This window comes from Asterias amurensis, chromosome 18 (assembly GCF_032118995.1).
Source record: "Asterias amurensis chromosome 18, ASM3211899v1".
NCBI lineage: Eukaryota > Metazoa > Echinodermata > Asteroidea > Forcipulatida > Asteriidae > Asterias > Asterias amurensis.
Genome location: NC_092665.1, coordinates 446,097 through 518,185, shown reverse-complemented (window position 1 = coordinate 518,185; position 72,089 = coordinate 446,097). Strand labels below are relative to the sequence as shown.

Here is a 72,089-nt window from a genome sequence, read left to right as displayed (position 1 = left end):
TTGTGAGGGAGTAATATTTCCATGGCGAAACTTTCAAATCACGAAAACGGAAATTATGAAAGTAAAGATTGATGCCATTCCTCCCGCCCATTCCCATTGTTTAAAGACTATATTTCTGTGACGTCACTCTATTAATGAAAGTGTGGATTGTTTATTACGAATCTATACTCCACAACTGTATATATTTCCAGTAATGTACCATGGAGGAAGTTCTACCTCCATGAATGTACTGAGCAGCCGCAGTTAATTGTTCTTCCCAGCGATATTAACAATCTTGAGTCGATGGTTGCTAAATGAAACTCCACCGGAATAACCTCTGGTTCTTGGTTCTGAATTTTCCATTATTAATATTAATTGAGAAATTCATTTCCTTGAAACTGTTCCATAATCAAGAATCTACACGTTCTCGCCCATTCCCCTTACCATGGAGGTTTATGCCTTAACCTACTTTGAAACGAATATGCGTCACGAAGCATATTGTTACGTAACAGGAATTGCTCGTCAAGTCAACAGAGGGCAGTCTAACTTGACGTCAAAGGCTGCTTAAAATCTCTCCTAAAACAGTCCCCGTGTCGAATTCACAAAGATAGTCCTATTTAGGACTAGTCATTTAGAAGTTATTATAAACTTAAGGCAAGCTTCAGCGATACCTTATTTTTGCATAAAGAGCCATAATGGCGGACAGCTCGTTTTAGGGTGAAAAAGGGTCCCTTCAACTCGATTAAGAGTGAAGTTCTTTTTCAATTTGAAACAAAGTGACGCAGATTGACTTTCACTCTCAAACGAGCAAAACTTACACCACTCGAACGAGAGTGAAATTCCCACTCTGTTATATTGAGAGAGTTCAATCAGGAAATAATGGTCTGCACTCCAGTGGATTTATTACCATTGAACTAGTATTGTGTGGTAGTTTCCTCTCGAAGGTCAGGTCAACTCGACCGTACAAGGTCACATGAGTATAATTTGTATACAATCTCCCTACGTCATGACGTGCGTGACTAAAGTTCGTTTCCCGTTGTCATGATTACACGATCATTTCGAAATGGTTAAACACACATTTTTAGAAGTCTGCGATTTCGTTCACAATGGTAAGGACGCTTGTGAATTTTATGATGTATAGTCTGTGAAATTACCGAAACAAATACAATTTAATGTGAAACAATTTGCATCGGGGATAAAGAATTTTAATTTTTGGGTTTTACCCATGCACCGATGTGCGTCAGCACTGTATACTAAAGAACTACTGAAAAAATTGGGGTGTTAAAACTCACACAATTTTTTTTTTTTTTTTAGTAATGACTAAAAGGCGCACCCTCCGGATCCTTTTCGGACGAAACCTTACCACCTCAAACAAATTTTCATATCGTGCTTATGTAAACATTTATGAGATATTCATTATTCATATTTCTTCTTCAGAGAAAATGCTTTTCACACCAAATCAAAATTTCACAAATATGGACTTGTTTTCCTGCCTTCGTCTTCATTACAGCGGGGGAGTATGCAAAGCGACGCACGGCAGCAAAGAAGAAGACGACAAACATCTTCCCGCCAACCGCAATGGGCTCTTAAAATAACCATTTCCCTGAAGATCTATTCTAGGAAGAAAATAACCGCGCACAAGAAAAAGGAGAAGAAAGAAAAATAATTTTTAAAAAGATGGAATCTCAAAGGGAAAGACAGTTCCATTGATTTGTCGAAAGGAATCGATCGGTCTTGGAATTATCTCTATGATCACAGTCCAATGAAAAAAAGATGAAGAAGAAAAAATGATGGAGAAGGGATGCAAGCAAAAGAAAAGAAAAAGGAAAACGTTTTTATCAATGTGTAGTTCCGGCCAGCGAGTGAAGTGAAATATGATTTACGAAGCACAACGGCACCGGGTAATTCGAGCCGCGGGCACGGCAGGACGGGATCGCGTCTAGACCCCATCGGTTCGTCTAGACCGAAACATCGGATATATTGCGCAGAGGGTGGTTCTCGGAAGAGCTGACCGAGGAATCTGACGTCCATTGGCCACCGACCTCCCGTCTGTAGTGGTGTGCCACTCTGTAAACCTATTATGAATATCATTATATATTGATTGTATTATTGGAGGCTATGGTCTGCTGGCTAGTGGCTAGGAGGTAGGGCGGCGAGATGTTGTTGACACACAACGACTGTTTTATGGATGAGGTTGCTTAAATCATAGAGTGGTGTATATTTCTTATATTAACCATTTAATTGCATCACACAAAGCAACGCCAGAAAGAACTTTTATTTATCTAGTATAAAATTGCCGTTCAAAAAAAAAATCAAGAAAGATACTTCCTCATTGGAAAAGCACTACGACCATGGAGGAATAATTATTCCTCCATGCTACGACAATGGCAATTTTGATGTACAGAAATAAAGTTGCTGCTTGAAACGTTAGAATTAGTTGTTTTCAACATAGTTATAGCAATAAACTCTCAAATATACTAGTATTTTAATGAGTTATTTACGAGTTTTTTGTTGAGGCATTTTTTTAGTTGAAAACTAAGTTGAAGATGATGTGAATACGCGAATCGGCTTAATTATGAACAAATATTATTTTAACAAACAAAACCCCACCAATATCGAAACACTGCAAACAGAACGCATGTCCATAACCATGAATCAATAAAATTAATGATATAGCAGACAACAACAGTCTTACAAAATGTATAAACAATTTTTTTTTATTGAAGTTTGAAATCGAATATAATCTTGAGGGTCAGACAACGGCGACCACAGGCCTTTACACAACCGCTTTAATTAAAGTAAGTGACTACCCCCACTGTCATCAGTCCATTAAATAATTACCATGCACACGAAAATCTCGAGGCGGGGATTTGAGTGTCTGGTAATCTGGTTGCGGCCCCGTCTCGCTATCCTCGTGACCATCGGCATTGACCGAGTTCTCGCGTGTTTTCAGCCTTCATCGGCTGGTGACGTCACGAGCCATCAGCCCCTGCGGTGTACTGTTGGTAAATGGGGGCAGGTCAATGCCCTGGCTGCAGCGACCGGACACTGTACGATTAGTGTTTTCCTTTTTTTGTGCAGATTGGATAGCCTAAGAATATAGGTTCTGTAATGGGATTTCGGATTCTTATGGCGTTACTTTTGTGATGCAAAATGATACAATCAATAATACTCAATGTGACTGGTTAGTGTTTTCTATATCCATGGTTTAAAGGCACTGGACACTAGCGGTAATGACTCAGAATAATTGTTAGCATAAAAGCTTACCTAGTACAAGCAATGGAGAGCTGATGGTAGTATAAAACATTGTGAGAAACGCCTCCCTCTGAAGTAACATAGTTTTTGCGAAAGAGCAAGAGGTCTTTCCCAGTTAAGTATTAAAATACTTCATGCCTGAAAGTACAGAAATTTGTGCAACATGGGTGTTTTTCTTTCCTTATTCTCTCGTAACTTCGGTGACCAATTGAGCCAAACACTTTCACATCAGGTTTGTTATGTTGAGATACGCCAAGTGAAAATGCTGGTCTTTGACAATACTAAGGTGTACAGTGTCTTCAAGGAGACAGAGTATAACATAAAGTGGTTCAACATCAAGCTGTTTTCCAGCACCATACGCGTCTCTATACATGTCATTCTTCACCGAGCATTTTTATTTTTCAATGGGTGCATGGAAGCTTTTCTACAATTTTATGCACATGGTGTGATACATTCCAAGTGAGAATACTGGTCTTTGACAATTATTACCAAAGGTGTCCACAGCGCCTTTAACTATATGCCACCGGTGATGATGGTGGTCGACATGCCCCCCCCCCACCCCCTCCTTCGCGTTAAGGTGAAACTTGAACCAGTGTCGACAATACAACATTGAACCCATGTGTATGAACAGTTGCTCATACCCAGATTGGCATCTGTGTGGAAGATTACCGAATGGAATTACCGGTTTGGACGAGGTTGTCTGCCGATGTGAATTAAGGTATATGAGCGACACCGAAGGATCGCTGGTTGCACTGTTGGCAAATTGACTCGAGATTGGGGAAGATTGTCAAAATAAATGTGAAGAGGGGAGAGGGATTGTGAGGAACGACGATTGTTTTATCTGATTTGTAGGGGAAACGGTAATAGAAATAATCTGGTTATCGACTCTGGTTATCGACTGGAAGAAGGGATGGGAATTTCCCCTGGGGAACGACACTGATTTGAATTGAAAGAAAGAGATTAGACGGGTGAGAAATAATGGCGTGGAAGGGCGTCACAGTGTTAAAGCTCAAGGTGGGATGCAAAATGAAATATGTGTAGGTAGACCATGCATGTAACCTCTATTTCACACAAAATAGTGTCCATGTACTATCCATGGCATTTTCTGGCAGGCAGGATACTACACACTGCGTTCACATGGGACGCAATTCCACATGAACTCAAGAGTTGTGAAAAGTACCCCAGTTGAACAAGATTTGAGATTTGTCCCCTCAGACAGGGTAAACTCAACGAAATGAAAGATTGATTATTTTCTTACTTTGAGCTGTGTACACAATACATGCCCGAATGAAGTCAAGTCTATCTGTGGTTCTGTTATGTTGTTTTACAGAAAGCTTTGTCTTTAGGCTGGCTATTCCGTCCTCCCGTGATTATACGGGACAGACGGGCACAAGGACAAAGTAATTATGGTATAAAAGATATACAGGTATCTTGCTGAAGTACACAAGTGCCTCGACCAGGACTCATTGCTGATCACAGAAAGACCGCGACATTATACCAGCACTCCAAGAAAGAAACGTCATATCAGCCTATAGATTATGGCATTCCATTCAAACACGCCTTATTTCAAAGTCGAGGACGGTATTCGAAGACTATACCAACTACTATCTTGTTTGGAGACGTAAAGTGGAAACAAGAAATGAAAAACAACAACAATTGACAATCAAGTCTAAATCTTGAACCCCCAATTGCATGCAGGGTTCGAGCTCATCCTCTCAAAAGGTGGATAAACAATGCAGGGTCTTGAACTGGTTCTGATCCTGCTTCTTTGCGTTTATACCGTTAAAGGAGCAGATACGGGTCTGATCCACCTTTCTGGATCTGATCCACCTTTCTGGATCTAAAGGGGGTCAAGGCACTATTGTTGGGATACACCAAGTGGGAACAATTACATGCTTTTTGACACTAAATTACCAAAGGTGTCCAGTGCATTTAACCGCTCGGCCACCACACGGCACCAACACTAGTAGTCTTAGTGAGAAACATTATGACATCCTCTTTAAGATCATAAAAACATGCCTTCTTTCTAAGTCGACTCGGTCAGTGTATTCGAAGATACTAACTTGTATTTGCATCTTGTTTGAAGAACTAAAGTGGAAACAAGAAATGAAAAACAGGAGCAAAGAAGAAATGAATGAATAAGAAAGAGGAGGGGTGTGTGGATATGAGCGAAGGATATTGAAGGGGTCGAGGGAGCTCTTCGTCGATGAGTAAGAGGAAAACATCCTAGAAGATTTCAAAGATAAGCCCCCCTCGAGAGAATGTAGTCTATAAATCAAGGATAAACATACCGATTCTCAATGGTCGTCATCTGTCATTACCATTATGTAATTGCCCTGAAAATTACATGTAACTGCTTGAGTGGAGACTAATGTGTTTCCCTTTTAATGGTCCATTAACTGATACCATTTCCCGCCTACTCTCCTTGGGTAGAGTAAAGACCCTATTCTTACGTAGGAGTATAGCGCGATACAAATGCCACATTGAACAAATTGTTCCATGTTAAAGGAACAGCCGTCAATTAAAAAAAACACTCTTCCTAACTTAGGTTTAAATATATATATCTTATAAAGAAATAAATATATATATTTCTTATATTGGACGAGTTAAGTTCCGTTTCAATAGGCGTTAGGACGCATTGAATTGAACTCATAAGTTAGGACGAGTTACTCGTCCTAACTCGAGATAGGATTATTCCGATTAATCCAAGCGTTTCGTTGATATACAAGTAGACCAGTATTCTCACTTGGTGTAGCCAAACATAATACGAATGAACTAAAAAACTTGTAAACAGTTTGGCTAATGAAATTTTGTCATCGAATTTTCAAGAGATAATGAAGAAAAAATACCCTTGTTGCATTAATACTTTGTGTGGTTTCAAATGGCTAAATAAAAGGCTTCAAGAAGTATTTTATTAGTCGAGTGAGAAATTACCTCTTTCTACAAAAAAGTTACTTCAGAGGGAGCCGTTTCTCACAAAGTTGAATAACAATATCAGCAGCTCTCCATTGCTCGTTCGTAAGTTTTTATGGTAACAATAATTATTTGCCTCAAATCCTATGATTGTAATAGTTATTTGAGTAACTGTCTGTACTGTGGCGACATCAAACTAGTATTGATCGGCGCCAATCGTTTTGTTAACGTAGTCACCGATATCGATTTATTAGAGAAGATATATCAGTGTCAAATAAACATCTGAATCAACAAGTTTTGATCCAGATTCATAAACTTGCCCAGTCTCTCCGAGTCACTTGATGTCGCGCCCTCAAAGGGAACTAATGCAAAAAGTATTGTGCGGACACGTGTGTCCAACATGTGCTTATCGTTTTTGGAATCTTCCAGCACATCGCGCCATCATGACTTGATGCTAAGGAAGGTTTCCGTCCAATCAAAAATGAGATCCCAATCCAGAATCGTCACGAACTATCTTGATTTTATTATCACGTTTTACACCGAAGACGTGTCACGATTACTAGTTGATCGCACCTGGCACGGAGGAAACGAACGGGACTGAAAAGCCCGCCCTCTCTTGATCATAGGAAGTGGATTTATATTAAGCGAGTTTTTCGTTGCGGGTGTGGTTAGGGTGGTAATGATAATGGAGTTAATAATGGAGTATACTATAAAAAGATGTTGACATCCGGGAGAGTTTAAAGTAGAAAGGGGGGGGGGCGGCGGTGGTCATTTGAAATAAAATCTGACATGATGGGAAGTGACTGTTAAAGATAGTGGACACTATTGGTGATTGTAAAAGACCAGTCTTCTCAGTATCCCAACATAGGCATTAAAAATAACAAACCTGTGACAATTTGAGCTCAATCGGTCATTGAAGTTGACATAAAATTATAATAATTAAGAAAAAAAAACACCCTTGTCACACGAAGTCGTGTGCATTTAGATGGTTGATTTCGAGACCTCAAAATCTAAATCTGAGGTCTCGAAATCAAATTCGTGGAATTACTTCTTTCTCGATAACTACGTTACTTCAGAGGGAACCGTTTCTCACAATGTTTTATACTATCAACCTCTCCCCATTAATTACTCAGTACCAAGTAAGACTTTATGCTAATAATTATTTTGAGTAATTACCAATAGTGTCCACTGCCTTTAATAATAAAATTCAATGAGGCCCAACGTGCATTTCTTTGGGGGAGTGTTGGCTCTGAAAGTGTGTTGGTAACGAAGTTTGAAAAGGTATAATATTCCTCTCACATTCAAGTGACAATTGTACAAAACCAAAGCACGGTCATATTTACACGATCGTGCTTTCAATCAAATTGAAAAGTGAACAATGATTGTTTTTATGGGAAGTATTCTACCACAATATGCTTTGAAAAGGAGTGTGTTCATTCCAACCAACCCAGGTATCTTACAATAATCCAAGACGCACAAGCTTCCTTACAAGTAGACCAAGACAAAATAAGTTTCTAGGTATATAGAAAAAAAAGGAGAAAAAAAAATCAGATGTAGGCCTACATATTTTTATCGTTGGCAGGGGTCTGGTTTTACACATTTTTTGATGACAGTTCTTATACTTTTGTTTTAACCTTGACAGCCCCTGTACAACTTGTAACTATTGTGTATGTCGAAGATTTAAAATAAAAAAAAAATAAAAAAATACCTGACTTCAACATAGTTGGTGGTGCGGGAAGTGTTTTTTTTTTTTTTTTTTTTTTTTTTGGGGGGGGGGGGGGGCGGTCAGGAACGGAAGGATTACTTACTCAACTTTTAAGTCGATGTAAAGTCTTCCAATGGGGTCAACCAACCTGAGGTTGAGTTGGCCTCGAGAACCTATTTAGTGTTATCTTTGCAAAAAGGTATCCCAATATGTCACACTAATACCGTTATTCGAGGTAAACGAGGCGCTCTTGGTTTATCACGTCCGCAACTACAACTCACAGTGTGTGTTTCCGTCCCTCATTACTCAAAACACCCTGCGAGCACATCATGAGAAACTCAGTCACCAAACCACACATGCTGTTTTTGTCAAAAGTGTACCCCTTTTGGTAATTGACTTAAAAGTATAAACTGGCTTAGTCGCACGCACTCTCAATTAACGACACTTCCCATCCCGTTTCATTCGATGCGTTGTTGACAATTTGCACTTGATCATAATTATTGCAATGAAATTAATGAGGGCGGATTTATCTTTGCTTGTTTTACATGCGACAAATGATTTCTCTTAATTAATTAAAAAGTCACATTCTATGGTTGTTCTATGAGCTATGTGCGAGGTGAAAGTGCTTTGTGAAGATGTTTTACAACAACAGCTATAATTCATACGTGCATAGAGAAAGGACGGATACGTGGCGGCATGAAACAAGAACATGGTTGATAAAAGGTTTCATGCACCCATTGAAAAAGATGCTCAGTGAACTGATGACACGTATATAGACGCGTATCAATACTGAAAAACAACTTGATATTAAATGACTTTATGCTATAGGTCTAATCAGTATGATTTGAAATTGTGCATCGTGAAAATATGATATGAAAAGGTTTGCGGTAACACAGCCACGTAATAACCGTCTCTAAATGAGTTGGGGTGGTTCTGAAAAAAACGTTGGTTAGGTTTGCGGTAGTACTTTATGATGATACAATATCTCCGTTGATAAATATATGGAATGGTTTATTAAAAAATGTCATAAGCAGCCATATGCTGAATGGCAACAGTTTACAATAAAAAGGGTAAACAATAGAAAATTTGATAAAAAAGATAAAGCTCAATGTTACAGTATACAACGATCAAGGTGGTGTACTCGGGTGTACATAATTTTTCATGTTACCCGGCCCGTCGAGCCATGTAACATGCGTTTTTGTTGCGCGTCACATGATTGGTTCTCGACCAATCAAACTTCACAGTTTGTTACCGCGGTGTAACAATACGGCTTGTGGACCCATAATGGACCCCGTCACAGCGTGCAACAATTGTATAATTATTGTCACCGTGCCGATGCAACAGTGAACAGTCGGTAGGCAAGTCGTATAGGAAACCTGGAAATTTATTTAATAACTCGGCAAGGAGCAGGTGAACTAAAATATCAGATAATGGGTATATAAAATAATAATGTGAAAACAAAATTTATTCAATAATCAAATAAAAAATACAAGAGGGGTTTTGAAATAAAACAAGTAATCAGAGGCCGGGAAGGTTAAAAGAAAATACAATCAAAGGTTTCCGGAAAGATTAAAGAAAATAAGCAATCAATGGTTTCCAGAAAGATTAAAAGAAGACAATTAAGGGCTTGAACGAATCTTCTTTGCACCAATTCAATAATAAACGGTGTTCAGTTTTAGTAATTATCGTCAATACAAAATTAACATCTTGTTACCGGGGGACAACCACTCAACTCGGTGAAACGCAACGAAGCCATGTGTGATGGGGATGGGGAATTTAACACACAGGAAAATCAAGGTAATTTAAGAAACAAAATCAGTGGGTCAAAAATAGGACTTAGAATAAAACAACTTTGCTAGTGGCACCATAAAACCTTTTCTTATCCAACAAATATTATCGGATTTATTTTTGGATCCTATAGAAATACAGATCAGCCTTTTGACCAGAAAACAACTCCAAAAGCCATAACTCGTCAAAGTAACAAAGGAAATGATTTTACGTAACCAATGCATTTATAGAACAGAAAGTAAATGATGTTACAACTTTTACATTGAGGAAATATTCTACTTACGAAATCGGCAATGGAAACTAGCATGAGTTGAATACGGAGAACTGAACCAAACGGAGAAACATAAATGACTTAAACATTCCTGCATACAGGTACCTAACGTGATGATGCGTATGGGGATATGGGTCTGCCACACCTTAAACGAAATTCCTTAGATGCCAGCAGCGGATTGGTTGAGGTCACTGAACTCTGACATTATGCAAATAAATTACCAATAAACGTAAGAGAAACGTTCAAAAATTAGCAACACATTATATACATCTACTGTGGGAGATGACACGGCTTGATAATGGTTTAAACCGATTCTTACGAAGGCTTGAAGTCTGAAAGGATTGAACATCTTAGGAAGATCTTAGAATTTTCTCTTGGTGTATCCCAGCACAGGGCATTACATAACAAATCTGTGAACTTTGCACTCAATTATTGGGTGGAGTTTTGCATGAGTAAGAAAAAACGCTCTTGTCACACAGCTGTGTGTTCAGATGCCTAAAAAGGGTTTCTAGTCTGAGATCTGGAAATTGTCAAAGACCAGTCTTCTCAAATTCGTGGAAAATTACTTCTTTCTCGAAAACTACTCCACTTCAGAGGGAGCCGTTTCTCACAATGTAGTACACTATCAACCTCTCCTCATTACTTGATACCAATTAAGGTTTTGTGCTAATAATTATTTTGAGTAATTTCCAATAGTGTCCACTGCCTTTAATAATTAGAAGTTAGAAACTAGAAATTACTTTTTTTTCTCGGAAATTATTTTGTTTCAGAGGGGGCCGTTTCCCACAAGGTGTTATACTACCAACGGCTCCATTAATCGTTACCAAGTAAGTCGTTATTCTACAATTAGATTCCACATTGATTTTACGGGACAAAGCTCGTTAGTTGGCAATATCCGGATTGGAACTAAACTATTGATTTGATAAAGGTTCAAACTTTGTCTTAAGTTTTAAGCTGTACTTAAAACAATGGGATACACCCTTCTCATATTGAAAACTTTAAGGTCTATCGGGAAATACAAGTTTATAATAATATTTTCTATCGTTTATAAAATGTGATTTCGTCTGTCTACTTTATGATGATTTGGTTGTTCATACCTGTAACATGCAAGGCCCAAATGGAAACCATTTATTTTTACTGATTTGGCTTACCCCAGGGAAATAAAGGAAACAAATAAATACACTAAGGCCCTTTTCAAAACCTCGGCATTGGGTTCGGCTTCAGGCTCCGTCCTCTCGTCTGAAGCCCTGCGCACGTACGCAAAGCACGCGCATTATTGTCAAAACAACCGCGGGGCCAAGCTAGCCTGAGAAGAATCCGGAGCCAAAGCCATGGATTCGAAAAGGTCCCTATAAGTATCCCGATTGGCACCTTCTTTGTTGGATGGGGGATACGAATTAGACGCAATCAGTAACTGTCTACTTTAGTTGACTTGGTTGATAACAAACAAAACTTGCAGTGACAACTGTGGATTTCCTTTCAATTAGTTTGGCCGGTCTTTTGAGCTGAATAACACGTTGTCATCAAGGTTCTTCTTAATTAATGTCAGTGCAATGGCAAGGTGAGTGGTTAGTGGTTTTTTACATGGATCGTCTTCTTTAAACATGAGTGCATTCTGTTAAGCCCACTGGGTAACAACGAAGGTGTGGCGAATTGGGTTATCTTGTGAGGATGAGGCGTACCCAACTTGGAGAGGGGTCGGCGAGGGGGAGGGGGGGGGGGGTTCCCAGTTTACTGGAGAAGTGTGGGGTGTAGAGCAAATATGCAAATAGTTACTGATAAACGTAACGAAAACGTTCAAAAATTAGCAACGTATGTATTAAATACATCTAAGGTGGGAGATGACACGGCTTGATAATGGTTTGAACCAAACCCTTTCAATACCCAAAGTCCGAAAGGAAAAACACTTCAGGCAAATCTTAGGATTTTCTCTGGGTGTATCCCAGCACAGGGCATTACATAACGAATGTGTGAACTTTGCACTCGATTTATTGGTCGAAGTTTTGCATGAGTGTGAAAAACACTCTTGTCGCACAGATGTGTGTTCAGATGAGCTGTGTGTTCAGATGCCTGAACATGAGGCGCACCCTGCTTGGGGACGGGGGTTGTCGAGGGGAGGGTGCCTAATTTACTGGAGATGCAACTGTGGGGCTGTAAAGAAAGGATGGGAGTGCTCTATTGCTATGACGGATAAACGGCTCCCTTGAGTTTCGTAGTTTTTAAAAAATAGGTAATTTCTTAATCGAATATTAAAAGACTTCATGCCGAAGCCTTTTTAGGCATCTGAAAGCACACAAACTTGTGCAACAGGGGTGATTTCTGTCACTACTCTCTTGCAACTTTGATGGCCAATTGAGTCGAAATTTTCACATTTGTCATTTTATACATGTTGGGGTACAGCAAGTGAGAATACTGGTCTTTGACAATTACTGAGGTGCCCAGATCCTTTAACAATCACATCTTCCACTAGATGACGATCAATGTTTTTTTATGGATACCATCGCACTGAGCTGACTGCTGAAACCTTTTACACTTTGGGCGTTATCTCTTGAGAATTACAGACTGAAATTATGTCCCAAGGTTAAGCAGAAAGTTTGTGTTTGTCTGAGAGCCATGATTGGTCGCAGTTCTAAATGAAATTTGTTCCGAGTTAGGTACACGACATATTTCCTGTTTTGCAGCATTTGACATCGTTTTACAGTTGGGTGGGGATCAATTCCACTTTGGAGCAACTTAGCTTGCAAATACATTAACTCCTCGAAGATATTAACATAATTGCTTCTCTCCGCCCATAAATAAACAGAGTTAAAAGATCTATTAAGTGAACGAGAAAATTATACACAATCTTTCAAAGAAATCTTCATTACTAGCACTCTTCTACTTGTGATAAATTCCCATGAAGACGATCAGAACATACTAGTTGAAACGTCGAGTGCATACACTATCTGTACTTCTCAGAAACACCATAACTCATAGGAAGATATTCTAAGAGATTCCAACCTTAATTCACGGTGTTCCACAATTATTGCCAAATTGTGACCACCACACATAGTTTCAGATCCCCCGTGCACATGTTGTTTACTGCAAACCTTTAAATCATACTCAGGTATAACATGTGGTGTTTACCGCAAACATTAATGTTGTATCTCCACTTTGCACAGTTTCAAATCCTACTCATGGTCATCGTGATACATCAAACCACTTAATGTGAGTAAGAATTTGTTTGCTTTATCTAAAACTTTTTATCATGTTTCTTATAGTTTGCACTAATATCATTCTCCGCATGGAATTGCACATCACCGTAAAAAGGAAAGAAACAAGTTATAAAACAACATACAACAAACCTGAAGAAGACCTATCTATCCAACGGAACCAAACGAGTCTCACATACACAGAGAAGGAAGGCATCACCGTGACTTTGACACGTCACTAAGGTCAGACCTCCAGGGATAAATGACAACATCCTGGATTAACACGTCTCCTCCCTTTCAAGATGATGCTCAATCACTTCACCCCACGGTGTTGTTATCTCTGGGGATGAGGGGCTCAGACAGAGAAGGATGGGACCGCGTGGCACCACTCATGTCCCTCTATAATTGAAGAAGGGGGGTATGGTTTGGGGAGATGTTTACACGATAAGGGTTTGACTTCTTGGGATGTAGTAGTCTTGAAATCAAGTCGGTAATTGTTAAGCATGGTGTAATTACGGGGACGGTACACTCATCCTCGATTCCAATACGTGTGTGAGTCAGTACATGCGCTATACCTACGAACGTTGCATTAACGATAATTTATTTGCACTGTGACTGTTGCATGAACAGCAGAATGTGCGTTTGTAACATGCAGCACTAACGACTTGTCATCAAGTCTAGGGCTGTTTTTTTATTATTTTTTTTTAATTTATTTAAATGTACATTCTAGTGCAATTCAACCATATCGGTTGTCAATACTGTTCATTTCTTTGTAATGTTTTTATGAAATAAACCAATAAATATAATTTAAAAAAAATATATATATATATATATATATATATAATGCCGAGGGTGAGTGAGAGTTGTGATTAGACTTGACTCTGTCTGTCGTGTTCATGTGCCTAAAGAGGCGGTATTGCCGTTTCGGGGGTGTTTTCTCACTCAACCTGGTAAGATGTGTACACAATGGATCCAGGGACTTGAAGGAGTCTATTCTTGAAAATTTTACAAATAGGAAGTGATTACGAAATTGTATGCATTATTATGGGCGGTTATGATTTAGACCGCCAGATTCCAACATAGACAGTCGGTGCAAAGACGCATGGCTGTGAGTCTGAACTCTAAAGAACAACTCGAAGACTTGAACGAGTATTAATGATGCAACCAACTGTTAGAGGGGGAAAAGAAGGGTCGTTTCTTGGTCTCAAATGAGGGGGGGGGCTTTAAATTATGGTTTTAAACACTGTAAAGTCATATAATTCAATGTACTACTCTATTTTGTTACACAATTTGTTACAAATATTTTATTAATCAAAATTTTGGGGACTATGATGCAGTGCGTTTGATATGCGGAGGTGGACGTGGTTGTTTCTCTGCATCACCCACGCAGAATAGTTTAATCTGCAAGAGGGCGCTGTTTCAAGCAGTAATCGGCGGGTAGATTAAAAGCCACGATGACAGACTTGGAACCAAGTCTAATGCGAATGACATGCGTACTCGGTGATTTTTGGTGGTCGCCAAAAGAAAAAGTCTGGTTCCCAGACCCAAAAATCTCCGACTAGGCTCTGTCGAGTTTTTAACAAGAGACGTCAAGGAATCTTTGGTCAGGGGACCAGACTACAAAAGAAAATGGCGCTTGTTGTGCAGCACACGTGAGAACGTTTTCAAATCTTTCAGGCGACGGGAAAATGTCCCCAAATTAAATGTTTTTGATGCACTTGGACAAGTTGGCAAGTTCCACAAGAACTGTAGAACATTTCGGTAAGTAACTGTTGCTTTTTGAACTTGAAAATGCAAAAAAAATTGTGTTTTTCGACGTCGAGTGTACATTGGTTTTCCTATAATGCATTGAGCCACGGCCGGCCGGTAGCCAGTGGGTGGGCCAGAAGGCCAGGGGCGACAGCATGACGGGCGCGTCGGAAGGGCCGGGTGCAAACATATAATATACTCTTACGAAATTAACTAAATTAAAGGAATAACAGGAAAACATACTTGGAGGTTGCCAGCACCTCACGCACTATAAACGTCAAAATACTCAGCATCTGACATACATAAAAATACTAAAAAAATGAAAACTATCCTAAATTTATTTATTTATTTATTTCTTCTTTACCCTGGGGAAACCTCTCAGTGAAACACTGTTTTCCAGATGTGTCCAGCAACTACATAAACTAAATAGAAAATGAGTAAAGCTAATCAATGGATAGTCAATGTTTGCATGGTATGGCGACACTGCTCTAGAATTGCAAAGGTCGTGGGTTCGAATCCCACCCGAGTAATAGTGCCTGTGATTTGTTATCACAGAACTCGGGTAAGTACTAAACACAGTGCACACCAACACATTGGTGTATATAAAATTGGGAAAACAACAAAACGAGCATTCCGTGTGTTTTGTCAACTTGTACAGATAATGAAGAATGCAGAGCTGTCTGATCTTCATGGATGGCTGTCCATCACACTGAGCAAAGATGTCTCAATCTATCAATGATGAAGCCTCAGAGAGTCTCAAGCAATCTGCTCTGACAACTCAAGCAACTTCACATTTTAAAGGTAAGAAAACAAAATCAAAATAAACATTGATGAATGATGCTTTTAATGTTCACATAAAAAACATGCATTTTTAATTCTGAAAAAATGTACTAATTAAACGCCCCCTCATATATGATGGAGACTTGCTCAGGTTGGCTGTGTGGTGTGATCATTAAAAATAAAATGTTGAATTTGCATGGGGGATAAAGACTATAACTTTTCAGAATGTTACACTTACTCCAGGGTATGTTAGACCTGTATACTCAGTAAAGTCCCAGTTTCCGTGGGAAAAAAAAACACCCGGTGGGATTCAAACCCTCGACCTTTGCAATTCTAGAGCAGTTCTGTTCATCACACTGAATAGACCTATGTTTACATTTGAAAGTATAGTGCATGGTAATTTGGCAAACAAAGTTTTACAACATTTTTTGTTCTCTTTACATGTTTGTAAATAACATTAGTTTTGCTGGTTTAATTTTCTCTTAACCGGTTTGTAAATAACTGATTATTTTTTTGCAGGTTTTATCTTTCTCTTTACAGATTTGTAAATAACTGATCATTTTTTTTTGCAGGTTTTATCTTTCTCTTTACAGATTTGTAAATAACTGATTTTTTTTGTGCAGTATTTATCTTTTTCTTTACAGATTTGTAAATAACTTATTATTTTTTTTGCAGGTTTTATCTTTCTCTTTACAGATTTGTAAATAACTTATTAATTTTTTTTGCAGGTTTTATCTTTTTCTTTACAGATTTGTAAATAACTTATTTTTTTCTTTTGCAGGTTTTATCTTTCTCTTTACAGATTTGTAAATAACTTATTAATTTTTTTGCAGGATTTATCTTTTTCTTTACAGATTTGTAAATAACTGATTATTTTTTTTGCAGGTTTTTATCTTTTTCTTTACAGATTTGTAAATAATTGATTATTTTTTTTTGCAGGTTTTATCTTTCTCTTTACAGATTTGTAAATAACTGATTATTTTTTTTGCAGATTTTATTTTTTTCTTTACAGATTTGTAAATAACTGATTATTTTGTTTGCAGGTTTTATCTTTTTCTTCACAGATTTGTAAATAACTGATTTTTTTTTGCAGGTTTTATCTTTTTCTTTACAGATTTGTAAATAACTGATTATTTTTTTTGCAGGTTTTATCTTTTTCTTTACAGATTTGTAAATAACTGATTATTTTTTTTTGCAGGTTTTATCTTTCTCTTTACAGATTTGTAAATAACTGAGTACTTTTTTGCAGGTTTTTATCTTTTTCTTTACAGATTTGTAAATAACTGATTATTTTTTTGCAGGTTTTATCTTTTTCTTTACAGATTTGTAAATAACTGATTATTTTTTTTGCAGGATTTATCTTTTTCTTTACAGATTTGTAAATAACTGATTATTTTTTTTGCAGGTTTTTATCTTTTTCTTTACAGATTTGTAAATAACTGATTATTTTTTTTTTGCAGGTTTTATCTTTCTCTTTACAGATTTGTAAATAACTGATTATTTTTTTTGCAGATTTTATTTTTTTTCTTTACAGATTTGTAAATAACTGATTATTTTGTTTGCAGGTTTTATCTTTTTCTTTACAGATTTGTAAATAACTGATTTTTTTTGCAGGTTTTATCTTTTTCTTTACAGATTTGTAAATAACTGATTATTTTTTTGCAGGTTTTATCTTTTTCTTTACAGATTTGTAAATAACTGATTATTTTTTTTGCAGGTTTTATCTTTCTCTTTACAGATTTGTAAATAACTGATTATTTTTTTTTGCAGATTTTATCTTTTTCTTTACAGATTTGTAAATAACTGATTATTTTTTTTGCAGGTTTTTTCTTTTTCTTTACAGATTTGTAAATAACTGATTATTTTTTTTGCAGATTTTATCTTTTTCTTTACAGATTTGTAAATAACTGATTATTTCATTTGCAGGTTTTATCTTTTTCTTACAGAATTGTAAATAACTGATTACTTTTTTTGCAGATTTTATCTTTTTCTTTACAGATTTGTAAATAACTGATCATTTTTTTTTGCAGGTTTTATCTTTTTCTTTACAGATTTGTAAATAACTGATTATTTTTTTTGCAGGTTTTATCTTTTTCTGTACAGATTTGTAAATAACTGATTATTTTTTTGCAGGTTTTATCTTTTTCTTTACAGATTTGTAAATAACTGATTATTTTTTTTGCAGGTTTTATCTTTTTCTTTACAGATTTGTAAATAACTGAGTACTTTTTTTGCAGGTTTTTATCTTTTTCTTTACAGATTTGTAAATAACTGATTATTTTTTTTGCAGGTTTTATCTTTCTCTTTACAGATTTGTAAATAACTGATTATTTTTTTTGCAGATTTTATCTTTTTCTTTACAGATTTGTAAATAACTGATTATTTTTTTTGCAGATTTTATCTTTTTCTTTACAGATTTGTAAATAACTGATTATTTTTTTTGCAGGTTTTATCTTTCTCTTTACAGATTTGTAAATAACTGATTATATTTTTGCAGGTTTTGTCTTTCTCTTTACAGATTTGTAAATAACTGATTACTTTTTTTGCAGGTTTTATCTTTTTCTTTACAGATTTGTAAATAACTGATTATTTTTTTTGCAGGTTTTATCTTTTTCTTTACAGATTTGTAAATAACTGAGTACTTTATTTGCAGGTTTTTATCTTTTTCTTTACAGATTTGTAAATAACTGATTATTTTTTTTGCAGGTTTTATCTTTCTCTTTACAGATTTGTAAATAACTGATTATTTTTTTTGCAGATTTTATCTTTTTCTTTACAGATTTGTAAATAACTGATTATTTTTTTTGCAGATTTTATCTTTTTCTTTACAGATTTGTAAATAACTGATTATTTTTTTTGCAGGATTTATCTTTTTCTTTACAGATTTGTAAATAACTGATTATTTTTTTTGCAGGTTTTTTCTTTTTCTTTACAGATTTGTAAATAACTGATTATTTTTTTTGCAGATTTTATCTTTTTCTTTACAGATTTGTAAATAACTGATTATTTCATTTGCAGGTTTTATCTTTTTCTTACAGAATTGTAAATAACTGATTACTTTTTTTGCAGATTTTATCTTTTTCTTTACAGATTTGTAAATAACTGATCATTTTTTTTTGCAGGTTTTATCTTTTTCTTTACAGATTTGTAAATAACTGATTATTTTTTTTGCAGGTTTTATCTTTTTCTGTACAGATTTGTAAATAACTGATTATTTTTTTGCAGGTTTTATCTTTTTCTTTACAGATTTGTAAATAACTGATTATTTTTTTTGCAGGTTTTATCTATTCTTTACAGATTTGTAAATAACTGAGTACTTTTTTTGCAGGTTTTTATCTTTTTCTTTACAGATTTGTAAATAACTGATTATTTTTTTGCAGGTTTTATCTTTTTCTTTACAGATTTGTAAATAACTGATTATTTTTTTTGCAGGTTTTATCTTTTTCTTTACAGATTTGTAAATAACTGATTATTTTTTTTTGCAGGTTTTATCTTTCTCTTTACAGATTTGTAAATAACTGAGTACTTTTTTGCAGGTTTTTATCTTTTTCTTTACAGATTTGTAAATAACTGATTATTTTTTTGCAGGTTTTATCTTTTTCTTTACAGATTTGTAAATAACTGATTATTTTTTTTGCAGGATTTATCTTTTTCTTTACAGATTTGTAAATAACTGATTATTTTTTTTGCAGGTTTTTATCTTTTTCTTTACAGATTTGTAAATAACTGATTATTTTTTTTTTGCAGGTTTTATCTTTCTCTTTACAGATTTGTAAATAACTGATTATTTTTTTTGCAGATTTTATTTTTTTTCTTTACAGATTTGTAAATAACTGATTATTTTGTTTGCAGGTTTTATCTTTTTCTTTACAGATTTGTAAATAACTGATTTTTTTTGCAGGTTTTATCTTTTTCTTTACAGATTTGTAAATAACTGATTATTTTTTTGCAGGTTTTATCTTTTTCTTTACAGATTTGTAAATAACTGATTATTTTTTTTGCAGGTTTTATCTTTCTCTTTACAGATTTGTAAATAACTGATTATTTTTTTTTGCAGATTTTATCTTTTTCTTTACAGATTTGTAAATAACTGATTATTTTTTTTGCAGGTTTTTTCTTTTTCTTTACAGATTTGTAAATAACTGATTATTTTTTTTGCAGATTTTATCTTTTTCTTTACAGATTTGTAAATAACTGATTATTTCATTTGCAGGTTTTATCTTTTTCTTACAGAATTGTAAATAACTGATTACTTTTTTTGCAGATTTTATCTTTTTCTTTACAGATTTGTAAATAACTGATCATTTTTTTTTGCAGGTTTTATCTTTTTCTTTACAGATTTGTAAATAACTGATTATTTTTTTTGCAGGTTTTATCTTTTTCTGTACAGATTTGTAAATAACTGATTATTTTTTTGCAGGTTTTATCTTTTTCTTTACAGATTTGTAAATAACTGATTATTTTTTTTGCAGGTTTTATCTTTTTCTTTACAGATTTGTAAATAACTGAGTACTTTTTTTGCAGGTTTTTATCTTTTTCTTTACAGATTTGTAAATAACTGATTATTTTTTTTGCAGGTTTTATCTTTCTCTTTACAGATTTGTAAATAACTGATTATTTTTTTTGCAGATTTTATCTTTTTCTTTACAGATTTGTAAATAACTGATTATTTTTTTTGCAGATTTTATCTTTTTCTTTACAGATTTGTAAATAACTGATTATTTTTTTTGCAGGTTTTATCTTTCTCTTTACAGATTTGTAAATAACTGATTATATTTTTGCAGGTTTTGTCTTTCTCTTTACAGATTTGTAAATAACTGATTACTTTTTTTGCAGGTTTTATCTTTTTCTTTACAGATTTGTAAATAACTGATTATTTTTTTTGCAGGTTTTATCTTTTTCTTTACAGATTTGTAAATAACTGAGTACTTTATTTGCAGGTTTTTATCTTTTTCTTTACAGATTTGTAAATAACTGATTATTTTTTTTGCAGGTTTTATCTTTCTCTTTACAGATTTGTAAATAACTGATTATTTTTTTTGCAGATTTTATCTTTTTCTTTACAGATTTGTAAATAACTGATTATTTTTTTTGCAGATTTTATCTTTTTCTTTACAGATTTGTAAATAACTGATTATTTTTTTTGCAGGATTTATCTTTTTCTTTACAGATTTGTAAATAACTGATTATTTTTTTTGCAGGTTTTTTCTTTTTCTTTACAGATTTGTAAATAACTGATTATTTTTTTTGCAGATTTTATCTTTTTCTTTACAGATTTGTAAATAACTGATTATTTCATTTGCAGGTTTTATCTTTTTCTTACAGAATTGTAAATAACTGATTACTTTTTTTGCAGATTTTATCTTTTTCTTTACAGATTTGTAAATAACTGATCATTTTTTTTTGCAGGTTTTATCTTTTTCTTTACAGATTTGTAAATAACTGATTATTTTTTTTGCAGGTTTTATCTTTTTCTGTACAGATTTGTAAATAACTGATTATTTTTTTGCAGGTTTTATCTTTTTCTTTACAGATTTGTAAATAACTGATTATTTTTTTTGCAGGTTTTATCTATTCTTTACAGATTTGTAAATAACTGAGTACTTTTTTTGCAGGTTTTTATCTTTTTCTTTACAGATTTGTAAATAACTGATTATTTTTTTTGCAGGTTTTATCTTTCTCTTTACAGATTTGTAAATAACTGATTATTTTTTTTGCAGATTTTATCTTTTTCTTTACAGATTTGTAAATAACTGATTATTTTTTTTGCAGATTTTATCTTTTTCTTTACAGATTTGTAAATAACTGATTATTTTTTTTGCAGGTTTTATCTTTCTCTTTACAGATTTGTAAATAACTGATTATATTTTTGCAGGTTTTGTCTTTCTCTTTACAGATTTGTAAATAACTGATTACTTTTTTTGCAGGTTTTATCTTTTTCTTTACAGATTTGTAAATAACTGATTATTTTTTTTGCAGGTTTTATCTTTTTCTTTACAGATTTGTAAATAACTGAGTACTTTATTTGCAGGTTTTTATCTTTTTCTTTACAGATTTGTAAATAACTGATTATTTTTTTTGCAGGTTTTATCTTTCTCTTTACAGATTTGTAAATAACTGATTATTTTTTTTGCAGATTTTATCTTTTTCTTTACAGATTTGTAAATAACTGATTATTTTTTTTGCAGATTTTATCTTTTTCTTTACAGATTTGTAAATAACTGATTATTTTTTTTGCAGGTTTTATCTTTCTCTTTACAGATTTGTAAATAACTGGTTATATTTTTTGCAGGTTTTATCTTTCCCTTTACAGATTTGTAAATAACTGATTACTTTTTTTGCAGGTTTTATCTTTCTCTTTACAGATTTGTAAATAACTGATTATTTTTTTTTTGCAGATTTTTTCTTTTTCTTTACAGATTTGTAAATAACTGGTTATTTTTGTTGCAGGTTTTATCTTTTTCTTTACAGATTTGTAAATAACTGATTATTTTTTTTGCAGGTTTTATCTTTTTCTTTACAGATTTGTAAATAACTGATTATTTTGTTTGCAGGTTTTTGTTTGCAGGTTTTTTTTTTAGGGTTTCATTTTTCTCTTTAGAGTCACTCCGTGTCAAATCACAACCCCTCCCCCCCCCCACCACTTATGGGGAGCTCAACAAGCTTTAATTTCAAAGTACAGCTCCATCCGATAAACGGTTTTCATGCTGGTTTCGTTCACAATGCGGCCTACCTCTGATATTTAAACGACCATAAATCGATAACCTTTGGGTCGAATTGGTTGAAATTGGTGTTTTAGCATAAAGTCTTACTTGGTAACAAGTAATGGGGAGAGGTGGATGGTATAAAACATTTTGAGAAACGGCTCCCTCTGAAGTGACGTAGTTTTCGAGAAAGAAATTTTCTACGAATTTGATTTTGAAACCTCAGAATTATAATTGGAGGTCTGCATCTGAAAGCACACAACTTCGTGTGACAATGGTGTTTTTTGTTTCATTATTATCTCAAAACTTTGACAACTTGACAACTTTGACAACTACCAATAGTGTTCAGTGTCTTAAAAGAACCTTTTGACCTCAAACTTTGACCTTGGATTTTTCCTTGTGGATCAGGTGATCTGAAAATGAACTTTGGTGAAAATTTACCCCCATAATTATGTTGTCTCCAAAAAATTTAGAGACCGATTCATAAAATATTATTGCCTTGCTTTCAAGCTCCACTCAAAGACGTACATACATGTACATGGTTTTGTTCGGGGAACATAGAATCGATTACATGCTGTGATAACAGGGAAATGCTTTTTTGAATCTGACAAAAGTTGGTAACATTTTGTATTGCCCATGATATCATCGAAGGTATTAAATCTTGTCTTTTGTTTTGTTTTGTATCTTCTACAGATCAGAATCCAGACAGAGAGTGTTTGATCTCAAAAGGAGTTAGCGTTGATCACTTATTTATTGATTTATTTAATAACAAGGAATTTATGATTGAGAAACATGAGGAAAACAGTTAGAGAAAAAAAAACAACAACAAAAAGCAAACAGATGCCTAGGGATTGCCCAAAAGCGAACCAATTCACTATCCAAAGGACTCAATCCCCAATTGCATAAAATATAGGCATTAGCAATTAGCAAGCATGCAATATCTACTGCATCTTTTTATGGTTTTGGTTTGCTTAACCATTGATCATTTTAAAAACACAGCACACAATTTTGTAATTTAGTAATATTGACCCTTTAAGCAAGCAAGAACTATAACCTTCTGCTCAACGCTTGCGTCTAAAAACAAAGCACAACATTGCGTCTATAGCTTGTCTATATTTTGTAAGACATTACACCATTGAAGTAGACGCTAGTAGGCAGACATCTTATTGAACTTCACAGAACAGAGAAAACAATCAACCATTGTACTTTGGGCCTTAAGGTCATCACAAGTTCCCAGTGGCCGAGGGGGTTCACCGACAGGCAAAGGTGCCCGCACAACTCTGCTGTTTTTTTTTTTACCAAATTAATTTTTTTAAATATAAAATTGAAATAAAAAATTAAATTTACTCTTCTTGTAACTTGTGTTTTATTTGCCTCAACCCTACCCCCCCCCCCCACACCCAATGTTAACATTGAGGGCGCATCTCTTACCCCGGTGGGACCCTCGGTCTGTCATTTTTGCCCACAATGCAACTGGGTGCGTATACAAGTCGCTTTTAGCAAGTTTTTGCGCAAAGAAACTCGGATAAAATTAAAACACACTCAATTTATTTTATTGTGGGAAAACATGGCGGCCAAGTAGATTATTCAAATAATGAGATAACAGTTCAGAGTTCTGACAAATCAACCAATGGTTGACTTGCCCGTAAATACATCGGCCTTTATTCATGTACAAATGAAAGCACTCACAGTCTTGATGAAGACACAAGGCAACATTTCAGGCAAAACTTGAGCAAAATAATTGGATATTATTTCCACTAAAAATTTACAAAATAGTTATGCCTTGTTCCATTTTCAGACACAAATTTGATAATAAGCAAGGCTTGTTGCATTTTCGGGCAAATTTTTAGCTAAATTTGATAAAATATTAATACCCAAGGCATAATATAATAACTTGTATTTTCAGGCAAAATTTGAGCACAAATTGGTAATGCGCACCCACAACCTTGTCGTATTTTCAGGAAAATTTGGAGCAAAATTTGATAAATACATAAGGCTATATATGCCTTAATACATTTTCAGGCAAAGTTTGATAAAAACACCTTGTGCATTTTGGGCAAAATTTGATGCATTTTAGAGCAAAAATTTAGATCAAAGCTTGATAAACACGCCTGTCCTTACAGATTGGTTTTTATATTATGTACATGCATGTTAGATTTAACTGCAGAATCTGCAGAACCACAAAGGCCATGTGGAATGATGTGAGTAATGCAATTAATGGACTGGCACGAAATGATACCAAATTATATTAAGTAATTACTACTGATTTATTCACGGTGTCCAGTGCCATTAAACATTCTTTGATCGCATTTTGGGGTTGTTGAGTTCTTTTTTTTTTTTTGGGGGGGGGGGGGGGGGGGGCTCAAGCACGCTTTGGGAACGCTGACTTCTGTTAAAGGCAGTGGACACTATATTGGTAGTTACTCAAAATAGTTATTAGCATAAAACCTTACTTGGTGACGACGAGCAATGGAGAGCTTTTGTTGTTATAGTATAAAACATTGAGAAACGACTCCCTCTAAAGGTACGTATTTATCGAGAAAGAAGTAAATTGTCCACGATTTAGATTTCGAAACATAGAATTAGAGTTTGAGGTCCCCTTACAAAGTAATCCCTTACAAATCTCGCCATCTGACAAAGTTACTCCTTTCAAAGTCCCCCTTATACAAAGTCGCCCTTTACAAAGTCACCCCCTTACAAAGTCGCCCCTTTTAAAGTTACCCCCTTACAAAGTCACTCCCTGACAAAGTCACCCCTTACAAAGTCACCCCTTACAAAGTCACCCCCTTACAAAGTCACCCCCTTACAAAGTCACTCCCTTACAAAGTCACCCCCTTACAAAGTCACTCCCTGACAAAGTCACCCCTTACAAAGTCACCCCCTTACAAAGTCACCCCTTACAAAGTCACCCCCTTACAAAGTCACCCCTTACAAAGTCACCCCCTTACAAAGTCACTCCCTGACAAAGTCACCCACTGACAAAGTCACCCCCTTACAAAGTCACTCCCTGACAAAGTCACCCCCTTACAAAGTCACTCCCTGACAAAGTCACCCCCTTACAAAGTCACCCCTTACAAAGTCACCCCCTTACAAAGTCACTCCCTGACAAAGTCACCCCCTTACAAAGTCACCCCTTACAAAGTCACACCCTTACAAAGTCACACCCTAAAACAAAGTCACCCCCTTTTACAAAGTCACACCCTTACAAAGTCACACCCTTACAAAGTCACACCCTTACAAAGTCACACCCTTACAAAGTCACTCCCTTTACAAAGTCACACCCTTACAAAGTCACACCCTTACAAAGTCACACCCTTACAAAGTCACACCCTAAAACAAAGTCACCCCCTTACAAAGGTCTTTGGTTCAAATCCTGCTCTAACAGAGCCCATCACTGTCGAAGCCAAAGGCATTGAGTTCCCGTCACGCTAACCTTACTTGGTCAAAACAGTCCTGGGGCTGATTGGTCCGAGTTACGAAAGGGTCCATCTGCGACATCATCTTCGTACATAACGTAGGCCTACACAACTTATTCATCAAATATTACTAGTATTGAAAACATGCATATTAACGAACTGTAACTTTGTAAATTTTAGCGAAATGTGGGTCAACTTGACTTTCTCTTACATACAGAAAATAACCCCCGTTGATTTGAACAAAAGTTTGCTTTAAAACGTCGCGTCACCCTTCAGAGATACGAACTTTGTCACTCCCCCTTTTTTGTTTCTAAACGTAGAGACAGATATTTTTGATACTGAAGTCGTTTGACAAGACGAGCTGTCTCCTAATTGGAGGACAACGTGGGTCAACGCAGTTGGGTGTTTTAAAGAAACAACCAATAATATTGAAAAAAGAATCATATCCAGTTTTATGCGTCAATTTAATAATCCGTCTTTCCGGTTTTTTTTTAATGGAGTGCGCCCTCTGTAGTTCAATTGTAGGTAACTATGACGCAATGCATCATGCTGTCAATGGAGGCAATGTTTACGTTCGACGAGCGATGACAGCTGAGTAAATTCAACAAAATGTCTGGTTTGAACCATATCTACAAGGACTCTTCTTATAAAATGTGGCTGTTCATAAGGATTACTCCAAAGCTAAGAATCATGCATACATTCCTTGGTGACTGGTAGGTAGTGAGAACTGAAAGACTACAGTCTGAGTGTTATCCTTCGTCGTGCACACTGCATGGGTCAGTACTGTACTGCAAGCAGTGAATGCTGTGGATGGACGACAGGCATGACGACGATGGTTTGGTGGCACTGGCAGCTTCACCATGTCCTCACCTAATGACAGACTTTGACAAGTAGCTGACTAGATGTTGATGTCTATGGATGATCCTCGCCATGATGCAACCAATGTAACTAAAGTAAAGGTAAGGTAACCAATGTTATTAACTATGTCCCTTATTAACAAACTCAATAAAAAAAGGTGAAGCTGCTGGCACATTCCTTCAGCATGTTCAGTACACGAGCTGGGCTGGCAGTTCTTCAGGGCATGGCCATGGAGCAATTCTATCTTCATGGTCAGGGCCAGTAGCTTTGTGGCTCTTCAGGTCTTTGATAAAATTCTCTAACTCCTTCTGTGGATATGACTAACTCAGGATTGACTGGGGTAGGCCTACATCACTTCTGCTAAGATGTCGAATGTTATGAATATTCTCATATGTGGAGACTGATGTAAATTGTTTCTTAAGTGCCTCTGCCTTTTCTTGAGCCCTTAATGACATGATGTTGTTGACTTAAAGAGAGGAGACCCTGGTCGATTCCCGTTTGTTAGCTTTGATAAAGTTCCAGAATGGTATGGGATTTGAGACCATCACCAATGTGACCTCATACTTAAGAGCCTTCCTGATGTTCCTCTCTACTTGTCTGCGGAACTTCTTAAATTGATCCAAGCAAGAACTTCTTCCCCGGATTCTTGCCTTGTTGTACATACTGTTTTTTTAACTTTATGCCCCGTGATTATTTAATATTATAAACACAAACAGCTGTTTTAGTACACGGCCCACGGTCGAATGTCATGATGAGCAACGAGTGTTTGACCTCTATAGAGGGCGCTCTACTTTAATGGCGTAAAAAAAAGGTGTTTTTGAGAAAAACAGTTTTTCCAGTGAAGTGTAAAAACAATTTACAGAAATTATTCTGAAAGGATGAAAAACATTTCCTTTTTTACCAGTCTTTTTTTATGTTGTTGAAACAGTGCTTTCTTCAACTTTTATTAAAATTGTTGAAAGGTGTTTCGAGAAACAAGATATTTTGAAAGTTGTTTTGAGAAACATAACTTTTTCCACTGAAGTTTATAATAATAGATTTTTAGAACCATGTTTTTCACCTCAAATTTAAGAAATTATTTTGTAAGGGACAAATACCCACCAGTTCTTTTTTTTTCTGTTGAAGTGTTCAGCTTGGTTACACAAATTTAAAAGGTGTTTTGAGAAACAAGATTGCTTTTGCTTATATCAACCATGTAAAGCTGACAATTTTTTTCCCAAACAATTTCAACATCAAACTTTATTTAAATCCAATAAAAAAGTTTGCTGGCTTTCACTTGATTATTAATTGTGTTTCCTCTTTTGATTTCTTTATAATTTTTTGAGTTCATTGTTTTTGTTCCTAGTGTGTTGTTGTTCCTGGTCAAGGTCAATCAAGCATCATGCTACAGTGTGAACATCTTCATTACATCTTAAACATGGTGAGTAAAAATGATATGCCAGTACATAAATCCTGATCATTATTGCTCGGCTGTGAGTTTGTGGAGGACAATCTTCCTTGAGTCACTTCACCCTTAATTATGGCAGCTGTATCTTCACTTGAGGCAGACATCTTTCTTGTCCAATTGTTACTTTTTAATGCTGAAACCAATCACTACAACATTCTTTAACTTTCCCAATATGTATCCAGGGTCATTGTACATAAACTTTATCAGGGGTCAACTGTTTCCCCGGTTACCTATCAAACTGTGTTTATCCCTGGATAAAAATGTTTTGTTGTGATACATGTAATTTCCAAAGTCCAATCATTTCTAACCTTAACAAAATTTCCAGATCTATTTGAAACCCCTTTTTCAACACCCCCTCAAAAAAGAGATAAAAGTGAAGTTTAAAACAAAACACTTTGCATCAAGTTTTATTTTACAGTGAATGCCTCGAGAAACACAAATTTCTTTTTAATTTGATTTTGTTTCCCTGTTTTGTTCAATTTGAACAATTTACTCTTGAAGAAACATTTTTTTTTTCTCTCTTGGTTTTGTACACATTTTTGGCGGTTTATAAGTATGACAAACATAATTATTTTCTGTATACACAACTCAAACATTTATTGGGGAAATAAATATTTTTGTATGTCAAATTCGTTTGCTGTAGTTGAAACTGTAAAATATTTATTATTGGGCAATGTATTGTTTGTTGTGGGGTATCGTTTATTGAACAGCTTGATTAACTTTTATGCGCTTGATTTTGAGAAACTTGTCATAAATTTTTAAGAAACAATTTTTTTTTTAAAGTTTGTTGGAACACTAGTTTTAGCAGTTATTAATGGCGAATATAGTTGAAAAATTGTTCATTCACACAACAGGGCCCAATTTCATGGCTCTGCTTACCGTAAGCGAAAAATTGGCCATTACGGAAGCAGGAAAGAAGGGAATCTTGCCTTGTGTGATTGTGTACTCCACATTACTAGACATTCTTTGTTTACACAGCAAGCACTGACATTCGGGGCTTGCCCTGCAAGCGAAGAATAGTGATTGAAGCACAAAATTTTGCAGTAAGCAGTCATTTAAAGCCTTTTTGAGGTATGGCGGATGTGATAGGAGTGTGCTGTTTGGTTAGGGTGTATTACAGACAAATTTACCAAAACCTTATAGTGTTGTAGTATTGTGTCCATATCTCAAAATGGCTTATGAAGGTTCACCCAGGAAAGTTTACTTAGGATATCATTTATGACATTTTTATTGACATTATTTTTGTGGTTTTCATTTTTATGTGCAGGTCAGACATCCAATTCTTATATGAGCGGTGATGTTTGATTCCAACGTTGACATCTGCTTTTGATTCCCACATGGGGCAGCTACATTTGGAGTTCTACAGACAGCAACATCTGATTCCTACATAGACAGCAACATCTGATTCCTAAAATGAACAGCAACGTTTGGATTCCTTCATGGACAGCAGCGGCTGATTCGTATGGACAGAGCGATGTTTGGTTTCCACATGGACAGCAACGGCTGATTCGTATGGACAGAGCGACGTTTGGATTCCTACATGGACAGCAACGGCTGATTCGTATGGACAGTGACATTTGGATTCTTATATGGACAGCTTCTTAAGGATTCTTAAATGGACAGCAACATGAAATGGACAGCAACCTCGCTGATTCCCACATTGACAATGTTTAACACAGATCTGTGTGTGCAAACTGTGTAGTAAAAAGAATCTTAGTTAAAAAACTACAACAATTTCAGACTTAATATGGTTCAATTAAAGGCACTGGACACAGTTTTGTCAAAGACCAGTTTTTTGCACTTGGTGTATCACAACTATGCATAAAGTAACAAATTTGTAAAATTTTTGTGCACTCAGATAGTCATCAAAGTTGCAATACAAATAATGACAGAAAATATCTATTGCTGCATGCACTAAGTGTGCTTCCAATGCATAATACAAGGCTTCAGGTCTGATGACTTTTATTATTTGAGTGAGAAATTACCACTTTTGCAATAACTACATTACTCCAGAAGAATTCACACAAAAAATATCCATAATCCAGGAGACGGTCTGTTTTCAGCTTGATGGATAATTTAAACAAAGTACTGTACTTTTTGAGAAGAAAAGTGTTATTTGATCATTCAATAATAAGTTATCAAACTTTTCTCATTTAGTTATCCATATCGAACTTGAGTTATAATCAAACGCAGTTTTAGGACTTTGAAATGGGTAGTATTATTTGATGTAAATAATTTACTGGTAAAAAGGTGATAATAGAAATTCTAGATTTAATTAAAAATGAATGATTAATGTTAATTGCTGTTATAGCATGGAGACTTTATTGTAATTTTGTGCAATATTAAAACTGTTCATTATTATTACTGTAATAAATAAAAATGGTGCACTATTAACCTAAACCTGTTTTTGTCTGATTGTCATTATTTTGTTGCCAAACCTGTATTTATTTGTTTAAAAGCTTTATTTGACTTCATAAAACGAAACGAACATGTGCACATAAGGCAATCTTAGCTTATTCAAATTAAAAAAAAAATATATATATATATATATATATTTATTAAAAACAAAACAGACAAACAAGTTTATGTTTCCATGTGGCCGAGTAGGCTATTGATTCGTAGTCTTGATTCAAGAATTTTTTGAGAGAGAGCGCGCCCTCTTGTGGCAATATTAATTGTTTTGGCACTATTAATTACATATTAGTTAATATTGCCACAAGAGGGCGCTCTTTTTACGACTGAATCGCTACCCTGCGTTCATGCGTATAATACATGTGTACATCAAATTTCGTTCTAATGTATACCACATTGAAATTTTTTTTTTCCAACCCGGAAGACGCCATAGCCTAGCGGATAAGGAGACGGCTTTGGAAGACTACACTGGAGACATCGATGCGGGTTCGAGCCCCGGCCTGGACATCGCCCACATGGAGACACCAGAGGAACGCCCACGGATCCCGGACCACGACGAGGAGGCAACATGGCGGAGATACACCAGAGGGGAGGCGTGGACCCGGAGAGAGAGAGAGGGGGGGCGGTGGACCGGGTAGGAAGGAGAGTGGAGGCGAGATTTTTTTTTTAACTAAATTTTATTTAATTTTAATAAAAAAAAAAAAAAAAAAAAAAAAATTAAAATTAACGGTGAATGATTTTCTTAAAATCGCCTGAAACGTACGCTCGTTAATTTTTTTTATTTTCCATTAAAGAAAATCCAAAATTGTAAAAACTTACAAAAATCACCACTAATTTTTTTTTTTTTGGTAATTCATTTTCTTAAAATCGCCTGAAACGCATGCTCGTTAATTTTTATTTGAAAATTTTTTTTTTGCCCAAAAAAACTCTAAAAATCACTGAAAATTACAAAACTGGAGAGTCAAAACCCTTCAAAACGCCCTTAAAACAGTACAGAATACACCACAGAGTGTCCTATTAACATTCTACATGTAGTACGTATTCTGGTGACAAAAATATTCACAGGAAAGTTGTTTTTTCAATAAATAATTGCTTATATAACTCTTAAAACGGCACTTAGCGTAAATTGTACATGATGTAACTCATATTTACGTCAATTTAAATGCACTGAACACACGTTCGTGACTTCTAACCTTCAAACTTCTTATTTTTTAGTGTAACAGATAGTATGCTTCGCTTTACTGTGAATTACGAAGCTGTCTTATTTAATTAGCTTGTTTAAAAAGGGTCATTTTATACACAATTATAAGCTATATTAAACAAGTGTGTGAAGAAATTAGTCTGGTACCAACATTAAGAATAGTGTTGTAAAAGAGCTAAGAGACAGGAAGCCAGACTTCCAAACTGTTGCTAAAAATGGTATGGAAGCTTAGAACGACCATCTGCATAGACAAATTTCCAAGTTAAACACAACAAAGAAATCTAAAAAAATTAGATAACTCTGTATTTTAGGGTTCTTATGTATTTGCAGAATCTACTTTTCAAGATAAAATGGTGGAAAGATACAATATAGAACTTTAAGTACTAAGCATAAAACTTTCTGGACATGCAGATGTTCACTCTAAGTTTCCATACATTTGCATTCTGTTTAAAACTAAAGGCTCTGCTCAATTTGTACAATGTTTTACAGTTAAATATCATCACGTGGAATACAAATACATCATTTACCACATAATAAAAACCAAACTGAGCATTTAAAACATGTTTTAACTCTAACTGACCTGTGTAAAAATTATGTTCACTTTACATTAACCATGCATACGTACAACGAGATTGCATGACTTTTTACTTCATTGCTTTGTATTCAGTGCTCTTTGATTTCTGCATTTCATTACTCATTCTTCAGGCCTGATGCTTCATTCTTGTAAGGGGAAGGCTGTTTCTCAGTAAAACGCAAGAGTAAGAGGGAAATTTGAATAAGTACCGGACCATTTTGGGCACCAAGGCAATGACCAAGACCGAGTGCAGGGAGGCAATTGCAGCGTAATTTGTCTCCGCAAAGTATCAGGCCTGATGATTCAAAGGAGTTATAAAATGTACACGACTATATCGAGCAATGTTTTTACTTCATGACATAAACAGCCACATATGGCCCAACATGATAAAGGTCTGTTTACGCTGTACACTTTACTTTTGTTTAAATTCATAGCTTTTGAAATAAATATAAACTTTGTCAAGTTGTAAACAGTAAAGACTGATGTCTGAGTGGTTTTTTAAGAGTCCATTTGTAAACAGATCTTTTTACAACAATTTAAAACTCACTACGTGAGACATACCTTAACATCTTAGTATGGAATGAATCAAAAAGATGAACTGAATTAGCTTGAGACGCTGAGAAGATGACGTATTTGAAATCATGACGAGGAAGCATCTCACAGGCTCTCTTCAGTCAGGCTAGCGCATCTTTCATACCAATGCTTGTCATCATCTTGAGTGTTCTATAAACAAGTTCACAAGAAATATTTAATGCTCATGTCAAGAAAAAAACATTGTACACAGATGTAATTCAGTTTATTGTAGGAGCTGATGATTGGTGGTGGATCCAGATTGGCAGAAAAGTGTTTTACATCTCAAGGGATGTTCATATTGGGGATAGGTCAAGAACGGCAGATGAGTGGTGATGAGGATACAGAATGTTACAGAATCATAATGGCGACAAGTTTAGAAAAACAAACCAAGTGTTTTGTACCTCAGGCAGTGATATAGATTTGAAGTACAAGGGGTAATAACATTGGCAGCGGGTCTAAGAAAACAGTAAGCATTTTGCACCTTCGGCATTGACACAGATTGAAAAGTACTAGAGGTAGGCTAAGGACGGGTTTAAAGGCAGTGAGTGGACAAGTGGAAACAGCTTTGAAGTCGAACCGTCCCCCCCCCCCCTTACCCCAATCAGTTAGACCATATAGGCACATCATTGTACCCTCATAGTTGAAAAGTCTTGAAAAGTTTAAAAGAAAAGATGTTGATGGTTTGATGGTTGACAAATAAAGCATGTGTTTACATGTTGTACCTTCAACACTAAACTAAGGGGCCATTCACAGTTATCAACATTTTCACAAGCGTACAAAGCTCACACTGGGAGAGGGGGTTAATGCCCGGCATACAGTATTCTGAAAAAGTGTTTTTAAATCTAACATTAAACAATAAAATCTTAGCCTACAAGAAGCTTCATAGCCATTTTAGCATTGTAAGACTGGCAACTAATTGAACTATACCATTTAATAAAAATGTATCACTGATTTCCTTGGCAAATTATCAAGCCCCAGCCAATTCACTGCCGGCGCAGCAACCACTACTCGGCTGCTGACACCCGGGATACCCCCCCCCCCCACCCCCTGATAAGTTGGGTGGGGTTGGGTCTTGAATAGCAGCCAAGGAGATGCATGGGATTGATAAAGATTTGACAGGGGTAAAATGTTTGGGGCAGGTCCTGAATGGCAGACAAGTGGGGTTCATATTGGATTGATGTTGGGGCGGGTCCTGAATGGCAGACAAGTGGGATGCATGGATTGATACAGATTTGAAGTAGAAGGGTTAAAATTAGGGGGGCAGGCCCTGAATGGCAGACAAGGGGGTGCATATTTGATTGATACAGATTAAGAAGTAGAAGGGGTAAAATTGTTGGGTTGGGGGTGGGTCCTGAATGGCAGAAAAGGGGCTGCGTAGGATTGATACAGATTTGAAGTAGAAGGGGTAAAATGTTGGGGGTGGGTCCTGAATGGCAGACAAGTGGGGTGCATAGGATTGATACAATTTGAAGTAGAAGGGGTTAAATGTTGGGGGTGGGTCCTGAATGGCAGACAAGTGGGATGCATAGGATTGATACAGATTTGAAGTAGAAGGGGTAAAATGTTGGGGGTGGGTCCTGAATGGCAGACAAGGGGGTGCATAGGATTGATACAGATTTGAAGTAGTAGGGGTTAAATGTTGGGGGTGGGTCCTGAATGGCAGACAAGGGGGGTGCTTAGGATTGATACAGTTTTGAAGTAGAAGGGGTAAAATGTTGGGGTGGGTCCTGAATGGCAGACAAGTGGCTTGCATAGGATTGATACAGATTTGAAGTAGAAGGGGGTAAAATGTTGGGGTGGGTCCTGAATGGCAGACAAGTGGGGTGCATAGGATTGATACAGATTTGAAGTAAAAGGGGTAAATTTTATGGGGTGGGTCCTGAATTAGGGCAAAAAAGGGGGTGCTTAGGATTGATACAGATTTACGGTAGAAGGGGGAAAAAGTTAAGGGTGGGTGAAGTAGAAGGAGTAAAATGTTGGGGCCGGGTCCTGAAAGGCAGACAGGGGGGGGGGGGGGGGTGCAGGTTTTGGGTTGACAGATTTGAATTGAAGAAGGGGTAACATGTTGGGGGTGGGTCCTGAATGGCAGAAGAGTTGGATGTGCATAATTCAGATTGATACTCTAGATCACTTAAAAAACTAAACCACTTTTATTTTCACTGCTGCTTTTTCCTCAATGTTTTTTTTTACACAATATCTTCATCAGACAGACATTTTCAAATGCCTACAAGCCAACTCTTGTTTGATGAGTGGCAATACAAATACATGTGATTTGGGAAAGTCTTGGATTAAAAAAATGGCCTCCTCCTTTTTTTTTTTTTTTTTTTAAACAATGACAATGACAATGAACTGTTTTTTTCAAGGATTTGGGCCTAAGACTTGAAGTAGAGAGGGGTTACATATTGGGGGCAGATCCTAAAAGGCAGAAATGTGGGGTGCAAATTTTGAATCAGTATTTTAGATCGCCTTTTGAATCAATATTTTTGTTCACTGCTGCTTCATTACTGCTTCAAAATAAAAAATAAAAAACATTATTTTGAGCATTTTTTTTTATCAAGTGGCATTATCGGGAGTTGATCAGATGGGTACAAAAATGCTTTCATGGATTTAAAGAGTGGCCTTCTTGTAAAAATCCAAAACAATAAAACATTTTTTTTTTGTAGGCCTATAATTTTATAAGATACACATTTTGAAGTAGAAGGGGTAAAATGTTGGGGGCGGATCATGAAAGGCAGAAAAGTGGGGTGCATGTTTTGGGTTGATACAGATTGGAAGTGAAGAAGGGGGTAACATTTTGGGGGTGGGTCCTGAAGGATAAACAAGGGGGGGTGGGTCCTGAAGGATAAACAAGAGATGCTAAAAAAATCCTATCATAGATTTAAAGTGGCCTCATTCTTTCTTGTAAAAAACCAAAATGAGAAACTGTTTTTTTAGTATGTAGGCCTTAGACACATTTTGAAGTAGAAGGGGTAACATGTTGGGGGCGGATCCTGAAAGATAGACAAGTGGAGTGCATATTTCGGTTTGATACTTTAGATCGCCTAAAATACCAAACCTCTTTATTTTTTTCACTGTTGCTTTGTTTTTAAAGTTTTATAATTATAAAGTTTCATTAGAAAACATAGACATTTTTGATTTGTTTTGATTATGTTCATCTCCATGGAAATGGTAATATTTTTTAATGAGTGGAATTATAGAAATAGGGAGTTGACCTGTCCAGTTGGATATCATAGATTTAAAATGTGGCCTCCATCTTTCTTGTAAAAAGCCAAAATGAGAAACTTTTTTTTTTAGTATGTAGGCCTAAGATTTGAGGTAGAAGGGGTAACATCATGGGGGCGGATCCTAAAAATAGCAGAAAAGTGGGGTGCATATCAGTTTGATACTTTATATCACCTAAAATACTAAACCACTTGATTCTTTTCACTGCTGCTTCAATATTGTTTTTATATTATTAAGTTTCATCAGAAAACAAAGACATTTTCAAAGTTTGATTATTTTCATCTCCATGTAAGTGATAGTCTTTCTTTGCAGTCTCTAATGAGTGGCATTATAGACATATAAGATTCACATTGATTGATGTCTAAAACACACACAGGGCCCAATTTCATAGAGCTGCTAAGCACGAAAATTTGCTTAACATGAAATTTCTTCTTTGATAAAAACAGGATTACCAACCAAATTTCTACTCACTTTGTTGCATTTCCTAGTTACTGATATTCAGCTGTTGTATGCTTAATCTTGAAAATCACGTAGAAATTTGGTTGGGAAATCCTGCTTTTCCATGGCAAACATTTCATGCTAAGCAAATTTTTGTGCTTAGCAGCACTATGATGTTTGACCCTGGTGATGAGAGTATTTATAAGTTTGGGAACTCACCATTATGATTTCAAGCGGTGATGTCCAAAACTGATGAATAGTGAGATGTCTAGTCCTTGAATTTAATAAATTCATATTCGTGAGATGATTAATCCAGGGCATTGCGATCCATCTGGAGTATAAAAAAAAAAGGAAGCAAAGAAAATAAAATACCCTTCAATTCAGAGTCTTGTCTGTGTTTTCTTTCCTAAGTGGTAATTCTTTTTTTTGTTTAGGGGTGGGGGAGGGGTAGGAAGGGCAGTAACCCAAAACGGAAAGGTGAAATTTAAATACTGCTTAAAGGGGCAAAGTCATTTTCATTTTACTTCACAAACGGCACTTCCAATGGAAAATCTTTAAAAAGCTGTTAAAATAGTACCAAGAGGCAAAGGCCAGAGCAACAGAGGTCTTAGCTTTTGTGTCAACTAAAATTCTTTGTGATTTCCTGAAGTTTACGTAAAGCTTTAAGTTTGCAATTTTAGCCTCAGTCAGACAGCTGAGTTGGAATGATCGGATGCAGCAATGTATTGCAAGGGTGACTTTGTTTGAAACACAGAGTGCAGCCAGAGATCGCAAGTGTTTATTAAGTTTTCTAGAGGGAGTAAAAACTCTCATGGCTTAGACTAGCGGAGTCAAACCATGGAGGGTTCTTATTCCCCCATGGTCAAACCAAATAGCTCTAGGATCAAACACTACATTACAAAACAGGGTCATGTTTCTAGCTATGAATTAAATCATACATGGGCCACAGCAACAGTGATGGGCAGGAGTGAGATCGGGAGACGTTCCCAAATTTATCACAAGAAAATATTGTCCTGGACCTGGTGTTCTGCAAACACATACAACATTTATCCTTTATTGAGGATTTATAAGCTACACACATTGTGAAACTGTCAACATTCGTGATGCTGTTGTAGCCCCACTGCATGCCCTGCCAGGACTGGAAAGGTAGTGATTGATGACCGTGTATTACAAGCATAGCAATGGGCCGAGTGTACACAGTCAACGGTACGGGACGCACGAACACTAGGCACTTTTTAGACATTTCACGTTACACAACAACCGATAACTTTGGTTGCCCAAAATTGCCCTTTTAAGTTATCAATACAATCCAATTAACCTACTACCATTTCCTGACATAATCATGAACAAACTGAACAGGAATATCGGTACTTACCGGCGTTTGCAGTGAAAGCATTTCGAGTTTTATTAGCAGACGACATTTTGACTGTGTGCATCCTTCCTGTTTACATACACCTCCTTCTATTTTGCGCATGCGCAAAGGTGTCAAGTCGGGTCACGCACAATGCAAGACGCCCCCACACTCTCTAAACGTACATGTACAGTTAGGTACAGTGGGGGAAAAACGTAGCTTTATTAGATATAAAAGGGTGGGAAATATTTTATTTATTCTGTAAAACAAGTGAGATGTCGACCGCCCCCCCCCCGCCCCGCGTAATTCTCGTTCTTTATTATTAGATCTTCCTTGCTACACATTTTGAATTATTCTTTATTAAAAAAAACAATGATTTTCCATTCCAGGGAATTAATTTCGCCGGGGGGGGGGGGGGTTTCCCTTTACTATGCTACTAGTCTTCAGCGACAGGAATAATGTGAACACTGATTTAAGAAGACAGAGGTCGCCCTTTCGTTATCAACAGGGCACAATTTCATAGAGCTGCTAAGCACGAAAATTTGCTTAGCATGAAATTTCTTCCTTGATAAAAACAGAATTACCAACCAAAATATCTCCATTTGTTGCATTTTGCTTTTGGCTGATATATTCAGCTGTTGTTTGCTTATCCTGAACATCACGTGGAAAATGGGTTGGTAATCCTGTTTTTATCAAGGCACAAATTTCATGCTAAGCAAATTTTTCTGCTTAGCAGCTCTATGAAATTGGGCCCAGATGTGCACTTGCGCATTTAGCCCCCCCCCCCATAACATGCAAAACGTCGTCTGCTAGCCCACGTCGTCACCTCTTCTTCAAAATCCAATGTTTTCGCTACAAGAAAAGTCATGTATTGCAAGTTTTTATCCAGAATTGTGTACTTAATAGCATATCTCATAACCTTACGTGTATCCATATAATTATTTGAAAACATAATTTATTTTTTAAAAGGACTGGTTTTCTGGTCTTTTTTGTTTGTTTATTATAATCTTGGCGACAACCGACAAACGTTGTCGAAACTTGGACAGCTGCAGAGTTAATGAGTTGTGTATAAACAACATTATTTGGCAATCAACTTTACAATGTTTGCACGTGGGACGGGGACCATCGCGTTTTGTATACCCATGGGGGGGGGGGGGGTATGTCACCCGAGGCGAAGCCGAGGGTGCCATTTTCCCCCGAATTGAAGAATCATCAGTTTGGACCACGCCCTACTCCCTGAAATTATAATGGTGTGAGTTTAAAAAGTGTTGCTAAATTAACATGAATTTATTGCCAAACAATTATTTCTTGATCCATTTAAAACTCCCTGAGCATTCATCTGTGATGTACATTCAAATCTGTTATTATCAAAGATGCTGAAAATGCATCCCTCTGTTCTGCTATTGTTGTCCCACCACAACAAGACCACCAAGGTTCCCGTGACCTCCGTTTAACTCCGGGTCTACAAAATTCATGACTAGTTCACTACATTATAATGAATAGCTTCCACGCTCGGCCAGTCATCGCATTAACTTCAGTACCATAAGCAGTAATCATGGTCTCCCATCAAATTAAGACCAAGTTGCTTTTGACTTGGTTAGGTGTACCCGTCTCAAGCGACATCGCGTGTGCCCGTCGCAACAGCACCGGCAGGGAACAGGTGGGGGAATCTTTGAAGCTGTTTGGGTTCTTCTTCGGTCTTTACTAGTTGCAATACCTGAACAGGTGGGGATGGGATGGGGGTAGATAAATGTATTGCTAAAAGGGATTCCAAATTGATAATGCCAGGACGTAAATCCGGGTGAAAGTCTCTAAGTCTGTAGCAATTTGGTTGAAGGGTGTCTGAGATGTGAAGGGGGTGGGGTATTTTGGTCACCCAATTATATCTTTGACGTATGCCGACCTCACCAGCCTACAGGTATCACTATAGGGAAAGTGGTTCTTCCTCTATTAAGTTTTCTCTCCTGCGATGTTATATTTGTTCATTGTTTTAAATAATTGAGTGGAAATATTGAACTTGAACTTAAACTTGAAGAAGCTGACTACTTCACTCACCAGACCCCAATTTACACTGATGCCATTTGAGAGACCTACAGCCGATTTCACGAAACGCTAGGATCAATCCTATCTCGAGTTAGGAAGAGTAACCCGTCTTAACTTAGGATGGGTTCAATGCGTCCTACGCTTTCGGATACGGAATTTAACTGGTCATAAATCCTAAGATTAATCCTAAGTTAAGAAGAGTTCGGTGAAACGGCAGACTGTTCTTTGCCATCTTTGAAATCAACACACTATTTTCTTCATAAGAACTAAAAAGAGTCATTGCCCTTTATGGTTACAAGAAGTCAAAGTACTTTTCTCTCTCTCAGCGGGAAATATTTTCAGCAAGTTGTTGCATAATTTGACAGACTGACAGTGCGGAAATAGACAGATCTAAGAATCACCTCTCGCGATACTGGGGGTGGGCTATAGATGAAAGTACAGCCCCCCCCCCCCAACAAGCCGAAGGGAAATCACTAATTCACCACTTGCACGAGAGCTCCCATGTTTATTTATGTGTGTTTCCTCTTGGATTTGCCAGCTGTAAATGTAACTACAGTAGAGGGAAATGGTCACACGCTTAGCATAGGTAACACTCCTTTTAATAATTCGGAGGTGAAGACGAACAAATTCCTCCAATAACATTTCCGGTCTGAATCTGTCTACGTGCAGGACGACCTTGCACGCTAGAGAGATGGAGAGTTTTGACTCCACGATGAAAACGAAGGCCAAGGCAAAAAAAAGTTGATCGTCCTTATCCCTCATCCTTTTTACCGCATTATTTATAGTTTTACTTTTTTGTTAAAAAAAACACATTTTCTGTGTATTGCTCATTTAACTTACCAATCTTTTAAAAACTTGTACCCACACAAAGTAAGTGGTGACTTTAAACTGAAGAAATGGTGGCCAGATTGAACTTGGCGGCCACCTTTGAAAAAAAAGGAAAAAAAAGGCGCTCATCGTACTTTTTTTGGAAAAACCCGGACGATCAACTGGTATATTTTTTTACTTGGCCTAATAACACGTTGGCCAGAAGAGAGGAAATGTCGTGTGAATCTTCATTCCACATAGGATCCCTTACATTGTAATCAGAGGAAGGCTTAATTATCAGCGAACAAGATCAAAGTGCACTAGTCGTTCTACGTCTTTATTCTGACCAACTATTAATTCATAACGCTACATCATTACTGGATGCATTCACTTACATAATGTAATTACCCTCGCCTAATTGTTTTTGAAAAATTACTTAATTAGAAGTCCTCGTTACCGGCAAGTGACTGATTTCACACAAACATATTTTGAACTGCTAGACTCTGTGTCAATTGCTCTTGCGGCTTACAAAAACACATGTATTTTCCCTTGTAAAGATTAAGATTGTATCTTGAACTTTTTCTGTCTGGAAGGGGTGCCCACATTAACATTAATACACAAACTACATAAAGTCGTATCAAACTACCAGAAGTTTGCAGTACTCGCAGTTTACAAATTTGTCGATACTTTGAAGGTTTTAAGAATCTATTTTTAGTTTTTCAAGTTTTAGCCGGGAGACAGCGAATGGCAGCCTTGTCAATATTAAAATAAAAACCAATATTTTACCCCAGCTTTAAAAGTACAATAGAAACTTGGCGTTTACACACATCGTTTGATAAAATAATAATTATTCCAGACCATCAAATTAGTTCAAAATCATAATACAGCATAACTCTATGAAAGAATGGTTTGTTGCAAACTGAAGTTGCATTCCACCACAAGAGGGCGGTATAACAAATTAAGAGGAAAAGTTTGGCTGACCAGTAGCGTGTGTGACAATTCTATGGGGAGACTTGGTCTTGCCTAATGACCCAAGTTATTGCATAGTTGGCTTTAAAGTAAGGCCATGTAAGAAAAACAACAACTTCATTAGCATCCCTAGACTAAAAAACATAAAACGTCAACTGATCCTTCAAAACATAAGAAACTTACAAGAACTTTGATCGCTGTTATGGTCAAAAACGGATCATTCCGTTACACATAATTTTATTCTTGTGAAAGTGAGCAAATACTGAGCAAACTTAAACCACTATAACATTATTTCCAGTTAATGTATAGTGGATTACATAAAGTGCTTACACTTCTAGCAACTGTTTTGTTAGCCAAAAAACAATTCTTTAAGGCAGGAAAGTTTGTGATTGGTGGGGTATTACCACTGAAGGCAACCACTGAAGGCAACCACATGTCATTAAACAGAATTATACATTAAATGTATGCAGTTTATTTCATGATGAGGCGGAGGGCAAGTTCAGTCATCAAAAGCTTTCATTCTCATTTTTAAAAGATTAAAACATAATTTTGATTTGTAATTTTATCCTTGATTTCATTCTTAAGAATAAAAAATACATTAAATAGTATTTATTTCCATAAACAAATTGGCATCATGTCACATAAAAGTATATACATTATGTAAAAAGCAATAAAATTATAATGCAAAAAACACCTAGCCAAAGCGTCACCATTATAAATATTAAAAAGAAAACGATAATATAAATATACATACAGTCCATATCCACTAAATAAAAGCAACAAAGTGAGTTGTTTCCATAAAATAATCTCTGAGTATATAAATTACGAAACCATAGACCACATGTTTATATAAGTATTTCAAATAAACTATAAGAATGCAAAGTCTCCCTCTTAAATAATTCCTATAAGCTTACAAATTCAGTAAAATATACCCTAAGCATATGTTAGATAGTGATCTAGTTTCATAAACCTGCTTAAGCAAAACAAGTTACTTAGCACAACCAAATTGTGCTTACCAGACTAAGGTTCCCTACCAGCAAGCGTGTCTACTTTTTGACTGGTAACCAGCTCATTGTTGCTATGCAAGGCATAACCATTTGTGTCTGATTAATGTTGAAGTCGCGGCTCGATGGAGCACAAGTTTTCATGTTGCCAAAGCCTACTCGGTTGGTAACCTTTTATTGGTAAGCAAAATAGTTTTGTGCTTAGCTACATTTTGTGTACAGGCAGCTCTGCCCCTCTAGCAGGAGACATGATTATGTCAACTATGTAGGTTGCTTAGCGAGATCTTAAGATTTCAACATAGTCTGCTCCCACTAAGTGCCACTCTCATTAAACAAATCCTTTCAAAGATTTTTGCGTTTTTGTTTATGTCCTTTAATTTTGTGTGTAACTCACATAAGCTAGCCCAGTGCACTTATCAAAAAGAGAAGTGGTTTGTCCCAGTGTTCCCGGTTTGATAGGCAGCATATTGGGCCACAGCACCTTCCATAATTCATAATTACAACTTCACCCAGTCACCTTGCAGTAAATACTTTGTGCTTTGAATCCTTTGGAAAAAGGCGTGTTAGAAATACGGTTATTAATTTGAGGACAGTAAACTCTTCTATTCATAAGCAAAGACTGATGGCAACCACTAAATATTGTATAAAATCTATCTTCCTTACTGTACATATCTGATTATATACAAGACAATGTTTTGTGTATCTATACCACAGCACTGGTCTACAGGACCTAGCTCAAGCGCCATAAATGTTAACATTATAATGTTTAGAATATTGTGTTAAAAAAACACAAAGGACCTGCAGTGATTAATCTCATTCTAGGGTTATGGCTGAGACAATAATTAGACAATATTTCTTTTGTTTTAGCCATAATGACCTTCACATTTGACCATGGGGGTCCAAAAACAATAGGCTTCAGGGAGATCCCAAGACCAATTCACACACTAAGTTTGGAGTTGTTATGCCAAGTCCTTCATGAGTTATCGCTCAGACAATGATTGCACACACAAACACACACACAAGGCAACGTGTAATACCCCTTTGGCTTGCTTCGCCAGCGAGGAATACAAATAAATGAAAATCTTCAACTTTTCTTTTTCTGTGAAAGAATGTTCACGCCTAGATAGCAAGTCTTTTGCTTTGCTTACAGTGAGCAGTGATTAGTTCGCTAAATAAGTAGAGCATGAAAACTTACAGGCTTTAAGAAATTGGGAGCTGATGAGAAAGTTCAGAAGTTAAGAAGAAGAACTCCATTTTTCTTTTTTAGAAGAGAGGGCTCCCAGAGGGTCCTGGAATAGACACCCCCGACGTGTGGAGCACAAACAATGCAGCGACGACCGCTCCGATGAGCGCGCAGAGCACCAACGCGCTGAACACAAACCACTTGAGGTTCCATTGATACCTAGCTGGTCCCGCGATGCTCAGGAACGCAGTGCATGCTGTCAGCGTGTAGAAGATTGAGACGAACGTGTTCATGGCGACGATCTTGCCAAACTTGGCAAAGATCTGGATGGTAGTGAAACAGAGAGGGATTGAGGCGATGATGGTTGTGATGGCACTGCTCAGGATTGACACGCCGATTGTGCTGACCGAGTGACGGATTCGCCAATTCCGCATCTCTGCTGCTGTCTGGTGTTTCAAGTTAAAACAGAAATCATATTAATAAATGTGAAATGGTGATAATAATCAAAGGCTTGTGATCGAATAGATGTTAGATTTTTATTTGGACTACAGAATATTATTCATTCTGGTTTCACTAATGTCTGTTTGTACTTTATACTCAGTACTTTCCTGAGTGCTGTGAAAAAAATCACAGGCATGTTACTCCTGTGATCGGTACTAATAGTAATTATAATATAATTTAAGATTTGTGAAGCGCAGTAGTAGAATATAAAGCAAGACAGGTTTTCAAAAGGACAGTCTACCTGGCAAGTAGATACGCACAGTGATACCTTGCCATACAATGCCTCAAATCACATATAAGCTTAATATTATTTTTCCATACACTTTTACAAGAACAATAAAAAAAAAAAAAACCCAAAACAAAACATTAACAATGTCTGGATTGAGTGGTCTTTAAATAGTTGACTCATTATTACTCTACCTTTTTGGAGCTGTCTGGTACCCTATCTCCTGCCACTAAGTATCCCTCGATGAGATGAATACAGTAATCTACCGAGGACCCGACTAAGATAGAGAGAGAGACGGCTTCTACAGCACCCATCTCCCATCCAAGAAGATAAAACATGCTGATAACAACTAAGATTACACCTAAGAAACAAAGAACATCATCAATTAAAGACACTGCACACCTTTGGAAATTGTCAAAGACAATAATCAGTGATACAACAATCACAGTAGTTCAAAATGAATAATACAAAATGTTGTTAGAAGAGAAGCTAAATATTACAAAATGAGCAAGTAGGGCTCTTTTGATTAACAAATTACCTGTACATAAAATTGAAAACACTTAACCTAGCCTGGAACTTACCTCCAATGGTTAAGAAAGCAATGAGTAGAATGCCAATATGAGCTGTGAAGATAACGACGGCTACCACGCATACCAGCAGTGAGAAGGCCACACCGTATATTGCACTGGTCACACCTGTGGGAGGGACATGGACAGGTCAATGGTATTCATTATTAAAGTCTTAGTTTAGCCTTCGAGAAAGACTCTGCTAGGGTCGTAGCGTCAGATTTATTGTTTTTGCTATAGTTTTTTGTTGTTGTAAACACGAATTACAAATAAGAGTGGGTATCAAAATACCTTGCATTTTGTTTATTTTTATAAAATATCCAACGTACCAACAATCTCCATGAAGATCTGCTTCCAGTAGGAGCTGGTCTGGAACATCGTCTTGAGGCCGACCTTCTCCTCCTCCGTCAAACCATCAACCTCATCCTTCATCACTTCCTCCCATTTATTATAATCCTTGTATGACTCAAAGGATGACTGACCCATAAAGGTTTTCTACAAGAGTACAAGAGAAAAACAATAATATTAACAATTTTAAGATGTAAACAATATATGAACAGTCTTCTGGTAGATCATTTGTTTGATTAAAAAAAGAAAGAAATTAACGATAAATTATTTGTTTGCACGTATTACTGATTTGGTTTGCGGTAACACCAAGTGTGTATCTACTCTGTGCCAAGTAGTGTTTGTTCTTTAGAGAACTGTCTTTCTTTATTCTACTACCGCGGAGTAGATTTATCAGATTTTTTGGGAGACTTCTCAGTTCTGAATAGAACTGTCCTGCTTATTAACTACTACATGGGCGGAAGGTATAGCAAATTGGCTGGACGACTACCTTAGTTTAGACGATCGTTATTAACCTTTCAACGTACCGATTGGAACGCCATTGCAAACCAGACAACCCTGCTGCCACTCTTGTATACCAGGCTCTTTGAGCGGGTACCAGCCAGAAGGTTGGGTACCGGTAGATCTCTACACTCTTCATACTTGATCTTGATTGCGTTGACGTAACTGGAGAAAGCTGGTGAGGTAATCAGAGAAAAGATAATTAATAATAGTATAATATAAAATAGTTGTAATTATAAAGCATCTTACATCCATGACCTAAGCCCAAGGCGCTGTACAAATTAAAATAGCACCAAAACTGAAGTGGGAAACACTCAAAGAGCATGGCAAAATTTCTAAAAAAATAAACCACACAAATTTGTTGTTATTGTTATTGTTGTTTACCATCAGGGAAGCACTGTGCTCCACCCTCTTCAACCAGCTCCGTTCTAGCGGCTACATTCTTGCAGATCTTACACAACGCTCTAAGGGTGTCTTCACTCAGGATGTTGAAGTCGTTATCGTAAACGACTTGCCCCTGAAATATAATGATACAATGTAGATTTTCAATAGATAGATGGAGCTCCCGATTAAGACCATGTTTTCAAAGGTGCAATGTTATACACCCCTTGGCCAGGAAGTGCTACAAAACACCACAGGAAAAGCTTGGGGTTGAGGTTCGATTCCCCACAGTTCAAGGCTCAAGGTTCAACAGGTGTTCACCACCACCAAGATAAACCAACAATCAGCCATCAGTAGTGCAGTTTGACAATCTAGACCCCATGGCCACGACACGCTACAAAACACCATAAGAAAACCGTGGGTTTCAGGTTCGATTCCCCACAGTACCACACTCACCTCCTCCTCAGCTACAACATGCTCCGTTGATACCTCACTCATATCAATGTGGTCGATCCCAAACACCACGTAGACCAACGCGAGGTTGTCCAGTGCCGGCCGGACCGCAGGTTTCCCACAAGAGCCCCCCGCACAAGGGTTGAAACCGGGGTGTGGGGAGTTTGCACCCCCTTGGGAGGTATCCCCACCCTGGGCGGAGCTAGCCCCACCTTGGCTGCTGGGTCTGGTGGTTTGCTCGTGTGTGTCTGGATGGCCACTGTCCGGTGAAGGCGAATCTAAAATCAAAGCCATTTTAAAACATAACTTGAAAAGATTATCAGGAAAGTTTTAGGTCAAGAATTTATCCTTGGGTTAATACAGCATTGGGTTTTGTTAGCCAAGTTATTTTGTGAATATTTTCAATCAATAAAATAACAATATTGCTTTATATTGTCACATAGTTGAGCAAAATTCTGTGATCGAAAGTGTTTGACTTTTCCAACGGAAACTGGGAAACTATCAGTGAAAGTGTGTTACAAGCCCTCTATATCCCATGCTCTCCTCCCCACCCCTAAAAGAAAATATAAAAAAAAGCAAATGGGAAGAAACATACTGTCGCAGGCTCCCGAGTGAGCTTGATGAATAATCTGTTTGTTGATACATCCACTCGCCCGTAGATCACAGAGGTTAATGTAAGTCTGTTTGTTGCTACCACACACAGGATAAGAGTCTGAGGTACAGTGGAAGATACATCGACAGACCGGTTCCGATGTAGCGTCACCCTCTTCGCAAGTACTACCGAACTCACAGGTTGGGCCAACTTCGGCACAGGTTAGCCCTTTAACAAGAATATCAATATAGAAATTGAGGTATGCATGGTGAAGTATCAAGATTTCTATGGATTGCCAGGTAAATTTTGTTCTTTATATTCTACTACCTGACGAAGACTAGAGCAAGCTAGTCGAAACGTTGAGACCAAATTAAGCCTCACTCTGCGGTAGTGAGTAATAGTCCAGGTCTATTGTCTACCTTTTGCCCAGGTATTAGTTAACAAGCAGAACAGTTTCTTCAGAACTTTGAGAAGCCTACTCCACGGTAGTAGAATATAAAGCAAGACAGTGTACAATTAGTTAGTTAGTTTGTTTGTTGAGATGATCTTCCCATTAAGGGAACCTGGTAAACTCCCACATACAAGGGAATGTAAACACCAAGTTGGCAACAGCCAATCTCCCTCATACAACCATTGGTTTAACATCCTTGATTATGAATTGCACAAATAATGAAATTGAGATTCAGTAACTAGACAATATTTATTCTAGCCATTGTGAGATCAGCTGTGATAGCTTGGTGTGATTCTAACCCACAACATTGTGATTTTAAGTCTTGCAGTTTAATCACTTAACCCACAGTGACTCAATAGTATAGACCTTCATCATGGTGTGGCCATCTTGATTTTACCCCAATCCAAAGTATTGTAACCAAACTGAGGCTGGACGAAATAATAGTCTGGTGCCGTGTTTGCGCAATGAATGCCAGCATTTTGGAAACAGGGATCATGACCAAGATGGTGACAGCGTGATAAAGATCTACTGACTTTGGTGACGATTGATCTTCAACTTACGAATGCCTACTGTGAGTGCAGCAGTAATGACTTTTCCAAGCTCTGTAGTCAGTCCAAAAGAAACACCAGGTGGATTTGAGATGTCAGGAGAGAGGGTGTCAGCTGGGGGACGTGGGGTTACCTAAAGTGATAACAGGTGGATTACGCTTCAGTTAGTATAGGTTAAAGGAACTAAAAGAACTGGGTTTGCAGATATCATGGAAAGTTGTTTTTAGTGAGTAGAAATGTAAAAGTGTGGTGAGTTTTATGCAGAGGACTAGTGCATCCAAAGAGGTGAAAATTAGTTTTACTCTGATTTAGTGGACTTGTTGATCAGAGAAAGTGAAAATTAGTTGAGTTTTACTCAGAAGACTTGTGGATCAGAAAAGGTGAAAATTAGGTTTTAAACCTTCTCAAAAGTGTTAACCAGTGGAATTAAGGGACTTATCAATCAGAGAATGTGAACATTAGTGGAGTTTATTTTAGTGGAGTTATAGTGGACTTGTCAATCAGAGAATGTGAACATTAGTGGAGTTTATTTTAGTGGATATATAGTGGACTGGTCAATCAGAAAAGGTGAACATAAGTGGACTGACAAAAACACGTTTGGGTATCTGCTGTTATCATCACCTTTGTTGTCGTAGTGATAACACCACCGTGTTGGGGTGACGATGACATGGGGCGTCTGGTCGGGACTGGAATCACCACTGGCAATGTCACCGGGCCGTTTCCAGGGGTACTGGGCGCCCCGTTAGACGAGAATCCTGAGCAGGACCGACAGGCGATATCCGAACCGCTGAAGTTGTATGCTAAGTCCAAGAGCTGTTGGAGGTTGGTGTCCGGGTTGTAGAGGGCGGGAGGTCGATTGGCGGGGTTGATTTGGACAACCAGGCCCAGGGAGACGCCAAAGATGACCAGATAACAAACTACAAAGATCATACAAAAGTACACTCAAGATGAAAAAAACGAAAACACATGAAAATAGCAAGATTAATGCAGATGTTGTCACACACTGTTAAAAGGCACTGGTCACTATTGGTAAATACTCAAAAAAATTGTTAGCATAAAAACTGACTTGGTAACGAGCAACGCAGAGCTGTTGAAAACACTGTAAGACATGCTCCCTCTGTAGTACTGTAGTTAATGAATTGAATTGTATTGAATTGAAAAGCTTCTAATACTTACGGACCACAATCCATCGTCCTTTAATGACAGGGGTAGCAACACAGTTATAGAGGATACTTTGGAGTGTCTTGGTGATGCCACGAGTCTGCTTAGTAGGAGTAGAGGCGGAAGGAAAAGATGAGAGAACCTCATCGTCGTTGGTTAGAATAAGAGGTTCATCGTCTTCAATCAAAAGGTCTGTCAAAACAAATGGAAAATTTAGTTTATTTAAAGGAACGTTACAGCTTACAAACCAAATTGGGAGTGTGTGTGCGCAGAACATACCGGCCCAAAGCAAAAGCAGCCTAATGATAATTGGCAAAGCTCCAAAGAGATGCGGTATGATATGGCAGTTCAATCATTTGTGTGTATATAGTTCTGCTCTTCAAAACAGTGGGGTGTTGTGGTGTAGCGGATAAGAGCATCAGACTCGAGTTCTGGTGGTTAAGTCATTAGGATGTTGGTTTGAATCCTGGTCATGACACTTGTGTCCTTGGGCAAGACACTTAATTAACCACCAGCTTCTCTCCACCCAGGGTTAAAATGGGTACCTGTGAGGGCAGACACGGTTTATGTAAACGATTATAACTTGGAGTGCGGTAACTCGCAGAACCGGCTGTGTACTCCCCAGGGAGCTGAGATGGTTTAAGGAATGAATATTGCCCAGTGACTATGGGTTATAATTTCAGAAGCGCTACATAAAAATCTATTATTAATATTATTATTATCATTAACAGTGTTGCCTCTACTCTCTTACTCTGAGTGTTGTTTAATTCCTCTAGGTCCAGCAGGGGTATATCATTGTCATCTCCTCGAGTCTCCCTCAGACCGCTTCCCTCCTCGCTACCTCCCTCCTGGCTGCTCTGTTCATCCCCACCCTCCTCTGAAGTTTGTTGCAGGGTGGCTTGCCTCTCATGGCGTGCTAGAACGCGGGACAGGTTTGCCATTGCGGCTGCAGGGTCGTTTTTACCTCGTACACACCGACCAAATCTGAAATACAAATACCGACAACTGTACAGAAACTTTTGTAAACATTATGTTGTTGGATGTATCAATAATAAAAACAAACAAAAACCCCAAAACATCAACAAGTCTTTGTACTTACATGAAGGCTTCACAATGGAAGCAACGATGCCAGAGAGTAAGAGCACATGGCATGATGAGGACGACTAGAAGCCAACAGAAGCTGACGATTAGACACATGAACAGGCCAAAGTCATTGATGGCTGGTATCTGTCATGAAGAGAGAGAGGACCATTAATAACGTCTGGCGTGCTGAGCAGTTAAGCGCACCAGACTCGAGCTGTGAGCCCAATGTCATGGCTCTGTTTAGCAGAGTCATGACACTGGGCCCTTCGGATCAGCAGAGTGTGGGTCCTTGAGTCCCAGTCGTGACACTTGTGTCCTTAAGCAAGACGCTTGACCATTTCTTTGTTTCAGATGGGACGTAAAGCCACCTTTGCGAATTAACACGGTCGTTCATTTAGTGGAGTAAAAAATTTACTTGCGCGTCATGTTAGTTCATGAGAGCTAAAAAAAAACCTTGCAATTTTTTTATAGATCATTATATTCTACTTTTAAAATATCTTTTTAACCATTGCATTTCATAAGAAGTAATTCCAAATGCTTTTCACAGACTAACTCGCCCCAATCCAAGGCAACGTGTCCCTTTAAGCAACCCAAAGAGACTGACCTGAGAGGCGATGTTTGCAGCGAAGGCTCCGGCAGTCGTAAAGGAAGTGAAGAAGGTTGCTATGCCGGCCGTTTTGATGGTGTGTGCCATCCGCTGGACGGGGTCCTTGTAGTGGTCTGCTTGGAGGAAAGTGTTGACAAAGACAAACACGTCGTCTACACCTGGAGGCAGGTATGAAGAGGAGAAAGAAGATAGATTAGAGTAGGAACTAAGAATTTATCGACTAAAATGGGAACACAAATACACAAATTCATACTAACAATAAACAGATCTATACACCCAGTATCTGCCAACCATGACAAAGAGAAACATACAGAGGTGATTAAAACAAAATTATGAAAAAGAAATGAACACTCTTCTTAATGATATGAAATAAAGCACAAATCAGTCTGCTTAAAGGCACTGGACAGCTTCGGTAATTATGAAAGACCAGAGTTCTCACTCGGTGTATCTCAACATGCACACATGAACAAACCTGTGAAGATTTGGGCTCAATCGGTCATCGGAGTGGCAAGAAAATAATGAAGGAAAGTTTCTGATGCCTAATAAAACGCTTCAGGTCTAAAGTCTTTTAATATTGGAGTGTGAAATTACCTCTCTCTCAAAAATATGTTTCTTCAGAGGGAGTCGTTTCTCAAAGTGGTTTATACTATCAATAGCTCTCCATTGCTTGTTACCAAATGAGTTTTATGCTAACAATTATTTTGAGTAGTTGTCAATAGTGTCAAGTGTCTCTAAGGCTCTGAAGCTTTACTTTCTGAAATAAACCAATCAATAATTATCTTTGGCTTACCAATTCCGATGATGACAAACGCTGAGACCAGATTAAGCAGGCCCAGGGCAGCTTTCCCGAAGGCAACGTGATAAACAAAGTATGCCCAAGCGAAGCTGAGGAGGATGCTGGCAAAACCCCAGACGGTTAGCCAGACGGAGAAGGATGTCAGGATGAAGAGCAAGACGAAAATGGCCACGCCTAGAAAACAAAAATATGGGAATGTGAATTACTGAGGGGACTTCTTCTTTTTAATAATAGTAGTATTACTTATAATAACTGTGTTTTTTTAGAGTGTACTTTACACTAATGTATACTGATGCGCTTTGTAATAGTGCCCTGGGCATTGGGCAAACACAATTCATGTTTTGTGCTTGAAAAAACCTTTGGAGTGCCACAGTAGTACGGGGCTGTTTACTCCCAGGGAGTCGAGAAGATCTAAAATATTTTATTGGTCCACTGTCCAGGGTTCTTATGTAAAGTGCATATTGATATGTTATTGTAAAAAAATGTGCTTTAGGAACTTGTTTTGATGTTATTTTATTGTTAACCAAATGCCATTAGTCTATGACTTTTTATTTGGTCTTGTATTTTTATATGAAAATAAACCAATATTGAATTGAATTGAAAAAAAAAAGTTGTTGAATTGGATTTCCCAAAATTCGAGTCGTGCTTATTGGTACCTGTAGGTATTGCAAGGCTGAGGTCATGGGAGATGGTTTGTGAAACCTCGTAGTCAAAGAGTTGAGTTCCACCATAGAGAACACGTACTTTACTGTGTACAAAACAAGAGAAGAAAAAAGGAGATAAACAACAAGGGAAACTGACTGAGTACCTGGGAAGTAATTCTTGCCTCTAGCCATTGGGCAATCTCGATGATCTAGTTGGTATTTAAGACACTGCTATAGATTGGCAAAGGTCGTGGGTTCGAATCACACCCGAGTAACATGCCTTTGATTTTTTTCACAGAGCCTGGGAGTATACAGTGGTAACACACATCAGTGTATAATGGGTAAAACCCAAATTAATATTCTTCATCCCAGATGCAAATTTCTATCTATTTAAAAAGGATATAAACATATAAATAACAAGTGATAAACCACAATGAAGCACATGTCACATGGTCGTTTGGTTAGTACCTTTGTTTCATGGCTCTGCTTAATCGACACTTGCAGAAGAAGCAGAGAATTCTGCACTTACAATAAACGTATTTCACGGGTTAGCAGGGAACTTTGGCTTGTGCGCACTCCATGTTACTAGATGCATTATTCACTTACACAACTAGCACAAGTCGGCGCTTCAAAAGTAAGCAGAGAATGATGATTGTAGGTTAGAGTTCAGCGTTAAGCAGAGGCATGAAACTAGACCCAGATCTAAGACATTTGGCCAAGCTGAGAATCTTAAAAAGGGGTGAACACTTACTCAGTTGATGCATTGTTTAAAAGGTCGATGTATGTGATTACAAAATCCTTGTACAACTGGGAGACCTCATCTCTTGAAAGAGTGTTTGGGATTTCACCAATTGGTCCTCCAAACCACACCTGGGCAAAAAGACAACACAAGCTATGAGCATTATTGTGAAGCATATAAATGGGATTTCGCCAATTGGTCCTCCAAACCACACCTGGGCAAAAGAACAGAACAAGCAATGATCATAATACATTGTGAACAGGGTTAATGCTAGACCAATTTTATTGTGAGCAATAAAATCCATTTTTCCCGACTCACTGAGACAAAAACTATCTTCATTTTTGTTGTTGTAATTTGTAACAAAATACAGCGCCTCAGCAAGTAACATTTTGAGGGAAACTTTCTACCATCATTATCTTCAAACTGTGTAAGTTTAGTGTAAATCTGTGGACTTTTTTTATGTTTGTTTCATACAAAAAGTACCCAAACCCTTAAAGGCCTCTTACTATTAAAGGCAGTGGACACTATTGGTAATTACTCAAAACAATTATCAATACAAAACCTTTCTTTATTACCAGTAATGGGGAGAGGTTGATAGTATAAAACATTGTGAGAAACAGCTCCCTCTGTAGTGCCATAGTTTTCGAGAAAGAAGTAATTTTCCACGAATTTGATTTCGAGACCTCAAGTTTAGAACTTGAGGTCTCGAAATCAAGCATCAGAAAGCAAACAACTTTGTGTGACAAGGGTGTTTTTTTCTTTCATTAGTATCTCGCAACTTCTACAACCGATTGAGCTCAAATTTTCACAGGTTTGTTATTTTATGCATACACCAAGTGAGAAGACTGGTCTTTGACAATTACCAATAGTGTCCACTGCCGTTAAAGCATGGACGTGTCTTTATCAGAATGATCTCCCCAAGACCTTGAGTCTGGTGTGCTACATCACTCAGCTGAGGGCCCCCGTTTGCTTACCTCACTGCGTAGAAACTTGCTGCGTCTGTTTTTAGTGTTCATGCTGGTGTCGACGTACCAGTAGAAGGTGGTCTCTGTCATGGCGTTAGCTAGAGTTCCGTTAATATCAGCCAGCTCCGTCCCTACGCCATCGTAGATGATCTGTGAAGGAAATTGTAATGTTAAAACATCTTTCTGGTGAATAAATCGTTGCTCGTATCAAATAATCTTGTCCACAGCCAAACAATCTGTGTTTAGAGAAACAATATTAGACCAAGAAATTCGGTCCAGCATACCTGACCAATCTACTGACTTTCTATAAAACATCTCATAACTTGCACTCCAGTTCGGACAAGTCTACATTATTCATTCCTAGAAGCAAACACAGTTGAGGGTGGCTGCGCCTTTTCTGTTGCGGCCCCAAGGATATGGAACAGACTTCCTAACAACATCAGACAATCACCTACACTTCAAATATTTCAGATGCCACTCAGATCTCACCTGTTTACAAAAGCTTATTTTACGGCACCATGAGCAATGACTGTTGGAATATGGCGCCATACAGGCATGCACCTCTTTAATAGAAAAAACCAATAGTTTTTCCTATTGATCGCATTTCTGTGTCTGTTCTGTGTAATGCAGTTCAACAACCGCAATTCTGCAGACAAGTGGCATGCCTGCATATAAATGTTATGCTTGATTGATTGACTTACCTTTGAATCGACCTCAGATGGGTAGAAATATGTCATCAATGAATTTGGTGGGATACAGTGATTGTATGGCGCCAGGGCTGCGTCACCGAAGGATCGTGGGTTACGAGAACAGAAGAAAGTAAAGTTTGGATGGTTCATGATAGACATCTCAATGTTGTGTATCGTCTCCAGACGTTCCTTAGTGAAGATGTTTTTATCGTCTCCCTCGGCGATGTAGACGAGTTGTATGCGCCATCTCATAGAGCGATATCGAGGCGCAGATCTCCTCTGGCGAGTGTGAGAAGTCTCACCTTCATCCAACCCTCTCTTGGGTCTTGCGGCATTGTTTGGCTGGTCTTCATTATCGTTAATAAATAAATCTTGTTTGGCAAAATATGAATTACTGTTTGCTTGGGGGATTCCTGATATTTCAGAATTGGTTTTGCGTAGCAGTGAGTTGAATATATCATTACCGTCATTCGAATCCCAATATTTCAGATAGTCACCATCGCCAATTTGGTTATCAGCACTTCTTTTGGGCAAGTTTTTGAAGTCATCTTTCTTGGCCTGGTCGAAAGCCATCTGACGTCGAGTTGAGATGTGGTTTGGGATCTGGAACGCATTGAGGGATTTGTCAAAGTATGGAGTGGGGCCGACCACGAAGACGCTGACCCCAGCGAGGGCCAGCGACGCCCCGGTCATCAGGAATAAGATGATGACACTAACGATGGTTCTACTAAAGAACCATCCAAGAGCTCTCCAGGGTTGGCCAAGAGGAACTATCTCCGGAATGGATTCCTGACTGCCAAAACTCTCCTCGGAACTGCCACTGCGATCTTTATTGACGTGCGACTGGAAAGCAAAGGTGGCGCTATTCCTTGTCGGGTCACTGGTACTGAAATTCTGGTCTCCAATCAGTTGATCCGATTCGAAAGCTAAGTTGTCTACACCCTGAAGATCACTGTCTTGATTCCCGGTCGATGTTTGGAATGTGACCTCGTCATCCAAGCGTTCGCTGAAGGGGCCGTAACGGGAGGTGAAGCACAACTGACCCGACATGGTGGTTAGGGCTAGGGTGGTATCGTCAAAGGCGGTTGGTAGGGTGCCAGTCTGGGCGTGGAACGGGGCGTGGCAAGTCTCCCCACTCAGCAGCTTTACGCGGATAGATTCAGGAATCAAATATCTGGTAAAGGAACGTAGAGAAACAAAATGTTATTCAAAATCTAAGACAAATCTGTAAAAACTGGTTATCAATTTGCCCACTTCAGGCTTTGTTCACTAAACAGAGACTGGACACATGGTAATTGAGACCAGTGTTCTCACTTAGTGTATCCGAACTGCCTTCGGATGTGACATAAAGCGGTTGGTCCTGTGTGTTGTGTTACGTAAAAGAACCCAGTGCACTTATCAAAAAGAGAAGGGGTTCGAAAATACTGAATGTTAAAGCAGCTTGAGCATCACTGAGTGACGCAAATGAGCGCTATAAGAAGCCACTGTGATTATAATTATTAGCTCTAGCTACTGGGCAACCTTGGTGGTCTAGTTGGTAAAGGTCTGCTCTAGGTTGGCAAAGGTCGTGGGTTCATATCCCACACTAGTAATACCCTGTGTCATAAGAGAAGGTGAACACCCATACACCATTCTGAATAAATGTGTATGACACAATGCTAGGGTTCACTCATCTGGAGGTTGCTATGCAAAAGCTTGTCCCAAACCATTTGACATAGCAACTGTCTCAATGTAGGCGGTACATTGTGACTAAGCAAGTCATTGTACCAGAAATTTTTCTAATCAAACTCGCAATTTAATTGTCCTTTACTGTGCGTAGATATCCTGTAGTCATAGTAACCATACATGAACACAGAAACAGCCTTGACAAACCCCGGATAATCAAGAGAGATTAACAGCCAGAGCAATTTTATTTTTTGTTCATAATAAATGAAATTTGCCGAGCAGGGCAGGCAGTGGAAACAAAATAGGGTCTCTTAATACATGTATGGTAAAAACTTTGAACCAACAACTTTGCTGAGTAAGGAAACAGAAGAGAAAGAAAAAAAAACACACACAAATATTACTGTTTTATGTTCGATGACTGTAAACTTTTGTGATTAAAAAAATATAATCAAAAACTAAAACACAAGTGTTCGTGTTTTGCGTTCGCCTTCAGAGATTATCATTTCAGCCAGACATATGGAAATCTTGAAAACCTACTTACAATCAGGGAGTGATAATATTACCTGAAACATAAGCACATTGTTAGCCCGCAGCGCTGGCTTTAGACTTCGGCGCAGTCTAATATTTCATACAATTTCATTTGGTGCTTATTCAATAACGTATGTAGAGTGACATTTAATCTACATCCAGTGCTGTCGAATAGGGACTTATTGTCCTTCGCTCGGCACGTATGAATTTACCTACCTCAGCAAATTACGCCGATAAATTTGATCTTACTGGCAGTACTTGGATAATAAAATATGAGATGACGATAGTATGGGGAGGAATTAGAACCGACAATTTGATAACTTCGTGGTCTGGAGTTTGGTTGGATTTGAGATTCAGCATTTTTTTTGTTTAAGAAGGAATATAAGTAAGTGTTCAATGTTGTTTTTTTTTTTTCCTGAGTACTTTACAAAAAGTCTTAATAAAATAAGAGATGACAACAGTTTGGGGAGAAACAGTCTGGACAATTTGATTACTTCATGGTTTTAAGTTTGTTTGGATTTGAGATTCAGCATTTTTTTTTTCAATAAAGAAAGAAATTACTGTTCTTGTTTTTTTTTTTTTTTTCGAAATTCTTTCTAAACAGAAAGAACACAATTAAAACCGTCAAGTAACAGTTGGACAAGTTTTGAGCGTGCTGCCTTTAATCATATCAAAAGTTGATAAAATCAGACAGTGCAAAACCACCACTAGAGAGTCAGCTTTGATGTTTTCTTCCATTGGAATTAACCTTCACAAGTTAAGTTTTGTTGTATATAATTATACATTTACGTTAAAACAATGCACTAACTCCAAAAACCAAAGGTATAAAAAACACATGAAGCCTTTAACAAACAAAACTGCACAACTTCTTAGAGGGTCAGGGGTCAAACTTTGTACCTGATTGGTCTGAGTACCGTTAAGAACATTGAAACGACTGGTAGTAGAAGAAACTGGCGCCCTAAAACCCATTCTGTGATGGTCGTTACCCTTGAAGTTAAATCCCTAGGATTGGGAGGAAGTTCCGCGTGATTGCTAGGGAAGGAGCCTATTAAGTAAGGCCTCACAGCTGAATGGGTTAAAGTGGGCGTGCTTATTGCATCAGAGCAGTTTGTTTGGGTGCTACTGGGTGGGCTACATGAGGGTGCTTGGTTGGACTGGGTGAGACTGGGCTCACTGTATGATGAATCAATACGTAGGTGGGTGCCAGTGGGTGGGCTATATGAGGGTGCTGGAATGGACTGGGTGAGACTGGGCTCACTGTATGATGAATCAATACGTAGGTGGGTGCCAGTGGGTGGGCTACATGAGGGTGCTGGATTGGACTGGGTGAGACTGGGCTCACTGTATGATGAATCAATACGTAGGTGGGTGCCAGTGGGTGGGCTATATGAGGGTGCTGGAATGGACTGGGTGAGACTGGGCTCACTGTATGATGAATCAATACGTAGGTGGGTGCCAGTGGGCTCAACATCCAATATGGCAGTGTCCAATCCAGCATTTCTTGGTTTGTCATCCGCTACGTACAATTCCTCATGTTCACAATCTAAATCCACTTTGAAAGAACAATCTGTTTCTCTACACTCCGAGGGTGTGATCACCGAAGGCTCCTCCTCCTCGATGGGTGTGTCCCCTCCTCTAATAGGCGTGGCTTCCTCTGCTTGAAGCTCCGAGCTGAGGGTGTCCCGTGGGCTTGGTGAGGAACATGATTCCGTGGTTTCCACGGCAACCTCTTGTAGGAACTCGTTCGGTTCTGAAGAGGTTGGCATGATGGTTTAATAATCGATGAAAAGACCTGACGGGGAAAACAAATTCCGAGGAAGACAAATTCAAATTGGCATTCAATACAAACATGATTCAAATAATTGGTTTTGGGGTTCTGTTCAGTATCACACGCAATATAAGGAAAACATTGTCAATACTCTGAAAGACCCCCCCCCCCCCTCCATCTTGCACACAAAAGTACCATCCCCTCCTCTTCCCCTAACTCTAAGTGGTCTAACTGGCTAGTTCAGTGTTGGAGAGCATTCCTAGTGAATTTAGACCGTGGAAACATCTGACAGATTAGTGCCATGAAAAGCTAACTGGTCCTACTAGGTAGTCAAAAATAAAAATAAATTAAGGGCTAACCCTTCTGTTAACCCTCACCCCCTATCATCAATTGTTGATCATTATACCCTTTGAATTTGGCGCCAGCCAGCTTCCTTCTAATCATAAACCCATTGTCAATAAACAGATTACCAATAATCAATACCCTATTGATAAATATTGATAAAGCTCTCTGAAATCAATAGATCTTTTTTTTACAAAAGCCGTCAACATCAAACTTAGGATGGGTTCAACGCGTCCTACGCCTTAGACAGTTTGATATATGGAACTTAACTCGTTCTAAAGTTCATAGATTAATCCCAAGTTAGGAAGTGTTTGGTGAAATCGATGGCAGAACCCTTAACTGCTCGGCTGTGACACACAACATGCACATTTAATTTAATATTTGGCTTTCTGTAAATTTATGCAGCCAATAGTTTGGACAGCTGTAACACATTGGAGCACAGACTCAACACACTGGTCCATACACCACCAACCACTTTGTATGCTTTGCACAAATAAATGCCATTTTTTCCACAACAATTAATTACCATGCATAGGCCTACAATGACTGGAAGTAAATGTACAGTTAACAGGCCGGGTACTTCACAGAGGCAACAAAGACAACTGCCTCCATGCCCCTGGTCATTGCCTTGGTGCCCTTGAAATGATCCAGTAGAAATTTACACAAGTTCTTCATACGGTGCCATCAAGGCGAAAATGTCTTGGTGCCCATGGGTTGCCGCTTCAAACACAAAGTATACATACCTGAGCTATCGTTGTAAATACACTAAATCCATTAGGCCTAAAGTAAGACTTGAAGCTGTTCCTGCATGAGGCTTACAGACTGTGCGAGCTTTGCACGTATTCCAACATTGGGACCTCTTTGCTCCCACATACATTGCAGAGGAGGACATAAACTCTGCACTATAATGGGTACCTATGTTCAAATATACGCAAGACGTGCATAGTCTATTTCCTGTGTCTCAAAATAACTAGTGAGTTACATCCTACGCTAAAATGTCAAGCTAAATTAATGCTTTAAATATTATGACGTTACTCTATTAAGGTGACGAGTATGATGAGTTTGACGAGTATGTTACGTACATAGTAGATTTGTTACAAACATACAGTTGCTGGTATTAGTTAAAAGTGTTAATAATAATAATATTAAAATAGTAACCATTAAAACTTCTAAAGCGCCATCTATCTAAGACTAAACTTATTCTGATGTGAATAGAATAACAAAAATTAAATAAAAAAAACAGCGGCTAGAGTAACAACAAAGATTACAAATGTTTAAAGTGAAATGGTATTCCAAATGGTATTTGGGTGGTGAGTTGGCAGAGTGGTATTATTCTTCGCCTTCCACCTCTAGGACCCCAGTTCGAATCAGATAAGAGCACTAGGCCTACATAATTGGCTTTTCAGTCTGCGGTGGGTTTTTCCCTGAAACAATTCTCTTCTGGTTTCCTTCCACATCTCAAACTGAAACTTCCTTCCTTGTCTTCTACCCAAGGGTTCTTGGCTAGTGCAGTGGTTAAGTTTGCTTTTCTGAGAGTCCTCGACTTCACAACCAGCATGATCACAATTAAATACATGAGAGACTTTGAAGGACTCTAGGTGGCCACAAACTTACCAGGTAAATCCGTTGTTGATGAAAATGTGCGCTTGTTACCCGGTACCTCTGCTGCCACCTAGAGTCCCGAATTTTCCTATTTAGACCAACCTTGATAAAACTCTACACGACTTGCCACTAAAGTCACGTCTCACAACACTTTCAATATATAATAATCTCCACACAGCTGAGGACATTTCGTTCACAGGCCAAACATCTTTCCAGAATAACATCATTTCAGGACCCAAACTGCCAACCTCACCAACTGTCAAAGCTCTTTGAATTATAAGAAACACCGTCAGTTCAATAGACCTCCATGGCTTCTCCTTTAAGAAATGCAAATTGGAAGACGGTGCAGACCAATCAGAATCAAATTCATGGTTATTCATTGCAACCAATCTCAATCAGACCAATAAGCTGCAGTTAGAAAATTAAAACACTAAGTAAAAACCCTGGACTGATTATTCCCATACATTACAGATTAAACGCCAGTTTGATGAATATTCATCAGTGCCTAAACGCACAACCAATCATTTCCTCAGAAAGAATACAACCAATTGATTATTCAACAGCAAAACATGAATATTCAGTAGGGCCTTGACTTTACGGACCAATCAGAGTTCTTTACTATAGATCTTTTTTAGCAATTGTAGCAGATGGTCATGTCCACACAGGCTGGAGGGTTCCCTTTGTTATCCTAGTGGTCAAGTGGTCAATAGTTCATTGATCTTTAGAGATGAGCATTACCTAAAGCTGTAGGAGGCCTAATCCAGATTAAGTCAGGGAACACAACTGGATTACATTAACTGTGTACAGTTATAGGACTACCTACACATAGTGCTATTAGACACTTAAAGGCACTGGACACCTTTGTCAATCAAAATAACAGTCTTCTCACTTGGTGTATCTCAACATATGCACAAAAAACAACCGTTGAAAATGTTGACTTAATTGGTCAACAAAGTTCCAAGAGCTTAATGAAAGAAACAACACCCTTAATTTGTTACTTTGTGTTTTTTCAGATGCCTAAAAAAAAGGCTTCAGGCATGAAGTCTTGTCGAGAGTAGGAAATTACCTCTTTCTAAACACTTCATGTTACTCTAGATGAAGCTGTTAATACATACTTCTCCAAACCCCCCAAAAAAACTTACAAACAAAAGCTGGCCAAGCTGGTCATCGTTCCTGACTTAGCTACAAAGTCATTTGTTAAAGAGCCAGAAAACGCATTAAAACTGACTGGTGTTTGAATGAGACTTTAGTTCATTTGAAGCCATACTTTGTTATCCAGTGTAAAGATGATATTTTGAAGCAATTAAATATTCAAAAACTGAACTTTTGGGTGGGGAAGGGTGGACTAGAACAGTTTTTTAAAATATAGACTCAGCAGACTTCATTTGTGAATGAGAAGGAAGGTACCAACGTTAATGGTGTCCTTTATTTTGATCGCCTCACCCCCCCCCCCCAGTTTATCGCAATAACCCTGAACCAATTAACAACTTCCTTAACCAGTGTCATTCACCTTGATACTCTGATATCATGGGTAGTTCACAGAAGCCATTTCCTTTAAAAAAATACGTGATGAGAATCAAAGGGCCATATTGAATACACAGCTTGGATTCGGCTACAGGTTTTGTTCTCTGGTCTGAAACCATGAGCGCGTACAAAAACATGCGTAATGGGGGACTTTTGAACGGTCCTTTTTCACAGTTTTGCGCGCTCAGACCTACGTGCGCAATACTGAGCATGTGCGCGCACGCTAAGAGCTTCACAAAAGGACCATTATGTCTGCTGCCGCCAGCCTCTCAGAAGTATCCCATTGTCGAAACAACTGCGAGCGCCAAGCTAGCCCGAGCTGAATCTGGAGCTGAAGATGTGATTTCGTAAAGAGCCATGCTTGTGTTGAAATAGTCCAGTACCTCAACAGAGGTTACCTGACTGGCCTTTAGGCCTCAGTTATCTTAAACCTTGACCAGATAGATCCAGTTGACTTTCCTAAGCTTTGATTAAAACGTGATTCATGATCATTGACAATATTATAGATTAGACAATGACTTTTGTTGTATATCACCCAAGGATAATTGTACCACAGTATACTGTTCTTGAAAATAAAGTGGCTTTCGGTCGGGGCGTCTACACACAATCCTTGAACTAAAAGACTTACAAATCTACGTTCAAATAAATTTCCTCTGAAAACGCTGTGTGTTCTTGTCTAACAAAAGGATGTGACTTTTAGGTCAAAGGAAATTCTTTTGAACATAAAAACTTAAGGAATGCTCTGAACTTTTAGTACATGGCCAGACAAAAAAGTGGGGGAAAAATACATTTAAAAAAAAAAAAAAAAAATGGATTTGAATTATCGAAGCTATTAGGTTCCAATGCATAACAAATAAAAAAGTGTAGCTTGAATAAAAAAAAAAAAACAATGAAAGAAAAAAAACCATCATACACTGTCTAGGCCCATATATAAAATACTAGGCCCAAATAAATAAAATTACTAATCAACTAATCAACTAAAATTACTAATCAACTAATCAATAAATCAATAAATTAATACTCAATCAATCAATCAATCAATCAATCAATCAATCAATCAATCAATCAATCAATCAATCAATTCTTCAAACAAAAGGTTACTTTTAGACTGGGTTTTGTTTAAAAGCTATCAAAAACGCACACTGTACTGACCGACTGACGACTTGGCTAGGGTGCAATTGACTTAACCAGCTTTTTAATTTTCTTGTTTCACTGCCACAGAACAACTTAATTCAACTGAAGCCCCTACCAGTCACCCCAGTGGCTTTTATATTGTCTGGAGTAGCTCAGCAAGGACAAGGTTGTTGCTGTTGATGTTGTTTACCACGTACTTGACACTTGTAAACAAGTGAAGACATCTTACAGGCTGCCAGGACTAATGTTGTTTACATTAGCTCATTGTTTGCATCTAGGGCATCATGTATGTCAATACCATTGTGTTACATTGGACAAGAAAGAAATGACCCTGTCTTTTGTTACAGTAATCTGAATCAATAATCTTGAAGAGGGTAGGGACATCACAAGGGTCTGTCTTGTGCAGGAGGGTGTTTCTTTATCATGTTAATTACCAAGGTCTAGAAGAAGGCCATAGTATTAGTAAGGTAAGCCTGGGCGAATAGTGCAACTTTTGACTGCCTAGTCGAATTGCAACTACCATTAATAGTGCCGCCACAACTAATACAAAACAAGGTGAACCAAGGCCAAGACCAATGGCACTGGCTGCAATGGCTTCTTTGGCCTGTGTTTCAGGCCTGTGTTTCAGGCCTGTGTTTCAGGCCTGTGTTTCAGGCCTGTGTTTCAGGCCTGTGTTTCAGGCCTGTGTTTCAGGCCTGTGTTTCAGGCCTGTGTTTCAGGCCTGTGTTTCAGGCCTGTGTTTCAGGCCTGTGTTTCAGGCCTGTGTTTCAGGCCTGTGTTTCAGGCCTGTGTTTCAGGCCTGTGTTTCAGGCCTGTGTTTCAGGCCTGTGTTTCAGGCCTGTGTTTCAGGCCTGTGTTTCAGGCCTGTGTTTCAGGCCTGTGTTTCAGGCCTGTGTTTCAGGCCTGTGTTTCAGGCCTGTGTTTCAGGCCTGTGTTTCAGGCCTGTGTTTCAGGCCTGTGTTTCAGGCCTGTGTTTCAGGCCTGTGTTTCAGGCCTGTGTTTCAGGCCTGTGTTTCAGGCCTGTGTTTCAGGCCTGTGTTTCAGGCCTGTGTTTCAGGCCTGTGTTTCAGGCCTGTGTTTCAGGCCTGTGTTTCAGGCCTGTGTTTCAGGCCTGTGTTTCAGGCCTGTGTTTCAGGCCTGTGTTTCAGGCCTGTGTTTCAGGCCTGTGTTTCAGGCCTGTGTTTCAGGCCTGTGTTTCAGGCCTGTGTTTCAGGCCTGTGTTTCAGGCCTGTGTTTCAGGCCTGTGTTTCAGGCCTGTGTTTCAGGCCTGTGTTTCAGGCCTGTGTTTCAGGCCTGTGTTTCAGGCCTGTGTTTCAGGCCTGTGTTTCAGGCCTGTGTTTCAGGCCTGTGTTTCAGGCCTGTGTTTCAGGCCTGTGTTTCAGGCCTGTGTTTCAGGCCTGTGTTTCAGGCCTGTGTTTCAGGCCTGTGTTTCAGGCCTGAGTTTCAGACCTGGAAATTGGTTTTTGAGTGTGTGAATGTAACTTTATGACTAGACTTGCTTAAAAACCTGGGCTACTGAAACCATGGAGGTAAAAATATCTCCATCCATACTAAAACTTCCTGGGGGCATTGCAAGTAATAGGCACAATTTATTAACTAACTTTGTGGACTGCGTGACAAAACACAAACAAAATAAGCCAAATGCACAAGGCCTGTATATGCCCCAAAAAAGAAGGAAATGCTTGAGGTTGTACAAATACTTCTCTGACAGTATAAGTTCTGACACTTACCCCGAGTTCAAACCCCAGGGAATGATACATTTGTCTGAGTATCTGGTTTTGAAAACCTCTGGGCATCCCTAAGAACTGAAGGAAATGCGAGACCTTGTTAACGATTTCTTCAAATCAATTCTTCAACTCAATAAACAAATCCATAGATTTGTGACAGGTACAGTCTCTGAATCAGGGTTGGGTAACATAGAAAAAAGGGGTACTTTGAAGGTGACTGTTTGCGTTTACGTCTGATGATGACATCATACATGAAGCGTCTGATTGGCCGATTGAAACCATACAACATCCGTTCCTTACACTGGCTGGTAGCTGGGGTAGCATTGTGTATTTTCTATAGCTTCAACATTGGATCAAGTTTAGAATGTTCAGTGAAGCATGTGAGAAAACACACAAAAGGGGGATTTTAATGAAATGTTGCGAAATAAACCACCAGTTCTGACCTTGTTTCTCCCATCAGGAAGTTTGAGCATTACCCGTACTGCTTTGCAAAGACCCACTAAAGCTTTATTCTACATACTGCATCTCTTTGGAACTCCTTGCCTGGCGCATGTTTCCCTCCATCCTACAAATACAATCTAGATTGTTTTAAGAGAAACATCAATTCCTTCCTCCAGCTCCCTCAAGTTATGATCATTTTTATTTATTTATTTATTTTATTTTATTTCAAATCTTTAGACATACACAATGATTACAAGTTAGACAGGGGCTGTCATGGTTAAAAAACAAAAGCATAAAAAATGTCATCTAGAGATGTGTAAAACCAGACCCCTGCCAATGAAAAATATACAAATAAAAATATCATCAGGTCTGATACTTCACAGAGGCGACAAAGGCAGTTGCATCCATGCCCCCTGATCATTGCCTTGGTGCCTTCGAAATGCTCCCCAGTAGAAATTTACAATTTCCTCTAGGGTGCCCTTTACCAAAACAAAGCCTACAGGGGGATTCATGATGTTCCTCTCTTAGCCCCTTAATTACCAGGAGTGGCTTTTATTAGCCTTGTTTTGGGAGAGCTTGGGGGTTCCACAATCTACCACAGTTTAAGAAACTTGTAAACATCTCAGAGGTCATCCGATCTTGATGAGTAAGAATCAATATTAGGAATCCATTGAATTGTGAAAGGTATCGGATTGGTGCCCACTGGAGAGAGGGAGGGAGAGGGTGACGTCAACTACAAACAGAATCTTGGAGGTCACTTTTTGTGTTTACGTACGCTGATACGTCATGACTCATGAATGTTTGATTAAAGGGAACCTCTATACATCCCAGAGGCCATTGGGAGGAAACTTTAGACAAGGCCTTGATCAAACGGAGCATGAATCAATACAGAATCTATAGAATGGAATTCAATAGAGGCTGGCTGGTGGCTCCAGGTATGGGTAGCAATGAAACAAGATGAGCTCGGTAAAAATGAAGTTCTGGACAAGCTTGAATCAGGCGATGTTAAACTAAGTTACACTTCTCCCAGAGGTCAGAGAAAGACAACTTTGATCAGGCAAACGGAAGAACTTGAGAGTTGTTCTCATAAACCATCGTAAAGGAAATAGGTCTCCAACTCAAAACATAGCTCTACATATACCTTGCAGGACAAAGTACTGACCGCTTTGATATACCCTTAACTAAACTGAACTAATTGACCAAACAAAATCTAACCAATGAACAGCCTCTAAAATTCTTTCGACCACATTGGTTCTGGAATATCAAATACAAGTTTACAAACTAACTTAGGCCACGAGGTACACTGTATTTCTAACTCTAAGCTTAGGCCTACCAAAACAAAAACGCAAACTGTAACAAAAACTGTTAAAGTGTGACTTACCCTTATTCTCGTTACTCCTTGAAACACTACTCTCTGATGTTAAGAACTCTGTAGAGATGTTCTTTTGTTAGTCAGCACTCCTCAACGATCCTTTGTTCTGGGCTTCTTTGTTTAAAAGCTCGCCCATTGTTTGATCATTATGCCCCTAGCTTAATTTTGGACTGTGTGTTTTCCTTTCTTCTTAGGATGTCTATTTGATTCTTTTAAAGGTATTTATCTCCAGATGGGGTATTTCCTATCTTAGGGAAGTAAGTTTAATCAAATTACCAAACAAAACGAGGTGTAATTTGAGAGTAATTGGTCATGTTGCAACCAATGTCTTATTGTCTGCAGCACCCTGCTGGGGTCTGGTTTCATAGAGTTGCTTTACGGCACAAAACAGCAGTAAGCACAGAGCAATTTTACTTAGTACCAGAATAAGTTTACCAGCCAAAATCCCATCACATGTACAGTATTGTCTGTGAAAGGTGAAAAGGTTGCCTGTGGGCATCAAAATTCGACTTATTTTGTTGTAACTTACAAAAGCCTTTGTTTTACTTACGTAGTATGTCTACATGTTCCGCTTTGACAACCAAGTCAGATCAATTCTATGCCAACCCTGGACATTCACAACAATGAAGTGTACAATTTTACAGTATTTGTCATCATTTTGCTAGCCAACTTTACATAACCCGGATACTAGGCAAAGTTAACTACCTCAAACCAATGCACACAAATTGTGGAATGAAACTTCCTAACAGAACCAAACATAATAGTTATAGGTGCGAAAAATTTTCTTTTTCTTTTGCAGCACAATTTTTTCACCCTACAATTTCAAGGTTGCCAGCATTAGGCCTATACATGACAATGTATTTTGATCCTTTGAAAGGCAAAAAATTCAATGCAATTTACAATGGAACTCTAGGACTCAGACTTTACAATGGACTGCAAGCCCAAGGCAACCCAAGGCCAGCTATTTTAAAGGCAGTGGACACTATCCGTAATTACTCAAAATTATTATTAGCCTAAAACCTCACTTGGTAACGAGTAATGGGTAGAGGTTGATGGTATAAAACATTGTGAAAAAAGGCTCTCTCTGAAATGGGGTAGTTTTCGAGAAAGAAGTATTTTTCCAAGAACTTGATTTGGAGACCCCAAGTTTAGAATTTGAGGTCTCAAAATCAAGCATTTGAAAGAACACAACTTTGTGTGACAAGGGTGTTTTTTCTTTTATTATTATCTCGCAACTTCGATGACAAATTGAGTTCAAATTTTCACCAGGTTTGTTATTTTATGCATATGTTGACAATTACCAATAGTGTCCAGTGTCTTTAATCCCCCGCCAGAAAACTGAACTGAAAAAGTCAGCAGGCCTTGTCTGTTTCTCAATTGAATAATAGAATAACAACTCACTGTGCAATATCTTTAAAAAAGAAAAGTCTACTTTGTGTCTAGTACCAGACTGGTAAATACTATTGATGCTTACAAAAAAAAAAAATGCAAATAAATAAATTGAACCTTTTGTGAAATAAATTCTGGTCCAGTAAAAACAGTGAGCTACCCCAAATAGAATTTTACTTCCGTTTTGAGCTGAACCCTAAATCCGCCTTCATGTTATTGTGTTGCTCGAGCTGTGGATTTATAAATGTCTCGTGATAGGGTACACCGTTGTACCATTGTGCCATCAGTACTGTACAACAAGCTAGGTGTTTTAGCACCTTCCACATAATGTGATAGGATGTTTGCTGTAAAAAACAACCTGAACTATGAAAAGCGTGAAAGCTTGCGAGCGCATAGCATGAAAGCCTTGACACAAAAGCTTTTAAAGTGTGAACCTGCTCGTCTTTAAGAGAATGGTTTCTTATAGTTTATAGTTTATAGTAAAGTTTCTTTCAAAGAAACTTGTTGCTCAAATATTGGAGCACTGAAGCTGCAAGTGCAATAGTTGCGATACATAACCCTCCTGCCGACGGCAGGCTTCGGCTCCGCGGTCGGCAGGAGGGTTACGTTTTCGCAACTACAAGTGCAATACCTACAAAACTACCAGTACATAATATGCAAAGTGCAACAATTATTATCAACTTGGAGTGATTAGTGGGAAAAGTTTCCGTATGGCGCCACCACTTTTTCATTCGATATGAAATAATATAGTATCTAATTTACCTCAATGAGATATCCCTTTTTGTAAAAATGAGTGAAAAAGTGGTGGCGCCATACGGAAAGTTATCCAAATTAGTGTTCCAACCAGCAAGTGCCCTCAATGGCCACAGACAAACATTCAAGCCATCGTTAGTCCTACCCCTTTACAAACTGACCATGACTCGAGGATTAATTTCAATGCAAATGGCGACTTTAGTTGACCTTTGTCCTTCCTTTATGAGTTGACTGTGCTCTATACCCTGCTTTTAAAGCCAAACATTGACTTTTTAAAGACCAAGATAACACAAACAAAAACACGCAAGCCTGAGCACACAAAGGACAAGCTGACCCAATAGGTGTCTGCGTAATGCTAACATATTTATAAGCTGACCGTTTTTTTCAATATTTATAAAGCTTTCTACTGGAAAGAGGAAAACAAAATGTAGCGCTTTAAATGACTAACTTAACTAGTACGAATAAATAATCTGATTCGGAGCTTTGTTACAAAGAGAACAAAGACTGTGATCTTTCTATGTCTTATTTATGACTCTGAGTCTGATTTTCTGAGGAGTAAGATACAAAACAAGAATGTTTAAATCCGTAATATTGAATAGGCCAATTTGATTGTTTTATTTTGTTAATGAATTACAGATAATCAAAATCAAAGTGCCAGCCACATACACAACAAACAGTGGCTGAGTGTCAGTGAAGTGAATGTTTATGGGCCTATGGTCTAGGTTTAGGAATTGTTGGATTATTCCGTTCAATTCTATTAAATAGTACCTCAATCAAAGTCTGACAAACATTCGATTCGAAGGGACGAGCAGAGTAAATATAAACACTGGCTGTATGAATGATGACATTAAATCTATTAAGGGTTGATTGTTGTCCAAACAAATTACTGAAAAGTAATCAGGTGCCTTTTCAGAAAATTTATAAACAAAAGAGAAAAAGTACTCAGTAACTCACCACTTTCATTTTTTACGCCATCATCATCAAGACAAAACAGCACACAGTTGAAACGCAGTCGTCCAAACTCGCCTCTAAACCTCAATACCAAATCTCTTTCCGTGTCACAACCATACTTCCTCGGTACTTGGAACTCAAATACCTATCAAATCTCGCTTTTATTTACCCATAGTGGTCGAATCCGGATGATTTTGCTTTTTTCCTTTCAGTTTCATTCACGGTCAGCGGACAATTTAAGGTCAACATTGTTGTTTTTTGTCCTTGTCTTTTTCCCCCATGTCATAAACTGACAGTAGATGGCGCTCTTTCACTTTTCGCAAGAGAATCGTTTGTTGAAGCCCAATAAAGTTTCTCAGGGAACTATTAAAGTCACCTGGAAATGGTATTTTTTCAAAATAAAGCTTTTGTCACTAATATAATGTGTTTTGATGAGTGGAATGTGAATAAACAGTTAACTAAGGTTTTAAAAAATCAGTTCTTATGTTATTTACAAATTTAAGAGTAGACCCCGACCCGAGAGGGCGCTGTTCGTGACGTCATCGAGGCAGACTTTGCCTGTAATGCGTAGAGTAAACATTATTGAAAAGTACATGTGCGGACCAAGTCGTGAGTTTGTACGTTTCAAAAAAAAAAATTCCGGCAATGCCGACCAGGTGTATTGCTGTTGAATGCAGAAAAACACTTTTTGAAATGTACCAACTCACGACTTGGACGTACACGTACTTTGCACGTGTGTTTACTATACGCATTGCAGGCAAAGTCTGCCTCGATTGACGTCACAAAAGGGGTAGGCGGAGTCAGCCCCCCAAACAACTTTATATATTTTTTAAACATATAAATCGTGACAAACAATTACGAAAAAAATTGTTTTATTGTTCGTAAGCATATACTCTTATGTTTGAAAGAAAAAAATATATATATTTCCAGGTGACTTTAAAGTATTATGGGCTTCAGTTTTTAGCTCCATTCTTTCGGTCACGTATTCTACTCCATGTTTCTGTGTTTATTATGTGGTGATTTCATCATTCCATCTCCTTGTCTGTCTTCCTCTAGTCTAGATCCACTTCTTTTCTTTCCAGTCCGTTGCTGTCTTGCGATGGGAGTCTGGGCCGTCTTGTGGCAGGTGAGATTCTCACCGCGGAGATAAAAATGTGTACAAACTTTTTTTGATAGCGCCCTCTTTTAAAAATCCTCTTCATGGCCACGATACGGCATGCGGAATTCCCTGGCACACCGCCCTGTATAAAATAATTAACAACAGTTAATTTCCTTGCTAAGCAAATCATGAGTTGGGCACCAGCCATAGCAATACTAGGATAACCTGAACATCTGATCTGACATTACACTTAGGGGCCCAGAATGAGTCTACAGCAATGCTAATCTAATGTAAATTGGGCTGGTAACCTGATTCTGCTAAGCAAAAATTTTGTCTTTAGCAAGTTTTTGTGCTTTGTTTACTAAAAAGAGGTAGTGACTGAATCGAGACTGACAGACTGACACTGAGTGGTTCAGTGTTATACCGCCCTCAACCATGGCAATACCGACTTCGAAAGCCTAGGCCTACTTAATAATAACCAGATTTGCAAGCGCCATTCCATCTAGATCGGGCGCTCAGCAACAGCAGGCATTGAAAAACAATTACAGAGTAAGTGGAAACATATATGGGATTTAAAGTGGTTTTTGAATGACGAAACAGTGTCCAGTGGGCAGTGTTCTGATGCGAGATGGTATACTGTCCCACAGTTGCGGGCCTGCAGTTGTGAAGGCTTTGTACTTAGCCTGAACATCAGCTGACGTCACACTTCCAAG

General features: G+C 37.8%; 1 protein-coding gene and 3 long non-coding RNA genes across 5 annotated transcripts; 2 read left to right on the top strand and 2 right to left on the bottom strand.

Annotated features, from left to right (window-relative positions):
• The first annotated feature begins 14,706 nt into the window (after positions 1-14,706).
• On the top strand, positions 14,707-23,629 carry LOC139950709 (uncharacterized). Its single transcript, XR_011787692.1, has 3 exons — positions 14,707-14,863; positions 15,510-15,652; positions 23,029-23,629. It is a non-coding gene; the product is annotated as an uncharacterized lncRNA (long non-coding RNA).
• A 2,691-nt stretch (positions 23,630-26,320) lies between these two features.
• On the top strand, positions 26,321-30,438 carry LOC139950704 (uncharacterized). Its single transcript, XR_011787690.1, has 3 exons — positions 26,321-26,710; positions 27,955-28,029; positions 29,324-30,438. It is a non-coding gene; the product is annotated as an uncharacterized lncRNA (long non-coding RNA).
• A 762-nt stretch (positions 30,439-31,200) lies between these two features.
• On the bottom strand, positions 31,201-37,935 carry LOC139950517 (uncharacterized). The gene is made up of 3 exons (XR_011787666.1): positions 37,852-37,935; positions 36,696-36,807; positions 31,201-32,966 (listed from the first exon to the last, which is right to left on the bottom strand). It is a non-coding gene; the product is annotated as an uncharacterized lncRNA (long non-coding RNA).
• Positions 37,936-40,995: 3,060 nt separating this feature from the next.
• Positions 40,996-70,642, bottom strand: LOC139950678 (protein dispatched homolog 3-like). 2 transcript variants are annotated; one of them, XM_071949468.1, is made up of 20 exons: positions 70,281-70,642; positions 55,094-56,255; positions 54,402-54,542; positions 53,440-53,558; positions 52,701-52,792; positions 52,039-52,218; positions 51,246-51,406; positions 50,658-50,785; positions 50,310-50,542; positions 49,574-49,750; positions 49,019-49,314; positions 48,410-48,530; positions 47,402-47,626; positions 46,810-47,084; positions 46,357-46,489; positions 45,999-46,147; positions 45,456-45,621; positions 45,142-45,255; positions 44,755-44,921; positions 40,996-44,279 (listed from the first exon to the last, which is right to left on the bottom strand). In XM_071949468.1, exons 2-20 carry the CDS (start codon positions 56,129-56,131, stop codon positions 43,914-43,916), a joined length of 4,281 nt encoding a protein of 1,426 aa, XP_071805569.1. In that variant the 5' UTR covers positions 56,132-56,255; positions 70,281-70,642; the 3' UTR covers positions 40,996-43,913. The 2 variants fall into 2 exon arrangements, with proteins under 2 accessions (XP_071805569.1, XP_071805570.1); XM_071949469.1 differs by lacking the exon at positions 70,281-70,642 and adding an exon at positions 67,735-67,854.
• Positions 70,643-72,089: the final 1,447 nt, after the last annotated feature.

What these genes read in the sequence shown, in the direction of transcription:
- LOC139950678 (XM_071949468.1), bottom strand. Translation starts at nt 56,131, where the DNA reads ATGTCGGGTCAGTTGTGCTTCACCTCCCGTTACGGCCCCTTCAGCGAA. An exon ending in TTAAACAATGCATCAACTGA is followed by an intron (nt 52,793 to 53,439) that starts GTAAGTGTTCAC and finishes TTTTGTACACAG; the next exon opens with TAAAGTACGTGTTCTCTATG. An exon ending in TGCACTCACAGTAGGCATTC is followed by an intron (nt 47,627 to 48,409) that starts GTAAGTTGAAGA and finishes TTCTTGTTAAAG; the next exon opens with GGCTAACCTGTGCCGAAGTT.